Here is a 71,690-nt window from a genome sequence, read left to right as displayed (position 1 = left end):
GGAGAAGACGTTGAACAAAGTCCAGATGTTGAAGTAGAAGATCTTTGCTGTCTGCCTGAATAAGGCAGTCGTCCAAACAGGGGTAAATCTGGATCCCCTGAAGTCTGCAATAAGCCACTACTGGTGCCAGGCACTTGGTAAAGACTCTGGGCACAGTAGATGAACCAAAGGGCAGTACAGAGAATTGAAAGTGCCTCGAACCTGCCTTGAACCTGAGGAATTTCCTGCGTTCCTGCCTGATGGGAATGTGTAAGTAGGCTTCCTTTAAGTCCAATGTCACCATCCAGGCATCCTGAGATAGCATTGGAATTAGTTGCTGCAGAGTAAGCATCTTGAATTTTGGAATTTACAAAAAGGTGTTTAACACAGAAAGGTCCAGAATAGGTCTCCATGAGTTTTGTTTTCTTGGAACCAGAAACAGTCTTGAATAAAAACCTTTTCCCATCTCTGAGAGAGGAACAGGCTCTATGGCTCTCATAGCCAGAAGAGCATCCACTTGATTTAAGGCCTCTGACCATTGATGTTTTGGCAGATCTGGCCAACCGTAAGCCCTTGGCAAAGTATGAAAGTGGAATTTGTAACCTTTTAAAATCACATCCAATACCCATCTGTCCTGGGTAATATGAGTCCAATTTCTGTAAAAAAGAGACAGTTTTCCTCCAAGAGGGGCATCCAGGTGAAGGGGTCCTGCAGCCCAACCTAGAGAGTCATTGAGTTTGCTTTCTTTGAGATTGGGATCTGTCTTCTCCCCTTCTAGGTGAAGAAGCAGTCCATTGTCCAGATCTGTAAGAGGCCTGACCTTGGCCACGACCTCTGGAGCGTCTATATCTTCCCCTTTGAGGCCTGTCAGACGTGGGAAAGGACCAATTTTTAGAGGGCCAATTCCTGGAAAATCTAGGAGGCTGAACTTGCAAGAAATCTTTTACAGTCTGCATAGATTTTGCCTTTTCTTCCATCTTTTTAATAACTTCCTCAGCCTTAGATCCAAAAAGAACATCATGCTGAACAGGGGCATCTAACAACTTAGCCTTAACCTGTTCTGGTAAACTTTGTTCTCGGAGCCAGGCATGTCTCCTGATAACAGTACCAGAGGCTGCAGCCCTGCAAGAAGCATCCAAAGCATCAAAACCACAATGTAAACTATGCTTGTTCACTTGTTCAGTAGCATGCAAAAAGTACAGTTTTGTACCTACCATAAATGTAGATGTCCGAGAGGTATGCATCTGCAGTCCTAACATATGGGTTGTCCTGCCTCAGGCAGCCCTTCGGTCGGCCGGATTCCAAAGTCTGGGTCTGGCCTCGGCTGATGTCGCACTTCACCCGACGTCATAGCGGCAGTTCTTCGGGTATAAAGGCATCAGCCGACGCCATTTTCCTCAGTGTTTCTTGCCCCAGATGCCAGGTGCCCTCTAGTAAGGCTAAATTTGGATAAATGCAAATGATTCCAAACATAAAAGAGCAAACACAAATAAACAAGTATATACATATATACAAACAAATACACCATAATAGATTCCCCCAGCTAGCTAAAAGATGGGCAATTACCCTAGGAGTACCACAGAGGGGAAGGAGGGTGGGTAATCCTGACTGCAGATGCATACCTCTCGGACATCTACATTTATGGTAGGTACAAAACTGTACTATGTCCTTCAAGGATGCATCTGCAGTCCTAACATATGGGTAGAATACCATAGCCAAACTGGGGGAGGAGGCAGTAAGATGATTATAGTGTAGTTAAGATCCCTTGAAAAACAGCAGTTGCAAAACCTGCCCGGGATCTGGAATATAAAGGTAGATTATAATGCTTGGCAAATGTATGCATGGAGCTCCAAGTAGCAGCCTCTAAAATGTCTTTGGTAGCCACTCCTCGTAAAAAAGCTGTAGTAGTGGCTGTAGCCCTTGTGGAGTGAGGTCTGATGTTTTCTGGAGTTGCCTTTCCATGAAAAGAGTAACAAAATCTAATGCAATTTCCTATCCATTTTGAGATTGTCTGTTTTGAAATTGCTTTTCCTTCCATTCCTGTTGCATATGCTACCAGAAGCTGGTCAGTTTTTCTATTGTTCTTGGTTCTGTCCAGATAGTAGCGCAATTGCCTGTGCACATCCAAGGTATGTAGTAGTCTTTCCCCCCTGTTCTGTGGGTTGGGGAAGAATGTTGGTAGGTGGATTGCTTGGTTCAATGATACCCTGGAGACCACCTTTGGCATAAAAGTAGGGTTAATTCTCAAGGACACTCTATCCTGATGGAATATAAGGAAGGGCTGTACTGCCATTAAAGCCTGTAATTCAGAAACCCTTCTTGCTGAAGTGATTGCAAGCAGGAAAGCAGTTTTCCAAGATAAGAACTGTAATTCTGCTGTTGCTGCTGGTTCAAAAGGGGGAAGTGTTAACTTCTCCAGCACAAAGTTAAGATCCCATGTAGGTAAAGGTGGTTTCCTTGGAGGCTTTACATTTTTAATTCCTCTCAGAAACTGCCTCAGTAGAGGATGAGAGAAGACTGGAGGATCCATGTTGTATTCTGCTGAAATTGCTGATGCATGAATCTTAATGAAGGAGTAAGACAGGCCATTGTGGAAAAGCTCTGCTAAATATTCCATGATGTTAGCTATGTTTGCTAATGATACATTTTCTCCTTTTGCTGTACTCCAACTGAGGTATCTTTTCCATTTGGCTGAATAAGTTTTCCTTGTGGAGGGTCTGCGAGCCTCCAGGATAATGTCTTTAACCCTCTGAGATAAAACTGGGTTATTTTGTTTTATGTAATATTCCAAGCAGCTAGCTGCAGAGTTTTCAAGTTTGGATGTAGGATCTTGAAGTTGTTCTGTGTTAGTAGTAAAGGAACTAGAGGCAGAGGCCATGCATGTGCCCGAGACATACTTCTCAGTAGTGGGTACCAATGCTGCCTCGGCCAGTCTGGAGCTATCAGGATGATCCTTGAGTGATCTTCTTTGATCTTCAGTAACACTTTGTGCATCAAAGGAAGAGGTGGGAATGCATATACTGACAGGTTTTCCCAACTGAAGGATAGGGAGTCCACCTTCCAAGCAAGAGGGTGGTATGTCCTTGTGCAGAATTTCCTCAATTGGTGGTTGTGTGGGGATGCGAACAGGTCTATTTCTGGCAGCCCCCATTTCTGTGTTATGGATTTGAAGATGTTTGGATGCAGCATCCATTCGTGGGCATCCGTGGTAGTTCTGCTTAAGGTGTCTGCTAGTATATTTTCTTTTCCTGGCACAAATATGGCCTGGAGCTGAATGTTGAGGTTCAGGGCCACATTCCACAGGCCCATTGCCATCCGGCATAGAGGATATGAGTGTGTGCCTCCTTGTTTGTTGATGTACCACATAACTGTGGTGTTGTCTGTCCTTATCAGCAAATGACCCTGTTGCAGAAATGGTCTGAATGTCTGAATTGCCTGCTTCACTGCCAGCATCTCCTTTTGATTTATGTGTAGATTCAGCTGGTCTTGTGGCCATAGGCTCTGTATACACTTGTCCATCATGTGTGCCCCCCATCCGAGGTCTGAGGCGTCCGTGGTGATAGCCTGGCTTGGGTGAGGCTTGTGGAAAGGCAGCCCTCTGTTCAACTGACAGGCCTGAGCCCACCACATGAATTCTTGCTTCAGGCATGGAATTATTGGAATTTGGGTTTCTAGGCTTTGCTTGTGCAGAGACCATAAATTCCTTAGGTACCATTGCAACTTCCTCATATGTAGTCTGGCATGTGGAATCAATATTATGCAGGATGCCATGTAACCCAGGGCTTGCAGGACTTTTCTTGCTGTAAGCTGGTTCTGCGTTGTTAATGCCATGAAATAGAGTGGTAGTTGCTTTTGTTTTTCTGCCGTGAGAAATGCCATTTGATTTGATGTGTCCAGTTCTGCACCCAAGAATGTTATCCTTTGGGATGGTACCAGCCTTGACTTTTTTATGTTGACTGTGTATCCCAGGGCTTGCAGTAGGTGAATAACCCTTTCCAAATCTTTTGTTAATTTGACCTTGTTGTCCGCTTGTATCAGGCAGTCGTCCAAGTATGGATAAATTTGAATTCCCTGAAGCCTGCAATGAGCAATTACTGATGCCAGGCATTTCGTGAATACTCTGGGTGCAGTAGATAAGCCAAAGGGCAATGCTGAGAATTGATAATGCTCTGATCCTGCAAGAAATCTGAGGTATCTTCTGCAATCTGGTCGTATAGGGACATGCAGGTATGCCTCCTTGAGATCTAGAGTCACCAGCCAAGACTCCTTGCCCAGCATGGGAAGAAGTTGCTGTAGGGTCAGCATTTTGAATTTTGGAACAATGAGATATGTGTTCAGAGCGGACAGGTCGAGAATAGGCCTCCATTGGTTTTCTTTTCTTGGTACCAGGAAAAGTCTGGAGTAAAATCCTTGTCCTTGTTCCATAGACGGTACTTTTTCTATAGCTCTCATCCTTAGTAAGTGATTGATTTGTCCTAGAGCGTTTGTTTTTTGGTTTGGTGGCAGGTTTGGCATTCCTCTCTTTCTTGGTAGAGTATGGAAGTGGAACCTGTAGCCTTTGTCTATTTGTCTGTAAAATCCATTTGTCTCCTGTAATGCAATACCAGTTTACTGAAAATAAGGCTAGCTTTCCGCCTAAGGGTGCTTCCAGTTGTTCCCTGGTAGGCGGTATCAGAGCCAAGTCATTGTGACTGTCCTGTGGTAGTGGTAGTAGCTGGATCTGTGGCAGTACTTCTTTGGTTGTTAGGCTGCCACTGACGTCCCCTGTAGGCACCTCTGGATTGACCTCTTCCTCTTGAGCGCCTGTTTCTAACTCTCTGTGTTCTGGAGGTGTCTGGAAAGGACCAATTCTTCGAGGGCCAATTTCTACTAAACCTCGGAGGCTAGACCTGTAAGAAATCCTTCACTGTTTGGACAGATTTTGCTTTTTCTTCCACCTTCTTTAACACTTGTTGTGCAGGGGAGCCAAACAAACTTTGTTTCTCCATGGGAGCATCTAGGAGCTTGGATTTCACATGGTCTGGTAATGATTGCTCTTTTAACCATGCATGCCTTCTGATCACTGTGCCAGTCATAGCTGATCTAAAGGAAGCCTCCAGTTCATCATAGCCGCATTTTAAGGAATGGTTACTGACCTGCTGAGTGTTATGTACCAAACCCTGAAGGGACTTACGGTCTATAGGTTCAGAAGAAGACAGTTTTTTATTTAGCTGATCTAACAAAAATTCCTGATACTGAATCATGTGGAATTGACAGTTTAAGGCCCTAGCCGAAAGAGTAGCAGAAGTATAAACTGTTTTACCCCATCTCTCTAATGCTCTAGATTCCCTTTCAGAGGGGAGGGGGTTTTTGGCAGAGGCAGCTGCTACAGCTTTGGGGCCCTGTGAAATAGTTTCAGGATCTGCAATAGGAGCCTTATACAAGTGAAAGTGTGTGTCCGGGACCCTGTAGTATCTGTCGGGCTTAGCAGGGGCTGGGGAAAGAGAGTCAGGGGCAGTACAAGCATCATTAAATGCATCATCTACAACTGTGAGTACTGGAGGAATGGCTAAAGGCCTATGCTGTGGCAAATGTAAAAAGGTCCTTAGCCGTTTCCTTGAATCTGAAAAATCCTGGCCCTGCCATTGAAATTGCTCTCTCATAGCATGCAAGGTTTCCCCAAAAGAAAATTCCTCAGGAGGAGAGGCAGAAGGAATGGAATCTTCTGCATCAGAGTCCTCATATGGAGAATAAGGGCCTTCTGGAGGATTTGAAGTTTCTGAATCATCCGAGGAGTAATCTGTTGAAACTGGCTCAGGGGGCTCTGCTCTAGGCCTCTTCTCTGGAGGGGGATGAGAGGCCCTGTCAGGGTGAGGTTGGGATCCCCTGATCAAAGAAATGAGATCCTCTGCCAGGCTGAGCATTTGAGAACTAGAGGTAGACCTGTGTGAGGGGGTTTTAGTAGGCGAGGCCTTAGAAGATTTAGCTGCTTTAGCCCTAGAAAAAGCCTTGATAGACATAGATGCAGGGGGCCTAGCAGCTCCACGTGCAGGAGTAGATATGTCTAAAGGAATAGTATCTGACAGATCCTGAGAACCTGCAACTACACATGGAATTTCAGTAGCAGATTCAGCCATGCTGAGTGAGGCCTCGGCTGTAGGAGGCATGCTTTCGGCCGAAGGAAGAACCGTGGACTCGGTTTCAGCCGAAACCGAGACACTCGCGGTTGGCTTAACCGTGGTTTCGGCCGAAACCGCGGACCGCGAGTGTCGGTCCTTTTCCTTACGTTTTTTAGCTAATTGAGAAGTTGGAGTCTCCGACGGCATGTTGTAAGCAAAAGCGGGGCCGAAAAACTCCTCTGCAAACTCCGACCGATGCCTAAGTGTCCGTCGGTTGAAGGAAGCACAGGCTAGACAAGCTGCTACGTCGTGGTCTGGGCCTAAACAAGGAAGGCAGTAAGAGTGGAAATCCTTATGAGGTATTTGTTTCCCACAAGTTAAACAGTTATTTACTTTTTCTGACATCGGCTGAGGCTAGAAAGAGTCCCCAATGGGGTACTTAGCTTTTTAGAAGTCTTCGGTAGTAGTAATCTCTGGTTCTGACCGACCGGCACTTGCGAACAGCTTCTGCTTCGGGCACCGCGCGGCAAGAAAGACTGAGGAAAATGGCGTCGGCTGATGCCTTTATACCCAATTGACAGCAGCTATGACGTCGGGTGAAGTGCGACATCAGCCGAGGCCAGACCCAGACTTTGGAATCCGGCCGACCGAAGGGCTGCCTGAGGCAGGACAACCCATATGTTAGGACTGCAGATGCATCCTTGAAGGACATCATCCTGAAGTTCCTTATCCTCTGCACATGCAGGAAGGGAAGCAAGCTTTTGCTTTAAAACAGACAAAAGAAATTGCTGATACTTAAACATATGAAACTGGCAATTTAAAGCCCTTACAGACAAGGTAGTAGAAGTATATACCTTTTTTCCCCACCTGTCTAAAGCACGAGAATCCTTCTCAGAGGGAATAGGATTTTTAGAAGAAGCAACCTTAGCAGCCTTAGAGCCCTGAGAAATAGTTTCAGAATCCGCAGAAGGGTTCTTAAATAAGAATAAATGAGAGTCAGGAACCCTATAAAATCTATCAGGCTTAGAAGGAGCAGGAGGCATGGAATCAGGATTCAAATTAGCCTCAGAAAAAGCATCATCTACAATATCCAAAACAGGAGGGATAGCTAAAGGCCTATGCTGAGGAAGAAGAAGAAATTCTCTAAGCCTCTTCTTGGAAGCAGAATACTCCTGACCTTCCCAATGAAAATGTTCCCTCATCTCAAGCAAGGTTTCCCCAAAAGAGAAATCTTCAGGCGGAGAGGCCGAGGGTAAGGAGTCCTCAGCATCAGAATCCTCATATGGAGGAAAAGAATAGTCCTGATCTGAGGAAGAGACAGAAGATACAGAAGCCTGGTCAGAGGAATCCAGAGGAACATCCTGTCGAGGCCTTTTCTCAGGAGGGGGGTGAGAACCCCTAATCATTGTAAGCAAATCTTCAGCCATCTTTAATAATTGCTTCTGTGTCCTGGGAGTAGATTCAGAAGCAGCTTGAGCAGGAACTTTAGACTTAACAGGAGTCTTTGTCTTTGCCTTTGAAATAGTGATGTGAGTAGGCCTGAAAACCCCCTCAGAAGCCGGTACCTGCACAGCGGTTCCGGACCCATCTGAGGGAGCGACGTCCGAAGGTCCTGCAGCAGTTAAAATAGTAGGCCTTGATGGCTCCCCATGAGAGTCCGTATCGGCCATCGGTTCAGAAGTGGCGGACGACAGGGGCTGCCAAAGCACCTCACTGACGACAGCCGAACCGGACGCTGGCTCCAGCTGCAACGAGTCCTGTTTGGACCTCAGAGGCCTGTCTTTGCGCTTCTTTTGAATTCCGGTAGTGTCCGATGACATTCTATAATTGAAGCGTCTGCCAAAATAATTTAGAGCCCAATCGTACCTGCGCTTGATAGTACGAGAGTTGAACCTGGCACAGAACCGACAACAAGAAACGTCGTGGTCAGGGCCTAAGCAAGGTAGACAGTAAGAGTGGAAATCTTTATGAGGTATTTGTTTCCCACACGTTATACAATTATTAACTTTTTCTGACATCGGAGGAACAAGAAAAAGATTCCCCAACGGGGTACTTAGCTTTGAGAAGAGAAGTAAGAACTTCGGACCGACAACAACAAAATATGCTGTTCGAAAATCGCCAACCAATGACTTGCGAGCTGCTTTCCACCGCACGGCAAGAAAGACTGGAGAAGATGGCGTCGGCTGAGGGCTATGTACCAGAGCGTACTGACGTCAGGGTACTAGCTTGTACAGCCGACGCCGGACCCAGACTTTGGGATTCTGGCCGACCTCGGGCTGCCTGCCGGCAGGAGCACCCTACAGTTATGACTGCAACAGTGAAACACGAAGAACATCACAGGTGGATCACAGTTGTATTTTGCTGAAATTGCTGAAGAGTGTATTTTTATGGAAGAATATGAAAGGCCATTGTGAAGCATTTCTGCCAAGTATTCTAGTATCTGTGGGATGCTCATTTCTGATGCATCCTGACCCTTGTTGGCATTCCAGATGTTGAATCGCTTCCATTTGGCTGAATAAGTTTTCCTGGTGGAAGGCCTGCGTGCTTCCAGTAAGATCTCTTGAACTTTTTTGGAGAGAGAGATAAGGGGAGAAGTTATGGAACCCTCCAAGCTGTCAGTTGCAATGTTTGCAGGTTGGGATGAACAGTCCTGTAATTGTGCTGAGTTACAAGCAGAGGCCATTGAGGCAGGAGCCACGGCTTGGTGCGAGTTATGCTCCTTAGTAATGGATACCAGTGCTGTCTTGGCCAGTCTGGAGCTATCAAAATGCCTTTCAGTTGTTCTGCTTTGATCTTCAGTAACACCTTGGTCATTAATGGTAGAGGTGGAAATGCATAGATTGTTAGAGAATTCCAGCTGAAGGAGAGAGCATCCATTCTCCAGGCTTGAGGATGGTGTGTCCTTGAGCAGAACTTCTTCAGATGATGATTGAGGTGTGAGGCAAATAGATCTATGTCCGGCCTTCCCCATGCATGAGTTATTTGTGAAAAAATGTCTGGATGCAACATCCATTCGTGCGGGTCCATAATGTTTCTGCTTAGACTGTCCGCCAGAACATTGTCCTTGCCTGGGACAAACTGGGATTGCAAATGTATGTTCAGTTTCAGGGACTTTTCCCAAAGAGTCATTGTTAGTCTGCAGAGGGGGTAAGAATGGGTGCCTCCCTGCTTGTTTACATACCACATAACAGTGGTGTTGTCTGTCTTTATTAGCAGATGACCTTGCTGAAGAAATTTTCCAAAGGCCTCGATTGCATGAATCACTACCAACATCTCTTTTTGATTGATGTGCAGATGCAATTCTCGGGGAGCCCATTGCCCTTGAATGCATCTGCCCTCCATCTGCGTCCCTCATCCATGATCTGAGGCATCTGTTGTAATGGTTTGGCTTGCTTGAGGTTTGTTGAAAGACATGCCTTTGTTGAGCTGGCTTGCTTGTGCCCACCACAAAAATTCCTTTTGTAGACGTGGAATAATTGCTTCTAAGTTGTGGCTGTGTTGAGACCATAAACTTTTTAGGTACCATTGAAGTTTTCTCATGTGTAGTCTTGCCAGTGGAATCAGAAGAATGCAAGATGCCATGAAACCCAGGGCCTGCAGGATTTTCCTTGCAGTCATGTGGGTGTGCTTTGCTAGGCTTTTGAAGTAATCTGGTAATTGTTCTTGTTTTTCTTCTGTGAGGAAAGCCATTTGTGAGTTTGTGTCCAGTTTGGCTCCTAGAAAAATTATTTGTTGGGATGGCAGTAGTCTTGATTTTTGAATGTTGACTGTGTATCCCAAAGCCTGTAGTAAGTGAATGACATAGTCCAAGTGTCTTATCAAGGCTTGCTTGCTGTCCGCTTGTATAAGGCAGTCGTCCAGGTAAGGATATATTTGTATCCCCTGAAGTCTGCAATGTGCAATTACTGATGCCAGGCATTTCGTGAATACTCTGGGCGCAGTAGATAAGCCAAAAGGCAATGCTGAGAATTGATAATGCTCTGACCCTGCAAGAAATCTGAGGTATCTTCTGCAGCGGTGTCTGATTGGGACATGCAGGTATGCCTCCTTGAGGTCCAGAGTAACCAGCCAAGACCCCTTGCCCAGCATGGGAAGAAGTTGCTGTAATGTCAGCATTTTGAATTTTGCCACAATGAGAAAAGTGTTTAGAGCGGACAAGTCCAGTATAGGTCTCCATTGCTTTTCTTTTCTTGGAACAAGGAACAGTCTTGAGTAGAATCCCTGGCCTTGTTCCTGAGGAGGAACCTTTTCTATTGCTTTGATTTGTAGTAGCTTTGAAACTTGTATGAGTGCCTCTGCCCTTTGATTTTGTGGCAGGTTTGGCATGCCTTGTCTTGTTGGTAAGGTATGGAAGTGGAACCTGTAACCTTTGTCTATTATGTCCAAAATCCATTTGTCCTTTGTAAAAACGTGCCAATTTTTTGAAAATAAAGATAATTTTCCACCTAAAGGTGCTTCTCTTTGAGCCTTGGTCGGCGGTGTCAAAGTCAAGTCATTGTGATTGTCCCTGCGGAGCAGTAGAAGTCCCTGTGCCACTTCTTTGATTAGTTGGTTGCCATTGGTGGCCCCTGTAGGAGCCTCGGTATTGCCCTCTACCTCGAGCATGCCTGTTTTTTCCCCTTTGGAACTTGTCAGTGTCTGGAAAGGACCAATTCTTCGATGGCCAATTCCTACTGAACCTTGGTGGCTGAACCTCGAGGAAATCTTTGACTGTTTGTACTGATTTAGCCTTTTCCTCAATTGATTTCAACACACCCTGTGCATTAGCACCAAATAACTTGTCTTTTTCCAGAGGTGCATCCAGAAGCTTTACTTTAACATGATCTGGCAATGTCTGTTCTTTCAACCAAGCATGTCTACGTATGACGGCCCCTGTCATAGCTGCCCTACATGAAGCTTCCAATGCATCATAACCACATTGAAGAAAATGATTGCTAACCTGCTGAGTATTATGAACCAAATCCTGCAAGGCCTTTCTATCTAAAGGCTCAGGAGAGGCTAACTTTTTCTGCAAATCATCCATCAAGAAATCCTGATACTGAAACATATGAAAAAGACAGTTAAGTGCCCTCATGGCAAGGGTGGATGAGGTATAAACTTTTTTACCGCACCTCTCCAGGGACCTAGATTCCCTCTCTGCAGGCAAAGGATTTTTGGCCGTGGAAGTGGCCACTCCTTTGGGCCCCTGAGAAATAGTTTCTAGATCAACAGAGTGGGCCTTAAAGAGATGTTTATGAGTTTCAGGAACCCTGTAATATCTGTCTGGCTTGACAGGAGCAGGAGGGAGAGAATCAGGAGAAGTACTGGAGTCTGAGAACACATCATCCAATACATCTAACACTGGGGGTATAGCTAAAGGCCTGTGCTGGGGTAACTTAAGGAAGGTCCGAAGCCTTTTTCTGGAGTCGGAGAAATCCTGGCCCTGCCACTGAAAATGCTCTCTCATGGAGTGGAGAATTTCCCCGAAAGAAATATCCTCAGGAGGAGAGGCAGAGGGAATGGATTCATCAGCATCAGAATCCTCGTAGGCCGGGAAGGATTCTTCCTGGGAATCTGAAAGGCCTGACTCACCAGAGGCTTCATCTGAAGAAAGGGCATCTGCCTGCTCAACCCTAGGCCTTTTGCTTGAAGGCGGCTGAAAACCTCTGTCTGGATGAGCCTGAGAGCCCCTGATTAAAGAAATTAGATCTGCAGCTAAAGTCATGATCTGTTTATCGGAAGTGGGACCCTGTGAAAAAGATTTAGGAAGGTGAGACTTAACCTGGCTGGCAGCCTTAGCACGTGTGTAGGCCTTGATAGACAGACACAGGAGGTCTAGCTGCCCCACGTGCTGGAGTAACTTTGTCCACCGGTATGGTGTCCGGCAAATCTTGGGCTTCGGTTTCAGGAGGAAAATCAACAACCGGCACCAGGGGTGGCCTCCGGGACCGAAGTGTGCGGTAAAGCGGTGTCGTCGGCCTGGAGCGGTAGAATTACCGCCTCCGATGAGACCGATGCACTCGCGTTAGGCTTTAGCGTGGTGTCGGTGGAAGTCGCGGGCCACGAATGTCGGTCCCGGTCCTTCCGTTTTTTGGAAATATGTGCTGTCGGTTGTTCCGATGGCATGATATAGGAGTAATTTTCCCCAAAAAAGTCTTCAGCAAATTCTGCCCGGCGCCTAAGTGTGCACTTATTGAAGCAAGCACAGGCAGCACAGGCCGAGATGTCATGGTCTGGGCCGAGGCAGGGAAGGCAGTAAGAATGGAAGTCCTTATGAGGTATTTGTTTACCACAAGACAAGCAATTATTAACTTTTGCAGTTTTATCTGACATCGGCTGAGGCAAGAAAAGGTTCCCCAATGGGGTACTTAGATTCTTGATGACTTTGGATCTGAAAACACAGGAGCTGGCCGCCCGGCACTTGCGAACTGCTTCTGCTTCGGGCACCGCGCGGCAAGAAAGACTGAAGAAGATGGCGTCGGCTGATGCTTTTATACCCCAGCCGCTCTGACGTCGGGGAAGAGGCGACATCAGCCGACGCCGGACCCAGACTTTGGAATCCGGCCGACCGAAGGGCTGCCTGAGGCAGGACAACCCATATGTCAGGACTGCAGTTGCATTCTTGAAGGACATCACCCTCAGAAGCCGATGCCTGCTGAGCGGCTCCGGACCCATTTGAGGGAATAGTTTCTGAGTGTCCAATACCTTGAATTTCCAGCAGCCTGGTCGGCTCCACGTGGGAGTCAGAAGTGGCCTGTGGCTCTGAGGTAGCGGGTGTCAGAGGCTGCGAAAGCTCCTCACTGAGAACCGGCGACAGGCCTAGCAGAAGCCTCGTCGTCAGTTTTGGACCTCGGGTGCCTGTCCTTTTCTTTGCGCTTTTTATAAACTCCGGTAGTCGGTTGCTCCGACGGCATTATATAGTTAAATCTTCTGCCAAAATAATGAAATGCAAAATCGTACCGATGCTTAATGCGTTGGTTAAATCTAGCACAAAACCAACAACTAGCAACATCGTGGTCAGGGCCTAGGCAAGGAATACAGTAAGAATGAAAATCCTTATGAGGTATTTGCTTCCCACAAGAAATACAATTAACTTTTTCTGACATCGGTCTGGAGCAAGAAAAAAGTTTCCCCAACGGGGTACTTAGCTTTAATGAAGACTTCGGATCTGAAATTCAAATCTGAAAATCTCAGGAGTCAGCCGACCAGCACTTGCGAACTGCTTTTCTTTGGGCACCGAGCGGCAAGAAAGACTGAAGAAAATGGCATCGCCTGCATCTTTTATACCCCTGCCGCACTGACGTCAGGGAGGAGGTGACAGCAACTGACTTGGACCTAGACTTTGGAACTCGGGCCGACTGCGGGTAGCCTGCCAGCAGGATAACCCAATTGTAATGACTGCAACAGTGAAACACGATGAACATCCACATTGCAAAGTATGCTTTCCAACTTGTTCAGCTGAATGCAATAAATCCTGTAACTCTATTTTCCACACAGTCAGAAATCAACATAATTGGCTGTTGATATTTAAGCATATGAAATTGACAGTTTAAAGCCCTGATTGTCATGGTTGCAGACGTGTAAACCTTCTTACCCCATCTATCCAGCACCCTGGAGTCTCTATCAGAAGGGGTAGGATTTTTAGCAGTAGAAGCCTTATTACCCTTGGGACCCTGAGAAATTGTTTCAGGGTCAGCAGTAGGGTTTTTAAAAAGGAATTTGTGGGAGTCAGGAACCCTGTAATATCTGTCTGGCTTACTAGGAGCCGGAGGCAGGGAATCAGGAGCAATGCTGGATTCTGAGAAAACATCATCAACAATGTCTAGAACAGGAGGTATAGGCAAAGGCCTATGCTGAGGAAGAAGAAGGAAATCCCTAAGCCTCTTTTTGGATTCTGAAAAATCCTGACTCTCCCAATGAAAATGTTCCCTTAAGGTATGCAAAGTTTCTCTAAAAGGAAAATCCTCAGGAAGAGAAGCAGAAGGGATGGATTCTTCTGCATCAGAGTCCTCATAAGGTGTAATAGACAATTCCTGATCAGAAGAAATGGAAACCTGATCTGAAGATTCATAATCAGTGCCTTGCCTAGGCCTCTTAGCAGGAGGGGGTTGGGAACCCATGATCAAGGTAATTAAATCCTCAGCCATTTTGATCATTTGTTTTTTAGGCATAGGGGCCTGTGCACGTGGCCCATGCGTCAGTTTTCTAGACATAGAAGTTGGTTTTGGCCTTGTTTTTGAAGATGGCGTCAGTTTAATATACAAATATTTAGGCCTGAAAACACCCTCAGAAGCCGGTGCCTGCTCAGTGGCTCCAGACCCATCTAAGGTAGAGACATCCATGGGTTCAATACTTAGTGTCTCGCGGCATACCGGACTCCGAATGGGTCTCAGTAGAGGCCTGCGAATCAAAAGTAGCGGGTATCAGGGGCTGCGAAAGCGCCTCACTGAGTACCGGTGAACCGACGACTGGCTTAGGAGAAGCTTCATTGTCGGTTTTGACCTCGATGGTCTGTCTCTTTTTCTTTGATTTTTTGTGAATTCCGGTAGTCGCATTGCTAACCGACGACATTTCTGGATAGTTAAAATCTTGAGCCAAAGTATTTAAATGCAAAAATATACCGACGCTTAATAGTGCGTTGGTTAAATTTAGCACAAAACCGACGGCAAGGAAATACAGTACAATTGAAAATCCTTATGAGGTATTTGCTTCCCACAAGTAATACAATTATTAACTTTTACCGACATCGGTAAGTAGCAAGAAAACATTTTTCCCAATGGGGTACTTAGCTTTAGGTTGAAGACTTCAGTTCTGAAACTCGAAAATGAAAATTTCAGGAGTTGGCCCACCGGCACTTGCGAACTGCTTCTGCTTCGGGCACCGCGCAGCAAGAAAGACTCATGAAAATGGCATTGGCTGCATGTTTTATACCCCTGACGACCTGATGTCATGGAAGAAGGGACAGCAACCGCCGCAGGACCCAAGACTTTAATCAGGCTGACTGAGGGCAACTTGCCAGCAGATTACCCAAATGTAATGACTGCAACAGTGAAACATGAAGAAAGTACAGTTTTGTACCTACCATAAATGTAGATGTCCGATAGGCATGCATCTGCAGTCCTTACAAATGGGTTGTCCTGTCGTCAGGCAGCCCTTCGGTCGGCCGGATTCCAAAGTCTGGGTCTGGCCTCGGCTGGTGTCGCACTTCACTCGATGTCATAGCGGCAGTTCTTCGGGTATAAAGGCATCAGCCGATGCCATTTTCCTCAGTGCTTCTTGCCCCAGATGCCAGGTGCCCTCTAGGAAGGCTAAATTTGGATAAATGCAAATGGTTCCAAATAGTAGAGAGCAAACAAAAAATAAGCATGTATGTACATATATACAAACAAATACACCATAATAGATTCCCCCAGCTAGCTACAAGATGGGGAAATACCCTAGGAGTACCACAGAGGGGAAGGAGGGTGGGTAATCCTGACTGCAGATGCATGCCTATCGGACATCTACATTTATGGTAGGTACAAAACTGTACTATGTCCTTCAAGGATGCATCTGCAGTCCTTACAAATGGGTAGAATACCATAGCCAAACTGGGGAGGAGGAGAAATAAGATTATGGTGTAGTTAAGATCCCTTGCAAAACAGCAGTGGCAAAACCTGCTCGGGATCTGGAGTATAAAGGTAAATTATAATGCTTGGCAAATGTATGCACGGAGCTCCAAGTAGCAGCCTCTAAAATGTCTTTGGTAGCCACTCCTCATAAAAAAGCTGTGGTAGTGGCTGTAGCCCTTGTAGAGTGAGGCCTGATGTTTTCTGGAGTTTTCTTCCCATGGTAGGAGTAACAAAATCTAATGCAATTTCCTATCCACTTAGAGATTGTCTGTTTTGAAATTGCTTTTCCTTCCATTCCTGTTGCATATGCTACCAGTAGCTGGTCAGTTTTTCTGTTGCTCTTGGTCCTGTCCAGGTAGTAACGTAATTGTCTATGTACATCCAAGGTATGCAACAGTCTTTCTCCCCTGTTCTGTGGGTTGGGGAAGAATGTAGGTAGGTGGATAGCTTGATTTAAAGATACCCTGGAGACCACCTTTGGCATAAAAGTAGGATTAGTTCTCATGGACACTCTATCTTGATGGAAGATCAGGAAGGGCTGTACTGCCATTAATGCCTGTAGCTCAGATACCCTTCTTGCTGAAGTGATTGCAAGCAGGAAAGCAGTTTTCCATGATAAGTATTGTAATTCTGCTGTTGCTGCTGGTTCGAAAGGAGGTAGTGTCAATTTTTCTAGCACAAAGTTCAAGTCCCATGCTGGCAATGGTGGCTTCCTAAGTGGTTTTACATTTTTAATTCCTCTCAGAAACTGCCTGAGCAGAGGATGTGAGAAGACTGGAGGATCCAAGTTGTATTCTGCTGAAATGGCTGATGCATGAATCTTAATGGAAGAATAGGACAGGCCGTTGTGGAAGAGCTCTGCCAAGTATTCCAGGATGTTAGCTATGTTTACCAGTGACACATTCTCTCCTTTTGCTGTACTCCAAATGAGATATATTTTCCATTTTGCTGAATAATTTTTTTCTTGTTGAGGGTCTGCGAGCCTCCAAGATAATGTCTTTAACCCTTTGAGATAAATCTGGGTTATTTGGTCTTATGCAATGTTCCAGGCAGCCAGCTGCAGTGTTTTCAGGTTTGGATGCAGGGTTTTGAAGTTGTTCTGTGTTAACAGCAAGGGAACTAGGGGCAGAGGCCATATTTGTTCCAGAGACATACTCCTCAGTAATGGGTACCAATGTTGCCTTGGCCAGTCTGGAGCTATCAGGATGATCCTTGGACGGTCTTCTTTGATCTTCAATAGCACCTTGTGCATCAAAGGAAGAGGTGGGAATGCATATGCTGTCAGGTTTTTCCAACTGTAAGATAGGGAGTCCACTTTCCAAGCAAGTGGGTGGTACGTCCTTGTGCAGAATTTTTTCAGTTGGTGATTGTGTGGGGATGCAAATAAGTCTATTTCTGGTAGTCCCCATTTCCTTGCAATGGTTTTGAAGATGTCTGGATGCAGCATCCATTCGTGGGCATCCGTGGCAGTTCTGCTTAGGATGTCTGCTAGTATATTTTCTTTTCCTGGCACAAAATTGCTTGTAACTGAATGTTGAAGCTCAGTGCCACATTCCAGAGGTCCATTGCCATCCGGCATAGAGGGTATGAATGTGTGCCTCCCTGTTTGTTGATGTACCACATAACTGTGGTGTTGTCCGTCCTTATCAGCAGTTGACCCTGTCGAAGAAATGGTCTGAATGCCTGAATTGCCAGTTTTACTGCCAGCATTTCCTTTTGATTTATGTGTAGGTGCAGCTGGTCTTGAGTCCATAAGCCTTGTATGCACTTGTCCAGCATGTGTGCCCCAACCGAGGTCTGAAGCGTCTGTTGTGATGGTCTGGCTTGGTTGAGTGCTGTGGAAGGGCAGTCCCTTGTTTGTTTGACAGGCCTGAGCCCACCATTGGAATTCTTGCTTCAGGCATGGAATTATTGGAATTTGGGTTTCTAGGCTGTGCTTGTGCTGAGACCATAAATTCCTTAGGTACCACTGTAACTTTCTCATATGTAGTCTGGCATGTGGAATCAATATTATGCAGGATGCCATGTAACCGAGAGCTTGCAGGACTTTTCTTGCTGTTAGCTGGTTCTGCTTTGTTAATGCCATGAAGTAGAAAGGGAGTTGCTCCTGTTTTTCTACTGTCAGGAATGCCATTTGTTTTGATGTGTCCAGATCTGCACCCAAGAAGGTTATCCTTTGGGATGGTATCAGCCTTGACTTTTTTATATTGACTGTGTATCCCAGGGCTTGTAGTAGATGAATGACCCTTTGCAAATCTTTTGTTAATTTGTTTTGTTGTCCGCTTGTAACAGGCAGTCGTCCAGGTAAGGGTAAATTTGAATTCCCTGAAGCCTGCAATGAGCAATTACTGATGCCAGGCATTTCGTGAATACTCTGGGCGCAGTAGATAAGCCAAAGGGCAATGCTGAGAATTGATAATGCTCTGATCCTGCAAGAAATCTGAGGTATCTTCTGCAATTTGGTCGTATGGGGACGTGCAGGTATGCCTCCTTGAGATCTAGAGTTACCAGCCAAGACTCCTTGCCCAGCATGGGAAGAAGCTGCTGTAGGGTCAGCATTTTGAACTTTGGAACAATGAGGTATGTGTTTAAAGTGGACAGGTCAAGAATAGGCCTCCATTGTTTTTCTTTTCTTGGTACCAGGAAAAGTCTGGAGTAAAATCCTTGCCCTTGTTCCATAGATGGTACCCTTTCTACAGCTCTCATCCTTAGTAAGTGAGTTATTTGTTCTAGAGCTTCTGTCTTCTGATTTGGATGTAGGTTTGGCATTCCTCTCTTCCTTGGTAGAGTATGGAAGTGAAACCTGTAACCTTGGTCTATTGTCTGTAAAATCCATTTGTCTCCTGTGATGTAATGCCAGTTTACTGAAAATAAGGCTAGCTTCCCGCCTAAGGGTGCCTCTAGTTGTTCCCTGGTAGGCGGTGCCAGAGCCAAGTCACTGTGATTGTACTGTGGAAGTGGTGGTGGTGGATGGATCTGTGGCTTGTACCTCGCTGGTTGTTAGCCTGCCACTGACGTCCCCTGTAGGCACCTCTGGATTGACCCCTGCCTCTTGAGCATCTATTCCTGCCTCTCGGAGCTCTGGAGGTGTCTGGAAAGGACCAATTCTTGGAAGGCCAGTTCCTGCTAAACCTTGGAGGCTGGACCTGCAAGAAATCCTTGACTGTCTGGACAGATTTTGCTTTCTCTTCCACCTTCTTCAGCACCTGCTGTGCAGGGGAGCCAAACAAATTGAGCTTATCCATGGGAGCATCTAGGAGCTTTGATTTAACATGGTCTGGTAAGGACTGTTCTTTTAACCATGCATGTCTTCTGATCACTGTGCCAATCATGGCTGATCTAAAGGAAGCCTCCAGTGCATCATAGCCGCATTTTAAGGAATGATTACTGACCTGCTGAATGTTATGTACCATTTCCTGTACAGATTTTTGTCTAATGGTTCATCCGAGGACAGTTTTTTAGTTAACTGGTCTAACATAAATTCCTGATACTGAATCATGTGGAATTGACAGTTCAAGGCCCTAGCTGAAAGAGTAGCAGAAGTGTAAACTTTTTACCCCATCTCTAAGGCCCTAGATTCCCTTTCAGAGGGGAGGGGGGTTTTGGTAGAGGTAGCTGCTACAGCCTTGGGTCCCTGGGAGATAGTTTCAGGATCTGCAAAAGGGGCCTTATACAAATGATAATGTGTGTCCGGAACCCTGTAGTACCTATTGGGCTTAGCAGGGGCCGGAGGAAGAGAATCAGGAGCAGTACAAGCATCATTAAAAGCTTCATCCACAACAGTAAGTACTGGAGGAATGGCTAAAGGCCTATGCTGTGGCAAATGCAAAAAGGTTCTAAGCCTTTTCCTAGAGTCTGAAAAATCCTGGCCCTGCCATTGAAATTGTTCCCTCATAGCATGCAAGGTTTCCCCAAAAGAAAATTCCTCAGGCGGAGAGACAGAAGGAATGGACTCTTCTGCATCAGAGTCCTCATAAGGAGAAAAAGGGGCCTCTGGAGGGTCTGAATTATCTGATTCATCAGAGGAGCCATCTGAAGAAACTGGATCAGGGGGCTCTACTCTAGTCCTCTTCTCTGGAGGTGGGTGAGAGGCCCTGTCTGGATGTGGTTGGGATCCCTGGAGCAAAGAAATGAGATCCTCTGCTAGACTAAGCATTTGTGAAGTAGAACTGCGCCTGAGAGAGGGGGTCTTAGCAGGCACAGTTTTGGTAGTTTTTGCTGCTTTAGCCCTGGCAAAGGCCTTAATCGACATGGATGCAGGAGGCCTAGCAGCTCCACGTGCAGGGGTAGAAATATCCAAAGGGATAGTATCTGATAAATCCTGTGAACCTGCAGGAGCAGGTGGGATTTCAGTAGCAGATTCAGCCAAGCTGGATGAGGCCTCGGTAAGTGGCAAGCTTTCGGCCGAAGGAAGAACCGTGGACTCAGTTTTAGCTGAAACCGAGACACTCGCGGTTGGCTTAACCGCGGTTTCGGCTGAAACCGCGGACCGCGAGTGTCGGTCCTTTTCCTTGCGTTTTTTTAGAAATTTGCGTAGTCGGAGTATCCGACGGCATAATGTAAGCAAAAGCGGAGCCGAAAAACTCTTCAGCAAATTCAGACCGACGTCTAAGCGTTCGTCGGTTGAAAGAAGCACAGGCTAGACAAGCTGCTACGTCGTGGTCTGGGCCTAAGCAAGGTAAGCAGTAAGAGTGGAAATCTTTATGAGGTATTTGTTTCCCACAATTTAAACAGTTATTCACTTTTTCTGACATCGGCTGAGGCAAGAAAGAGTCCCCAACGGGGTACTTAGCTTTTTAGAAGTCTTCGGGTTGTAGTAGTAATCTCTGGTTCTGACCGACCGGCACTTGTGAACAGCTTCTGCTTCGGGCGCCACGCGGCAAGAAAGACTGAGGAAAATGGCGTCGGCTGATGCCTTTATACCCGAAGAACTGCCGCTATGACGTCGGGTGAAGTGCGACACCAGCCGAGGCCAGACCCAGACTTTGGAATCCGGCCGACCGATGACGACAGGACAACCCATTTGTAAGGACTGCAGATGCATCCTTGAAGGACATCATCAGCTAGCATCTCTTTTTGGCTGATGTTCAGGTGAATTTGGTTTGGGCTCCAGTGGCCCTGAATGCACTGGCCATCCAGATGTGCACCCCAGGCATAGTCTGATGCATCTGTGGTTAGGGTCTGGGTGGTGTGGAGTTGTGTAAAGGGAAGTCCCCTTGTTGTGGTTGCATGCTCTTGCCCACCAAATAAACTCTGTCCTGAGAAAAGGTATAATAGGTATTATAGTTTCCAAGTCCTGAGAATGTTGACACCAAAGACTTAAGTACCACTGAAGTTTCCTCATATGCGGTCTGGCGCATGGAATTAGAATGCAGGAGGCCATGAATCCTAGAGCCTGCAGGATTTTCCTTGCAGATAGCTTGGTTCTGGTGGCCATTTGAGTGAAGTAGCCTGTCAGATAGGCTTGTTTTTCTTGAGTAAGGAATGCCTTCTGGGATGCTGTGTCCAAGCTTGTACCCAGTAATACAATTTTTTGACTGGGGACTAGTTTTGATTTCTTTTCATTTTATAGTGTACTCCAGGGAGTTTAGAAGGTCCTTTACAAATGGCAGGTGCTGCAACAGCTTTTCCTGACTGCCTGAAGCAGGCAATCGTCCAAGTAAGGGTAAATTTGAATCCGTCTCTGTCTGCAATAGGTAATAGCTGGAGCCAGGCATTCTGTGAAGACTGGGAGCAGTGGATAAGCCAAAGGGAAGTGTAGAGAACTGATAATGCATAGAACCTGCCCTGAAGCGTAGATATTTCCTGCATGAATCCCTGATAGGAATGTGCAGATAGGCTGCCTTTAGGTCTGGGGTGGCTAACCAGATCTTTTGACAGCATAGGGAGAAGCCGGTGTAGGGTGAGCATTTTGAATTTTGGTACTGCCAGGAATGTGTTTGGAATGGAAAGGTCTAAGAATGGGCGCCAGGTGCCCTCTTTTCTGGGTACCAGGAAAAGTCTGGAAAAAAAACCTTGGCCTATCTGCTCTGCAGGAACAGGCTGAATTGCCCTTATGGAGAGCAGGGATTGAACTTGGTTTTGTGCCTCTGCCCACTGGTTTGGTGGAAGGTCTGGGAACCCTTTTGCGGTTGGCAGTGTGTGGAAGTAAAATTTGTACCCCTGGGATACTATGTTGAGTACCCATCGATCGTTGGTGATGGAGGTCCAGTTTTTTGCATGGTGGGCAAGTTTACCTCATAGGGGCATGAGCAATTGGGCAGAGGTGAGGAGAGGAGTTGAGAAGCTAGTGTGAATTATTTCCATAAGGGGGTGGCTTAGCAATCCCTGTTTTAGACATGGAGATACTCCATTGCTTAGATCTCTGCATACCCTGAGACTGTAGTCTGGGGGGGGTCTGTTTCCCCTGGGTCTAGTTTGAGATGGCCTTGAGGGGGCTGGAAAGGGGCAATGCCTACTGAATCTTGGAGGCTGCACTTGCAAAAAGTCTTTGCCTGCATTGACTTAGCCTTTTCTTCTGTCTTTTTTAGAACCTCTTCTGCTTTGGTGCTAAACAGATTATCCTTGTTCAAAGGAGCGTACAGTTATTTTGATTTGACATGGTCTGGCAAGGTCTGCTCCTTAAGCCAAGCATGCCTTCTAAGTACAGAACCTGTGACTGCTGCTCTGCAACATGCTTCTAGGGCATCAAACCCACATTGCAGGGTATTTATGCTGACTTGGCTTGCAGAATGCATAAGCTCCTGTAAATCTTTATTTTCTGCAGAGTCAGGAAAAGTAGATAATTTTTGCTTAAGTTCTATAGTATGTTGCTGGTATTTCAGCATGTGGAACTGACAATTCAATGCTCTAATGTCGAGAGTTGCAGAGGTATATACTTTCTTACCCCATCTGTCTAAAGCTCTGGAATCCCTGTCCAAAGGGGTGGGATTCTTAGCTGTAGCTGCTTTTATTTCTTTAGGCCCTTGGTAGATGACCTTTGGGTCAGCAGTAGGATTTCTGAAAAGAAATTTGAGAGAGTCAGGGACTGTGTAGTACCTGTCTAGTTTTCTTGGAGCAGTGGGTAAAGTATCAGGAGTTAGACTGGATTCCAAGAGGACAACATCCAAAATAGGAGGGATAGCCAAGGGTCTGTGCTGTGGTAAGCCTAAAACTTCCCTGAGTCTCTTTTTTGACTGAGGATAATCCTGCCATTCCCACTGGAAATGTTTTCTCAAAGTATGTAGGGTTTCACCAAAAGAAAAATCCTCTGGAGGGGAAGCAGAAGGAATGGATTCCTCTGCATCAGAATCCTCATAGGCAGATAAGGCATGTCTTCATATTCTGAAACCTCAGAGTCATCGGACTCCTGGCCAGTCAAATCTGATGGGGACAGGTCTCTTTTCCTTTTAGCAGGGGAAGGCTTGCTTCCCCTAATCAGCATGATCAGGTCTTCTGCCATTTTAAGCATTTGTGATTGTGGCAAGGAAGCAGGCGCCTGAGTCTGGGTTATTGGTTTTATAGACGTAGCTCATACTCTTGGCCTTAGAAACTCAGTAGATTTAGAGAGAATTGAAGACGCGAAAGACGTCATCTGTTTGTGTCAAATATCGGTAATGTGAAAAACTTCCTCAGAAGCCGGTGCCTGCACAGCGGCTTTGGGCCCATCCAAGCCAGAGACATCTGCAGGTTCTGTAGTCAAAGAGTAGTCTCACGGCATACCAGACTCCAAAAGTACAGTTGTATACACTTACCATAAATGTAGATGTTCGAGTGTATTCACTGTTGCAGTCATCACATTTGGGTTATCTGCTTGCAGTAGCCCACAGTCGGCCTGATTAACAAAGTCTTGGGTCCTGCGTTGGTTGCGGTCTCTTCTTCCATGATGTCAGGGGTATAAAACATCCAGCTGATGACATTACATCAGTTTTTCTTGCCCCAGATGTCAGGTGCCCCCTAATGGGAAGCAATTAAATCTATAAAATACAAGGTTATACCTCCAACAAAAAAGCAAATACACCAAAAAGCTTTTAAGCATAGTAAAGGAGAGAAGAGGTATAGCCAAAAGAAGCCGGGGGGGGGGGTGGAGGGAGGGTAACCAGGACTGCAACAGTGAATACACTCGAACATCTACATTTATGGTAAGTGTACACAACTGTACTTGTTCTTCAGGTTTCACTGTTGCAGTCATCACAATTGGGTAGATTCCCAAAGCTAAGGATGGGAGGAGGAATTTAGATAGCATTAGGACCAGCTATAAGGCCCTGCAAGACTGCAGTGGCAAAGCCAGCTCTGGATTTAGAGAAAATTGGCAAATGGTAATGCTTGGTGAAAGTATGTACAGAACTCCAGGTAGAAGCTTCTAGGATGTCCCTGGTAGGTACACCTCTGAGAAAGGCTGTAGATGTAGATGCAGCCCTGGTTGAATGGGGACTGATCCCCTGTGGGATAGGTTTTCCATGGTGCTTATAGCAGAAATTAATGCAATGGCCTATCCATTTAGACATGGTTTGCTTTGAAATAGCCTTCCCCTCTGTCCCTGCAGCAAATGCCACCAGCAGTTGTTCAGATTTCCTTTGAGGTTTAGTCCTGTCCAAGTCGAATCTAAGTTGTCTGTGCACATCTAGGGAGTGCAGTATCTGTTCCCCTTTGTTCTGTGGATTAGGAAAGAAGTTTGGCAAATGAATGGACTGATTAAGGGCCACACTGGATACCACCTTGAGCATGAAAGAGGGATTGGTCCTGAGGGACACCCTGTCTGCATGAAAGATGATGAAAGGCTCCACTGCCATAAGGGCCTGCAATTCAGACATCCTTCTTGCTGAAGTGATTGCTAAAAGAAAAGCTGTTTTCCAAGAAAGGAATTTTAAATCTGCAGTAGCAGCTGGCTCGAAAGGAGGAAGGGTGAGTTTCTCCAATAGAAAGTTATGGTCCCAGGCTGGAGTTGGAACTCTCCTGGGTGGTCTTAAATTTTTGGCCCCTCTGAGGAACTGCTTGAGCAGTGGATGAGAGAAGAGGGGAGGTTCTGTGTTATAATGAGCTGAAATGGCTGAGGCATGAATTTTGATTGAGGAAAAAGACAGGCCCTTGTGATGCATCTCAGTTAAGTATTGTAAAATCTGAGGTAAATTGGGCACTGCTGTGCTCAGCCCTTGACATTGGTTCCAGGCACAGAATGTTTTCCATTTTTCAGCATAAGATTTTCTAGTACTAGGCCTCCTTACCTCTAAAATTATATCCATCACTGGTTTACTGAGGGATGGTAAAGGAGAGATTAGGTAATTAGCCAGGCTGCTAGGTTCAGTGTTTGAAGCTGAGGGTGCAGAATCTGGTTCTCCTGCTGAGACAGCAGCTTGGGAGTCTGAGGCAGGTGCCACTGGGCCAACAGTGATACACTGAACAAGAGGGGGTACCAGTGTTAGCGTGGCCAGTCTTGTGCAATCAAAATCATCCTTGGTTTGTCTTGTTTGATCTTTAGTAGTACTTTGGAGAGCAGAGGAGGAAAGGCACAAACTGAAAGTTTTTTTCCAGCTGAAGGACAGAGCATCCACTTTAAAAGCTTATCTGTAGGGAGTCCTTGTGCAAAATGTGTCCAATTGATAGTTCTGGTGGGAGGCAAATAGGTCTATATCTGGGCTCCCCCATTTGCTTGTCAACATGTTGAAAATCCTTGGTTCCAGTTTCCACTTGTGTGGGTCCATGAGGTTTCTGCATAGTCCAACTGCCAGTGTATTTAGTTTTCCTGGCAGGAATTGAGCTTGTAGATGCACTTGGTAGCTCAAGGCTGTGTTCCACAATGCCATGGCTAGTCTGCAGAGGGGGTAAGAATGTGTACCCCCCTGCTTGATTATGTACCACATAACAGTGGTGTTGTCCATCTTTACCATTAATTATCCTGGAAGAAGGTGGTCCTTGAAGGCTGTCAGAGCATTCTGTAGAGCTAACATTTTTTTTTTTATCGATATGCAGGTGCATTTGACTTGGGTTCCATTTGCCCTGAATGCACTTCCCTGTCAGGTGTGCCCCCCATGCATAGTCTGATGCATCTGTTAGGGTTTGGGCTGCAGGGGGTAGAGTGAATGGCAGTCCCTTGTTTTGGTGGCAGGCCTCTGCCCACCAAAGGAACTCTAACTGTAGGGTAAGGTATGATAGGAATCAGTGCTTCTAGATCCTGAGAATGATGACACCATAGGCTTTTTAGATACCATTGTAGTTTCCTCATATGCAGTCTTGCATATGGAATTAGGAGAATGCAGGAGGCAATGAACCCCACGGCTTGTAGTATTTGTCTTGCAGATAGCAGGGTCTTTGTGGCCATTAGTTTGAAGTAAGCTGTAAAATGAACTTGTTTCTCTGGCATGAGGCAAGCCATCTGGGAGGCTGTGTTCAAGCTTCCTCCCAGGAATACAATTTGTTGGCAGGGTACAAGATGTGATTTATTTTTGTTTATGGTGTACCCCAGAGAAGTTAGCACCTTTTGTACAAACTCAAGATGATTCAAATGTATGTCCTGGCTTTCTGCCAGAATTAGACAATCGTCCAAATATGGGTGTATTTGAATATTTCTTTGCCTGCAAAATGCAATGACGGGAGCTAGGCACTTTGTGAATACCCAGAGTGCAGTAGATAAGCCAAAGGGCAGTGCAGAGAACTGATAGTGCATGAAACCTGCTTTGAAGTGTAGGTATCTTCTGCAAGATTCCCTGACCGGGATGTGCAGGTAGGTTTCCTTTAAATCCAGTGTTTCCAACCAGGCATCCTTGCCTAGCATAGGAAGCAACTGGTGAAGAGTTAGCATCTTGAATTTCAGGATCACTAAAAAAGTGTTTAGGATAGAGAGATCCAGGTTGTGTACCTACCATAAATGTAGATGTTCGTGTGAATTCCAAAGTCCTGGTCTGGTGTCGGTTGCTGTCGCCTCTTCCCTGACGTCAGTGCGCCAGGGGTATATAAGATGCAGCCAATGCAATTTTCTTCAGTTTTTCTTGCCCCAGATATCAGGTGTCCCCAAAAGGGTAGGCTAAAAATATTGCTTATAAAAAAGCATGCACTACCATAAACATTACCTTCATTTACAAGCAAATACACCACATAGGTTGTAGAGAATAGAGAAGTACAGATAAGTCCCAGCAAAGAAAGGGGGATGGTGGGTGGGTAACCTGGACTGCAACAGTGAATACACCCGAACATCTACATTTATGGTAGGTACACAACTGTACTATGTTCATCGTGTTTCACTGTTGCAGTAATTACACTTGGGTTGAATCCCAAAGCTGACGTTGGGTGGCTGGGTCTAAATAGAATTAGGAGTGGCTATGAGGCCCTGCAGAACTGCAGTGGCAAAGCCTGCTCTGGATTTGGAGTAAAGAGGTAAGTGGTAGTGCTTTGTAAAAGTGTGCACTGAAGTCCAAGTTGCAGCCTCCAAAATATCCTTGGTTGGTACTCCTCTAAGGAACGCTGCTGCTCTGGCTGAATGCGGCCTAATGCCCTTAGGCACTGATTTGTTAGGTTGTGAATAGCAGAAATGAATGCAGTGGCCTATCCATTTTGAAATAGTCTGTTTTGAGACCGCCTTTCCTTGTGATCCTGCAACATATGCCACTAAAAGTTGCTCAGTCTTTCTGAAAGCTTTAGTTTTGTCCAAGTAGAAGCGTAGCTGTCTGTGTATGTCCAAAGAATGCAGTAGTCTCTCCCCTTTATTCTGTGGGTTTGGATAAAAAGTAGGCAAATGAATGGTTTGCTTAAGAGCCACACTGGACACTACCTTAGGCATAAATGTTGGGTTCGTCCTTAGAGAAACCCTGTCCGGATGGAAAATAATAAAAAGGTTCCACAGCCATTAATGCCTGTAACTCTGAGACTCGTTATTGCTAGGAGCAGAGCTGTTTTCCATGATAAGAATTTTATCTCGGCTGTATTGGCTGGCTCAAAAGGAGGCAGTGTGAGCTTTTCCAAGACAAAATTGAGGTTGCATGTAGGTATTGGTGCTCTCCTTGGAGGCCTTATGTTTTTGGCCCCTCTGAGGTACTGCCTTAGCAGTGGATGAGAAAAAATAGATGGTTCTGTATTGTAATGAGCTGAAATGGCAGAGACATGGATCTTAACTGATGAGAAGGATAGGCCTTTGTCCAGCATCTCAGTTAGGTATTGTAAAATTTGAGGAATATTTGGAACAAGCATGTCAATTCCTTGTGTCTGGTTCCACGCACAGAATCTCTTCCATTTTTCTGTATAGGATTTTCTGGTGCTGGGCCTCCTGGCCTCTAAAATAACATCCATAACTGCTTTAGAGAGAGGTGTGTTCTGAGAGGTTATATTATCTGCTATGCAGCCAGATTTAAGGTTCTGAGTTGGCTGTGCAGGATCTGATTGTTTTGTTGGGTCAGTAGATAAGGAATTTGAGGTAAAGTCCAGGCTGGGCCTTGAGACAAGCTCTTTAGGATTGAATACCAGTGCTGGTGTGGCCAGTCTGGGGCAATCAGTATCATTTTTGGCTTCTCTTGTCTGACCTTTAGGAGTACCTTGGGGAGGAGAGGCAGTGGAAGAAAGGCATATACTATAAGGGTTTTCCAGCTGTATGATAGAGCATCCACCTTCCATGCTTGTTTGTGATAAGTCCTTGTGCAGAATCTCTGTAGTTGGCAGTTGTGAGGGGAGGCAAATAGATCTATGTCTGGGCATCCCCATTTCCTTATAATCATGCTGAAGACTTGTGGATCTAGTTTCCACTCGTGAGGGACCATGAGGCTTCTGCTTAGTTCGTCTGCCAGAGTATTTGTCTTTCGTGGCAGGAATTGTGCTTGCAGGTGCACTTGATAAGTTAATGCTGTGTTCCACAAAATCATGGCTTGTCTGCAGAGGGGGTAGGAATGTGTGCCCCCTTGCTTGTTTATGTACCACATGACTGTAGTATTGTCTGTCTTTATCAACAGTTGTCCTGGATGGGGTAGGTCCTTGAAGGCTGTCAGGGCATTCTGTACAGCTAGCATCTCTTTTTGATTGATATGAAGATGCATTTGGCTTGCGGGCCACGTGCCCTGAAAACATTTTCCTGTCATGTGGGCCCCCCAGGCATAATCCGATGCATCTGTTGTTAGTGTCTGCCTGGCTGTGGGTAAAGTGAATGGCTGTCTCTTGTTGTGGTGACAGGCCAGTACCCACCATCGAAACTCCTGTTGCAGGCAGGGAATGAGGGTAATTAATGTTTCCAGGCTGTGGCAATGTTGAGTCCAAACACTTTTTAGGTACCATTATAGCTTCCTCATATGCAGTCTTGCATATGGAATTAGCAGAATGCAGGATGCCATGAAGCCCAGACCCTGCAGAATTTTTCTTGCAGGTAACTGGGTCTTTGTTGCCATCTTTTCAAAGTAAGAAGTCAGTTGCCTTTGTTTGTCTGGTGTGAGATAGGCCATCTGGGCAGTTGTATTTAAGCTTGCACCCAGGAATATTATCTCGAGAGGGTACTAGTTTTGATTTCTTTTCGTTTACTGTGTACCATAGGCAAATTAGTAATCTTTTTACAAATGCCAGATGCTTCAGTAGAATGTCCTTGCTCTCTGCTTGAATAAGGCAGTCGTCCAAGTAGGGATATATTTGAATTCCTCTTTGTCTGCAAAATGCAATTACTGGTGCCAGGCATTTTGTGAAGACCCTGGGTGCAGAGATAAGCCAAAGGGCAGTACAGATAATTGGCAGTGCATTGAGCCAGCTATGAATCTGAGGTATCTTCTGCAAGATTGTTTGATTGGGACATGCAGGTATGCCTCTTTGATGTCCAAAGTTACAAGCCAAGCCTTCTTGCCCAGCATGGGCAGAAGCTGCTGCAGTGTCAACATTTTGAATTTTGGAATGTCTAGAAAAGTGTTTAGAATAGACAGGTCCAGTATTGGTCTCCAGGCTTTGTCCTTTCTGGGTACCAAGAAAAGTCTTGAGTAAAATCTTTGTCCCTGCTCTTGCTGTGGTACTTGCTGAATAGCCTTCATGTCCATGAGAGATGAAATTTGCTTTTGTGCCTCTGCCCATTGATTGTGCAGCAAGTCTGGCACACCTTTTGTCTTTGGAAGGGTGGGAAAGTGGAACCTGTAACCCTGAGAAACTATATTCAAGACCCATTTGTCCTGGGTGACCATGTGCCAATTTTGTGAAAAAAAAGTGCTAGCTTTCCCCCTAAGGGTGCTGCCAAAAGATAACTGCTTGGCATTGGCAGTGGAAAGCCATTGGGACTATTTCCTATATGGTTGTGATTTGTCTTCTCCGCTTTTGGAGGTAGAAGCACCCCATTGTTTAGGCCTGTATGAGCCTTGGGGCTGAGATCTGCCTCTAGGGCATCTGTATCTGCCTCTTTGTGACCTGTCTGACACTGGAAAGGACCAGTTCCTGCTAAATCTGGGTGGTTGAACCTGTAAAAAAATCCTTTGCTGTCTGCATAGATTTTGCTTTATCCTCCATTTTCTTTAACACTTCTTCTGCCTTAACAACAAAGTATCATGCTGTAATGGAGCATCCAATAATTTTGCTTTAACATGATCAGGCAGATTCTGTTCCTTTAACCAAGCATGCCTTCGAATGACAGAGCCAGTAACAGCAGCCCTGCAAGAGGCCTCCAATGAATCAAAACCACATTGCATAGTATGCGTTCCCACTTGTTCAACTGCATGCAATAAATCTTGCATTTCCTTGTTTTCAGAACATTCAGAATTTGTCAACATTTTCTGTTTTAGCAGTGACATTAAATATTGCTGATATTTAAGCATATGAAACTGACAATTTAAAGCCCTTACAGCCAAGGTAGCAGAGGTGTAAACTTTTTTCCCCCCATCTGTCCAGTGCTCTAGAATCCCTATCAGAGGGGACAGATTTTTTTGCAGTGGAAGCCTTGACCCCTTTGGGATCCTGAGATATAGTTTCTAGGTCAGCAGCAGGGTTTTTATATAGAAATTTATGTGAATCTGGAACCCTGTAGTACCTGTCTGCCTTAACGGGTGCAGGGGGTAAAGTGTCAGGAGACAGGCCGGACTCTGAAAATACATCATCTACAATGTCTAGTACAGGTGGAATAGCAAGAGGTCTGTGCTGAGGTAGTAAAAGAAAATCTCTGAGCCTTTTCTTAGATTCTGAGTAATCTTGGCTCTCCCAGTGAAAATGCTCCATCATGGTATGCAGAGTTTCCCCAAAAGAATAGTCCTCGGGAGGAGAGGCTGAAGGGATAGATTCTTCAGCATCAGAATCCTCATAGGGAGGAATAGAGTATCCCTGTTCTGAAGAGGAGTCAGATGAAATGGAAACCTGATCAGAAGAGTCATATTCAGTGTCTTGCGTAGGCCTCTTATCAGGAGGGGGATGGGAACCCCTGATCCAAGTAATTAGGTCTTCGGCCATTTTGAGCATCTGTTTCTTAGGCATGGAAGTCTGTCCAGGAGAATGCTGTACTTGTTTCTTTGTCTTTAAAGCTGTGGTTGGCTTGATATATAACTGTGTAGGTCTGAAAACACCCTCAGAAGCCGATGCCTGCTCAGCAACTTCGGACCCATCTGAGGGAATAGTTTCCAAAGGTCCAATACCTTGAGTATCCAGAGGCCTAGTTGTCTCCACGTGAGGTCGGAAGCGGCCTGTGGTTCTGAGACAGCGGGTGTCAGGGTCTGCAAAAGCACCTCACTGAGAACAGGCGAACTGGTGACTGGCCTAGCGGAGGCTTTGTCGTCAGTTTTGGACCTCAGATGCCTGTCCTTTTTTTTTCCTTGCGCTTTTTATGAACTCTGGTCGTCGGCTGTTCTGACGGCATTATATAATTAAACCTTCGGCCAAAGTAATGAAAGGCAAAATCGTACCAACGCTTAATAGTGCGTTGGCTAAATCTAGCACAAAACCGACAACTAGCAACGTCGTGGTCAGGGCCTAGGCAAGGAATACAGTAAGAATGAAAATCCTTATGAGGTATTTGCTTCCCACAAGAAATACAATTGTTAACTTTTTATGACATCGGTCTGGAGCAAGAAAAAAGTTTCCCCAACGGGGTACTTAGCTTTACAGAAGACTTCGGATCTGAAATTCGATTTCGAAAATCTCAGGAGTCGGCCGACCGGCACTTGCGAACTGCTTTTGCTTCGGGCACCGTGCGGCAAGAAAGACTGAAGAAAATGGCATCGGCTGCATCTTATATACCCCTGGTGCACTGATGTCAGGGAAGAGGCGACAGCAACCGACGCCGGACCAGGACTTTGGAATTCAGGCCGACTGCAGGTAGCCTACCAGCAGGATAACCCAAGTGTAATGAATGCAACAGTGAAACACGATGAACATCTTGCGTTTGAGCCTCTGCCCACTGATTTGAGGGTAGATCTGGCCAACCGTTTGGGGTTGGTAAAGTGTGGAAGTCGAATCTGTATTCTTGGGAAACTATTTAAAACCCATTTATCCTGGGTAATGAGTTCCCAGGTTTTTGCCTGCAGAGCAATCTTTCCCCCTAAAGGAGCAGTCAGTTGAGAAGGGCTTGGAAGTTTTAAAGTTAATCATTGAGACAGTTTACCATAGGGGGAGTCTTACTACTCCCTGCTTTGGAAGTGGGAGCCCCCGACTGGTTAGTCCTGTGCGTACCTTGGGACTGAAGCCAGGGTGTTGTACTGGTTCTGGGTTTGGACTGAGAAGGCCTGGAGGAGGCAGGAAAGGACCAATTCTTAGAGTGCCAATGCCTACTATATCTTGGAGGCTGTACTTGCAGGAAATCTTTAACAGTTGCAAAGATTTAGCTTTTTCCTCCATCTTTTTAAATACTACTACTGCTTTGTTGCCAAACAGGTGGCCCTGGTTTAAGGGAGCATCCAGCAATTTAGCTTTAACATGATCTGGCAAAGATTGCTCCTTAAGCCAAGCTTGGCTTCTAAGTACAGACCCAGTGACAGCAGCCCTGCAAGATGCCTCTAGTGAATCAAAACCACACCGCAAAGTATGTTTTCCAACTTGTTCAGCAGAATGCATTAAATCCTCTAAATCCTTATTTTCAGCACAGGCAGGAATCATCATTTTCTGTTTAAGCAATCCAGTAATATGCTGCTGATACTTTAACTATGAAACTGGCAGTTTAAGGCTCTAATGGCCAAGGAAGCAGAAGTGTACATCTTCTTACCCCATCCATCCAGCGCACTGGAGTCTCTATCAGAGGGGGTAGGATTTTTGGCAGTAGTAGCCTTAATGTCCTTGGGTCCCTGTGAAATGGTCTCAGGATCCGCAGTAGGATTTTTAAGGAGGAACTCGTGAGCGTCAGGAACCCTGTAATATCTGTCTGGTTTTCTGGGAGCAGGAGGTAAGGAGTCAGGGGCCAAGCTATATTCTGAAAAGGCATCATCAACAATGTCCAGTACAGGGGGGATAGCTAAAGGCCTGTGTTGGGGCAGGAGTAAGAAATCCCTAAGCCTCCTTTTAGAAACAGAGTAATCCTGGCTTTCCCAGCAAAAATGCTCCCTAAGAGTATGCAAGGTTTCACCAAAAGAGAAATCCTCTGGGGGGGAAGCAGAGGGAACTGAGTCCTCTGCATCAGAATCCTCATAGGTAGATAAGGACAAATCCTGGTCATCAGAGGAAACAGAAATTTCAGAATCCTGATCAGAAGAATCATAAGTAAATTCAGTCCTAGGTGTCTTAGAGGGGGAAGGTTGGCTTCCCCTGATTAAAGCAATAAGGTCTTCAGCCATTATCAGCATCTGTTTTTTTAGGCATAGAGACCAGACCATGCGGTCTGGGCGCCAATTTTCTAGGCATGGATCGAGTTTTAGGCATTGAAGAAGAAGATGGCGTCAGTTTAATATGCAAGTCAGTAGGCTTGAATACACCCTCAGAAGTCAGTGCCTGCACAGCGGCTCCAGACCCATCCAAGGTAGAGACACCCGCAGGTTCCACAGTTGAAGCATCTTGCGGTATACTGGACTCCGAATGGGTCTCAGTAGAGGCCTGCGAATCTGAAGTAGTGGGTAGCGGGTATCGGGGACTGCAAAAGTACCTCACTGAGTACTGGTGAACTGGCAACTAGCTTAGGAGAAGCATCGTCAGCTGCTTTCGACTTAGGCAGCCTGTCTATATCTTTGCGTTTTTTCAGAATGTCGGTAGTCAGGTGGCTTACCGAAGCCATATCTGGGAAATTGAACCAAGTACCAAAATATTTAGAAGTGTAAATATACCAACAAAGAATAGTTCTTTGTTTAAATAAGTCACAAAACCGACAGCGAGGTATGTCGTGGTCAGGGCCTAGGCAAGGAATACAGTACAAATGAAATCTTTATGAGGTATTTGCTTTCCACAAGAAATATAATTATTGACTTTCACTGACATTGGTTTATAGCAAAAAAAAAGTTTTCCCAATGGGGTACTTGGCTTTTGTTGAAGACTTCAGTTCTGAAACTCGAAAACGAAAATTTCGGGAGTCGACCAACCGGCACTTGCAAACTACTTCTGCTACTGCACAGCAAGAAACACTGATGCAATGGTGTCAGCTGCATGGTTTATACCCCTGACTACTTGACGTCATGGAAGATGAGACCGCAACTGACACAGGACCCAAGACTTTGATAATCAGGCCGACTGAGTGCTACTGCAAGCAGATAACCCAAATGTGATGACTGCAACAGTGAAACACGAAGAACATCTGTGAACACTATGAGGCTTAAAATACGCAGAACTAACCTCATTGGTGGGGATGGATAAAGTAGGACCTGCATGGCTGTGAGGTAAAGTGACAATTCTGGACTGGGGGAAGCTATCTGAAGGTTGGCATCTAGGTGGCACTCTATTAACTCTATTTTGTGATGGAGTAAGGTGACACTTGGGGATAACTGTGAATCTACCAAAGTCCACTAACAACTGCAGCACCTGGTTCAGGTGACACAGCAGTAGACACACAGAGGTGGCAGTTGGGAGCCAATCAGATATGATAAGACTTGGATTCCCAGCAAACTGCAACCACTCCCATGATCTAAGTGAACACCCTGGGGACTGTGGGAAGACCAAAAGGCAGTGCTTGCAAAGTACAGTTGTGTACACTTACCATAAATGTAGATGTTCGAGTGCATTCACTGTTGCAACCATCACACTTGGGTTATCCTGCCAGGGGTAGCCCTCAATCGGCCCAAATACCAGAGGCTTAGTATTTTTGTGTCCGTTGCTGTCACTCCAGGACTGACGTCAGTGGTATAAAATCAGGCAACCAACGCCATTACATCAGTTTTTCTTGCCCCAACTGTCAGGAGTCGCCAAATAAGGAGCTAGGTTATGGTGGAACACCACCAGTAGAACGTAAATACCAAAAATTCCCTGTAAGGAGTGAGGAAGAGAGAGCGAGAGAGAGACAAGGGAGATAGAGGGAGGGAAACCAGGACTGCAACAGTGAATACACATCTACATTTATGGTAAGTGTACACAACTGTACTATGTTCTTCATGTTTCACTACTGCAGTCATCACACTTGGGTTGCTTCCCAAAGCTGAAGAAAAAGGGTGGAGGCAGTCAGAAAGACTGAGGGCTGGCTAGGATGCCATGCAAGACTGCAGCTGCAAAGCCTGCCCTGGATTTGGAGAAGATAGGCAGGTGGTAATTCTTGGTGAAGGTATGAACAGAAGTCCATGTTGCAGCCTCCAAGATGTCCCTGGTAGGGAACCCTCTGAGAAAAGCTGCAGAGGTGGAGGCTGCCCTGGTGGAATGTGTCCTGATCCCCTTAGGGGGTGGCTTCCCGTGGTGTTTGTAGCAGAAATGGATGCAGTGTGCTATCCATTTGGAGACTGTTTGTTTGGATATGGCCTTGTCCTCTGCCCCTGCTGCAAAGCAGACTAGCAATTGGTCAGATTTCCTAAAAGATTTAGTCCTATCCAGGTAGAATCTGAGCTGTCTGTGCACATCTAGAAAATGCAGAATTCTTTCCCCCTTGTTTTGTGGGTTAGGGAAAAAGGTGGGCAAATGAAGTGACTGGTTGAGAGCCATACTGGACACCACTTTAGGCATGAAAGTTGGGTTAGTCCTGAGGGAAACCCTGTCAGCATGGAAAATGATGAAGGGCTCTACAGCCACGAGTGCTTGTAGCTGTGAAACTCTTCTAGTTGAAGTAATGGCCAGAAGCAAGTCTGCTTTCTAAGAGAGGAATTTTAACTCTGCTGAAGCTGCAGGCTCAAAGGGGGGGGGGGTAGTGTGAGCTTTTCCAACATAATGTTAAGGTCCCAAGCTGGGGTAGGAGCTCTTCTGGGTGGTCTTAAATTGTTAGACCCTCTTACGAATTGTTTGATGAGAGGGTGAGAGAAGAGAGGTAGTTCTGTGTTGTAATGAGCAGAGATGGCAGAGGCATGAATTTTAATAGAACTGAAGGATAGGCCCCTGTGTAGTAGGTCTGCTACGTAATCCAGGATGAGAGGTAGGGAGAGCTGTGCCATTTCAGCTCCTTTAGCCTGGATCCAGGTGCAATACCTTTTCCACTTGTCAGCATAGGATTTTCTAGTGCTGGGGCATGTGGCCTCGCGTATAACATCCATGACTTGTTTGCTTAGGCTGGCAGCTGGAAGAGAGGTCAGGGAATAAAAGCCAGGCTGCCAGGTTCAGGGTCTGCTATTGTGGATGCATGAATTCTCCATTCTTCTGGGTCAGGAGTGTTGGTATGTGCCATGGTGACAGGGGTGACAGTCTGCGCAGCAGAGGGCACCAGTGCTGGCATGGCCAGTCTGGGGCAATCAAAACTGCCCTTGGTTTTTCCTCCCTTATTTTGAGCAGTACTCTTAAAATTAGTGGTAGAGGGGGAAATGCATAGACTGAGAGGTTCACCCATGGGAAGGATAGAGCATCCACTTTCCAGGCCTTGCTGTGAGGTTCCCTGGTGCAGAATTTGCTGAGATGGTGATTGTTGTAAGAGGCAAAGAGGTTCACCTTCAGGGTGCCCCAATTTTGGGTTACAAGGTTGAAGGTTCTGTGGTCTAGCAGGTTTCTGCTCAAGTTGTCTGCCAGAGAGTTTTGGGAGCTTGGCAGGAATTGTGCTAGCAGGTGAATCTGCATGGCTGAAGCCGTGTGCCAAAGGGTCATGGTGAGCCTGCAGAGAAGATAAGAGTGAGTTCCTCCCTACTTGATGATATAACACATCAATGCAGTGCTGTCTGTTTTGATCACTAGAGGCCTTGGGGAGAGTAGGGGTCTGAAAGCTGTCAGTGTGTGCTGAACAGCTAGAATCTCTTTTTGGGTTGATGTGCAGATGTATTTCATTTGGGCTGCAATGGCCCTGAGTGCACCTGCCATCCAGGTGTTCACTCCAGGCATAATCTGATGCATCTGTAGCTAGGGTATTGGTGGTGTGGGGTTGTGAGAAGGGAAAACCCTTGTTGTTGGTTGCATGCTGCTGCCCACCAAAGAAAATCTTTCCTTAGACAGGCTATCATATGTATGACAGTTTCCAGGTCCTGAGAGTGTTGACACCAAAGGCTTTTTAGGTACTACTTTTAGTTTCCGCATATGCAGTTTGGCATACGGAATGAGTAGAATGCAGGAGGCCATGAACCCTACAGCTTGCAGGATTTTCCTTACGGAAAACTGGGTTCTGTTGGCTAGTTCAGAGAAGTAGCCTGTCAGGTAGCCTTGTTTTTCTGGAGTAAGGAATGCCATCTGGGATGCTGTGTCCAGGCTTGCTCCCAGGAATGTAATTTTTTGAGTGGGGACTAGTTTGGATTTCTTTTCATTTAAAGTATACCCCAGGGTAGTCAGTAGGTCCTTTACAAAGGTCAGGTGCTGTAACAGCTTTTCCTGTCTGCCTGAATAAGGCAGTTGTCTAAGTAGGGGTACATTTGAATATTTCTTTGTATGCAAAAAGCAATGGCTGGAGCCAGGCATTTTGTGAAAACTCTGGGAGCAGTGGATAAGCCAAAGGGATACGCAGATAAATGAAAGTGCAAAGATCCTGCCCTGAAACGTAGATATTTCCTACAAGATTCCCTGATTGGGATGTGTAGATGGCCTCTTTTTGGTCTAGGGTGGTTAACCAAGCATCCTTGGAAAGCATAGGAAGAAGCTGCTGGAGGGTGAGCATTTTGAATTTTGGTATCACCAGGAAGGTGTTTAGAATTGATAGCTCGAGGATTGGGAGCCAGGGTGCCCTCTTTTCTGGGTACCAGAAAAAGCCTAGAATAGAAACTTTGGCCTATCTGGTCTGCAAGAACAGCCTCATTTGCCCTCATGGAGAACATGGAATGGACTTGTTTCTTGGCCTCTGCCCACTGGTTTGGAGGAAAATCTGGGAACTCCTTTGGGGTTGGTAGAGTGTGGAAATAACATTTGTATCCCTGGGACACTATGTTGAGAACCCATCGTTTTTTGGTAATAGAGGCCCAGCTTGTTGCATGGGAGAATTTTACTCCTAGGGGCACAAGCAGGTGGGCAGAGGTAAGGGGTGGAGGTGTAAAGTCATTGTGAGTTCTTTCCACACTCAGACAGTTGGTCCTCCAAGGCCACTTCGAATCTGGAGTCTATATGACATGTTTTTTAATACCAAAGAAGACTGGGTCCTGTGATGACTTCTAGATCTTAGTCACCTAAACCACTTTGTGAAACAAAATACTGGATAATCACAATTTGGCACATTTTACCTCTGCTGAGGAAGGGTAATTGGATGCTCTTCATGATGCCTATCATATCAAGATAGTAAAGCAGTCCAGGAGATTTCTCCATTTCAGTCTGGGAGCCAGTCATTACCACATGTTATTCATGTTTCACTGTTGCAGTCATCACACTTGGGTTATCCTGCCAGGGGTAGCCCTCAGTTGGCCTGAATACCAGAGGCTTAGTATTTCTGTGTCAGTTGCTGTCACTCCAGGACTGACGTCAGGTCGTCAGTGGTATAAAATCAGGCAGCCGACGCCATTACATCAGTCTTTCTTGCAGAGGAGCCCGAAGCAGAAGCAGTTCACACGAGTGCCGGTCGGCTGCTACCAGAGTTTCATTTCTGAATTGAAGTTGAAGTTTTCTAAAGCTAAGTACCCCGGTTGGGGATCCGTTTTTCTTGCTCTAACCGATGTCAGAAAGAGTTAATTGCCTCACCTGTGGAAAGGAAATACCACACTGAAACTTCCATTCTTACTGTGTCACCTGTGTAGACCCAGACCACGACGTACCTCGCTGTCACTTTTGTGCTTTGTTCAATGCCAGAACTATATGTCGTCGGGCACTTGTAGCTAAATATTTTCACTCTCGATCAGCATTTTCCGATATGGCTTCGGTAAGCCATCAGACTACCGATCTTCCGAAAAAAACGTAAGGATTAAGACAAAGACAGACTGCACAGGTCCAAAACTGCTGACGACACTTCCGCTAAGCTAGTTGTCAGTTCGCCGGTCCTCAGTGAGGCGTTTTCACAGCCCCTGATGCCCACTTCTGTGAATACGCAGGCTGCTACTGAGACCCGTTCTGAGTCCGGTATACCGTGAGACTCTTCTTTGACTAAGGATCCTGCGGATGTCTCTACATTGGATGGGTCCGGAGCTGCTGAGCAGGTACCAGCTTCTGAGGAAGTTCTTCTCACTACAGATACTCAACACAGACTACTTTCGCATCTTCAGTTGTTTCTAAAACTACCGAGTTTCTAAGGCCCATGGTATGAACTATGCTTAAAAAAAAAACAACGACCCAAATGCAGGCACCTGCTTCCATGCCTCAATCTCAAATGCTTAAAATGGTGGAAGACCTTATCATGCTTATTAGGGGGAAGCCAGCCTACCCCTTCCAAAAGGAAGAGAGACTTGTCCCCAGCAGTTTTTTCTGTCCAGGAGTCCGATGACTCTGAGGTTTATGAATATGAAGACATGCAATCCCTATCTGCTTATGAGGATTCAGATGCAGAGGAATCAATACCTTCTGCCTCTCCTCCAGAGAATTTTTTCATTTGGTGAAACCTTACATACTTTAAGGGAGCATTTCCAGTGGGAATGTCAGGACTATCCTCAGTCCAAAAAGAGACTCGGGGAATTCTTAGATTTACCACAGCACAGACCTTTAGCCATTCCTCCTGTCTTGGATGTTGTGGATGATGTCTTTATGGAATAGTACAGTTTTGTACCTACCATAAATGTAGATGTCCGAACTGGATAGCATCTGCAGTCATAACAACTGGGTTGTCCTGTCGTCAGGCAGCCCTTCAGTCGGCCGGATTCCAAAGTCCGGGTCCGGCTTCGGCTGATGTCGCACTTCACCCGACGTCATCTCTGTTGGTCTTCGGGTATAAAGGCATCAGCCGACGCCATTTTCCTCAGTGTTTCTTGCCCCAGATGCCAGTAGCCCTCTTGAAGGCTAAAATTTAGATAGATGCCAATGTTTCCAAAAAGATAGAGGTAAACACAAAATAAGCATGTATGCACATATATACAAACAAATACACCATAAAAGACTCCCCCCCACCAGCTAGCTATTAGGAGGGTATACACCCTTGGAGTACCACAGAGGGGAAGGAGGGAGGGTAATCCTGACTGCAGATGCTATCCAGTTCGGACATCTACATTTATGGTAGGTACAAAACTGTACTATGTCCTTCATGGATGCATCTGCAGTCATAACAACTGGGTAGAATACCATAGTCAACAAGGGGAGGAGGATAAAACTAGATTATGGTGTGTTTAGGATCCCTTGCAGTACAGCAGTGGCAAACCCTGCTCGGGATATGGAATATAGAGGCAAATTGTAATGCTTGGCAAATGTATGCACGGAGGTCCAAGTAGCCGCCTCAATAATGTCTTTGGTTGCCACTCCTCGTAAGAAGGCTGTGGTAGTGGCTGTTGCCCTTGTAGAATGAGGTCTTATGTTCTGTGGAATTGGTTTTCCATGGAAGGAGTAACAGAATCGTATGCAATTTCCTATCCATTTGGAGATTGTCTGTTTGGAAATAGCTTTTCCTTCCCTTCCTGTTGCATAGGCTACAAAAGTTGGTCAGTCTTTCTGCTACTTTTGTTCTGTCCAAGTAGTAGCGTAGCTGTCTATGTACATCCAAGGTATGCAATATTCTTTCCCTCTGTTTTGTGGGTTGGGAAAGAAGGTAGGAAGGTGGATTGCCTGGTTTAAAGACACTCTGGATACCACCTTAGGCATAAATGTAGGATTAGTCCTCATGGACACTCTATCTTGGTGGAAGATTAGGAAGGGTTGCACTGCCATTAAAGCCTGTAGTTCTGAAACCCTCCTTGCTGAAGTAATTGCCAGTAGGAAAGCAGTTTTCCATGACAGGTGTTGTAGGTCTGCTGTTGCTGCTGGTTCAAAGGGTGATAGTGTCAATTTTTCTAGCACAAAGTTTAAGTCCCAAGCTGGTAATGGTGGTTTCCTTGGAGGTTTTACATTCTTGATTCCTCTGAGGAACTGCCTGAGCAAAGGGTGAGAAAAACAGGTGGATCAAAGCTGTATTCTGCTGAAATAGCTGATGCATGTATCTTGATGGAGGAGTAGGACAGGCCTGAATGAAGAAGTTCGGCTAGGTACTCCAGAATGTTAGGCATATCTATGTTTGACACATCTTTTCCTCTTTCAGTACTCCAAATGACAAACCTTTTCCATTTTCCAGCATAGTTTCTTCTTGTTGAAGGTCTGCGTGCTTCAAGAATAATGTCTCTAACTCTTTGGGAAAGTTCTGGATTAGCTGCTGCTATGTGATGTTCCATGCAGTCAGTTGCAACGTTTTAGGTTTGGATGTATGATGCTGCAGTTGTTCTGAGTTAACATCAAAGGCATCAGGGTATTGGCCACATATTGTTCCGAGACATGCTCCTCAGCAGTGGGTACCAGTGTTGTCTTGGCCAGTTTGGAGCTATCAGGATTATCCTTGGACGTTCTTCCTTGATTTTAGTAATACCTTGTGTATCAAGGGAAGAGGTGGGAATGCATATGCTGTTAGGCCTTTCCAGCTGAAGGAGAGCGAATCCACTTTCCATGCTAGTGGGTGGAATGTCCTTGTGCAGAATTTTTGAGCTGGTGATTGGTAGGTGATGCAAATAGATCTGAGGCATTCCCCATTTCTTTGAGATGGTCTTGAAGATGTCCGGGTGCAGCTTCCATTCGTGGGCATCCGATGTGGTTCTGCTTAATATGTCTGCTAGAGTATTCTCTTTTCCGGTACAAATATTGCCTGTAACTGGATGTTGTAGCTGAGTGCCAGGGTCCACAGCTCCAAAGTCATTCTGCATAGGGGGTATGAATGAGTGCCTCCCTGTTTGTTGATGTACCACATGACTGTGGTGTTGTCTGTCCTTATCATCAACTGGCCCTCTTTGAGAAATGGTCTGAACTTTTGGATTGCCAGTTTTACTGCCAGCATTTCTTTTAGGTTGATGTGCAGGTGAAGTTGATCCTGTGTCCACAATCCTTGCACGCATTTGTCCAGCATGTGGGCCCCCATCCTAGGTCTGAAGCGTCTGTTGTGATGGACTGGCTTGCTTGACATCTGCGAAAGGGTAGCCCTGGGTTTGACTGGCATGCCTGAGCCCACCATAGGAACTCCTGTTTTAAGCATGGACTTAGTGGGATTTCTGTTTCTAGGCTGTGTCTGTGTTGAGACCATAAATTCTTTAGGTACCACTGTAGTTTTCTCATATGTAGTCTGGCAAGTGGAACCAAGATTATGCATGATGCCATGAAGCCCAAGGCCTGCAATACTTTTCTTGCTATTAACTTGTTCAGTTTTGTTAGTGCCAAGAAGTAAAGAGGGAGTTCTTTTTGTTTTTCCTTTGTTAGGAATGCCATCTGTTTTACTGTGTCCAATTCAGCCCAAGAATGTCCTTGTTTGGGATGGTATCAGCCTTGACTTTTGTAGATTGACTGTGTATCCCAGTGCTTGCAGCAAGTAAATGACCCTTTGTAAATCTGTTGTCAGCTTGCTTTTGTTGTCCCCTTGTAGCAGGCAGTCGTCTAGGTATGGGTAAATTTGAATTCCCTGTAGTCTGCAATGGGCGATTACTGATGCCAGGCATTTTGTGAATACTCTGGGCAGTAGATAAGCCAAAGGGCAATGCTGAGAATTGATAGTGCTCTGATCCTGCAAGAAATCTGAGGTATCTTCTGCAGATTGGTCGAATGGGGACGTGCAGGTATGCCTCCTTGAGATCTAGAGTTACCAGCCAACACTCCTTGCCCAGCATGGGAAGAAGTTGCTGTAGGGTCAGCATTTTGAATTTTGGGACAATGATGTATGTATTTAAGGCGGACAGGTCGAGAATTGGTCTCCAACTTTTTCCTTTCTTGGAACTAGGAATAGTCTGGAGTAGAACCCTTTCCTTGCTCTGCTGTTGGCACTCTTTCCACAGCTCTCATGTTTGCTAACTGCATTATCTGTTGTAGAGCCTCTGTTTTTTGATTTGGCGGTAGATTTGGCATTCCTCTTTTGACTGGTAAAGTGTGGAAGTGGAACCAGTAACCTTGATCTATGGTTTGTAAAATCCACTTGTCTTTTGTTATATAGTGCCAGTTCTTTGAAAATAAGGTTAATTTTCCACCTAGAGGAGCTGCTATTTGTTCCCTGGTAGGCGGATTTAGGGTTAAGTCACTGTGGTTGAGTTGATGTAGTGGCAGAGGTTGTGTCTGTGCCTCTGTTGTTACCTTGCCACTGTCGTCCTCTGTAGGCACCTCCCCTGGATTGGTTTCTGCCTCTGGAACGTCTATTCCTGCCCCTTTGAGGTCTTGTGGAGTCAGGAAAGGACCAATTTTTGGCAGGCCAGTTCCTGCTAAACCTTGGGGGTTGAACCTGCAAGAAATCTTTAACCGTTTGAACAGATTTTGCCTTTTCTTCCATTTTCTTCATAACCTGCTGGGCAGGTGTACCAAACAAACTTGTCTTATCCATAGGAGCATCTAGCAACTTAGCTTTAACATGATCCGTAGAGCTTGCTCCTTTAGCCATGCATGCCTTCTTATCACTGTGCCAGTCATGGCTGATCTAAATGAAGCCTCCAGTGCATCATAGCCACATTTTAAGGAATGGTTACTAACCTGTTGTATGTTATTTACCATTTCTAATACATATTTCTTATCAAGAGATTCATCAGTGGTTAGTTTTTAGTTAACTGATCAAGCATAAACTCTTGGTATTGTATCATGTGAAACTGACAATTTAAAGCTCTAGCTGAGAGAGTAGCTGAAGTGTAGACCTTTTTGCCCCATCTGTCTAATGACCTTGCTTCCCTTTCTGAAGGAATAGGGTTTTTTGCTATGGTCGCGGCTACTGCCTTGGGACCCTGGGATATAGTTTCGGGGTCTGCAAGTGGGGCCTTGTAAAGGTGGTGATGAGTGTCTGGCACCCTGTAAAATCTGTCTGGTTTGGCAGGGGCTGGAGGTAAAGAATCTGGTGCGGAGCAGACATCATTGAAAGCATCATCCACCACAGAGAGAACAGGAGGTATAGCTAAGGGCCTGTGCTGTGGAAGGTGCAGAAAGGTCCTAAGTCTTCAAAATTGGAGAAAGGAGCCTCTGGCTGATCAGTTATGTCTGATTCATCGGCAGACTCATCAGAGGACACTGGCTCAGGGGGCTCTGCCCTAGGTCTCTTCTCTGGGGGCTGAGAGGCCCTGTCTGGGTGAGATTGAGATCCTCTAATTAATGAAATTAAATCTTCTGCCAGAGTAAGCATTTGAGAACTAGAGGAGGGCCTGGTTGTAGGGGGTTTAACAGGCACTGTTTTAGTAGTCTTTGCTGCTTTAGCCCTGGCGAAGGCCTTAATGGACATGGCTGCTGGAGGCCTAGCAGCACCACGTGCTGGGGTAGAGACATCCAAGGGAATGGTGTCTGATAAGTCAGTGGCAACCACCGTAGTGGATAAAATTTCTGAGGCCGTTTCAAGAGTGGTAGCAGGGGCCTCAGTTGTAGAGATAGATTCAGCTGAACTTTGAACAGTTTTTTCGGTTTCGGCCGAAACCGAGACACTCGCGGTTTGCTTAACCATGGTTTCGGCCGAAACCGCGGACCGCAAGTGTCGGTCTTTATCTTTGCGTTTTTTGGCAGATTGGGTAGTCGGAGGATCCGACGGCATAATGTACGCAAAATCAGAACCGAAAAACTGTTCAGCAAACTCCGACCGACGCCTAAGTGTTCGTCGGTTGAACGAAGCACAGGCCGAACAGGCTGCTACGTCGTGGGCTGGGCCTAAACAAGGCAGACAATAAGAGTGGAAATCTTTATGAGGTATTTGTTTCCCACAGGTTAAACAATTATTAACTTTTTCTGACATCGGCTGAGGCAAGAAAGAGTCCCCAACGGGGTACTTAGCTTTAGAAGTCTTCGAAGTAGTATTCGGTAGAAGTAATCTCTGGATCCGACCGACCGGCACTTGCGAACAGCTTCTGCTTCGGGCGCCACGCGGCAAGAAAGACTGAGGAAAATGGCGTCGGCTGATGCCTTTATACCCGAAGACCAACAGAGATGACGGGTGAAGTGCGACATCAGCCGAAGCCGGACCCGGACTTTGGAATCCGGCCGACTGAAGGGCTGCCTGACGACAGGACAACCCAGTTGTTATGACTGCAGATGCATCCATGAAGGACATCCAGTTTGACTGCTGACACTCTTCCTCCTGCTCCCAGGAAACCTGACAGGTATTACAGAATCCCTGACTCTCATAAATTTCTTTTCAAAAATCCTACTACTGAAGTACAGTTTTGTACCTACCATAAATGTAGATGTTCGAGTGTTCACCCTGCTGCAGTCATCACACTTGGGTTATCCTGTCGTCAGGCGGTCCCGCAGTCGGCCGGATTTCCAAAGTCTTGGTCTGACGTCGGTTGTTGTCACCTCATCCCTGACGTCAGTGCGCCAGGGGTACATATATTGCAACCGACGCCATTTTCTTCAGTTTTTCTTGCCCCAGATGTCAGGTGCCCCCAAAAAGGTGATCCAAATTAGTAGCAAAAGGTGTGAACACTGTACAAACACACAATCCCTTCAGCTATAAGCAAATACATCAGAAAGGCATAGCAAAGATTTAGCCAGTAGATCAGAGGGGTTGGAAGGAGGGTAAACCTGGACTGCAGCAGGGTGAACACTCGAACATCTACATTTATGGTAGGTACAAAACTGTACTATGTTCATTGTGTTACCCTGCTGCAGTCATCACACTTGGGTTGAGTCCCAAAGCTAAGGTAGGGTGGAGGCATCATAGAGGGTTAGTGGAGGCAATGAGGCCCTGCAGAACTGCAATGGCGAAGCCTGCCCTGGACTAAGAATAAAGAGGTAAGTGATAGTGTTTGGTGAAGGTGTGTACAGAACTCCAAGTTGCAGCTTCTAAAATTTCCTTGGTAGGAACCCCCCTGAGAAAGGCTGTAGAGGTAGCTGTTGCCCTTTTAGAGTGGGATCTAATGGTAGGAGGAACTGGTTTCCCATGATGGGTATAGCAGAATCATATGCAATGGCCTATCCATTTAGAAATGGTTTGCTTGGATATGGCCCTCCCTTGAGAAGCTGTAACATAGGAAACAAAGAGCTGGCCAGTTTTTCTGAAAGCCTTAGTTTTATACAAGTAGTAACGAAGCTGCCTGTGAATGTCCAAGGAATGCAGGAGTCTCTCACCTTTGTTCTGTGGATTGGGGGAGAAAGTGGGTAGGTGGATGGTTTGATTTAAAGCTACACTGGAAACCACGTTAGGCATGAAGGAAGGATTAGTTCGTAGAGAAACTCTGTCTTGATGAAAAATGAGGAAAGGTTCCACTGCCATAAGTGCCTGTAATTCTGAGACTCTCCTAGCAGAAGTTATTGCCAGGAGCAGGGCAGTCTTCCAAGATAGGAACTGAAGGTCTGCAGAAAAAGCTGGTTCAAAGGGAAGTAGCGTTAGTTTTTCCAGAACAAAGTTGAGGTCCCATGTTGGTGTAGGGGCTCTTCTAGGTGGTCTAATGTTTTTTGCCCCTCTGAGGAACTGCCTTAGAAGAGGATTTGAAAATAAAGGTGGATTTGTGTTGAAGTGAGCTGAAATAGCTGAAGCATGGATTTTAATTGAGGAGAAGGAAAGTCCTTTATGCAACATCTCAGCTAAATACTGCAGAATGTGAGGCATATGAGGCTGAGTTGTGTCTTGGCTTTTAGCTTGGTTCCAAGCACAAAACCTTTTCCATTTGTCCGAGTAAGCCTTCCTGGTGCTTGGCCTCCTGGCCTCTAGAATAACATCCAGTACTGCTTGTGAAAGAGGGGCTGGTGGGATGCTTAACTGATTTGCCATGCAGCCAGGTTTAAGGTTTTGATCTGGCTGTGTAGAATCTGCTCATCTTGCTGCGTGAGCAAATGAGGTATTTGAGGCAATATCCATGGTGGGCTGTGAGCCATATTCTTCAATAGTGGGTACCAGTGCTGGCGTGGCCAGTCTGGGGCTATGAGAATCAGTTGAGGTTTCTCCTTTTTGACCTTCAAAAGAACCTTTGTGAGAAGAGGTAATGGAGGAAAGGTATATGCTGTCAGGTTTTTCCAACTGAAGGAGAGAGCGTCCACTTTCCAAGCTTGATGGTGGAATGTCCTTGTACAAAATTTTGTCAGCTGGTAGTTTTGAGGACTGGCAAACAGGTCTATATTTGGTAGACCCCATCTTTGAGTTATCATTGTAAATATTTGTGGGTCTAGCTTCCACTCGTGGGGATCTTTGATGTTTCTGCTTAGGTCGTCTGCCAATGTGTTTTTCTGTCCTGGCAGGAATTCAGCTTGTAACTGGACTTGGTAGGCCAGAGCTGTGTTCCATAAGATTATTGCTTGCCTGCAAAGAGGGTAGGAATGTGTGCCCCCTTGTTTGTTTATGTACCACATTACTGTGGTGTTGTCCGTCTTTATTGCAAGTTGTCCTGGCTGTAGTAGATCCTTGAAGGCTGTCAGAGCTTTCTGTACAGCTAGCATCTCTTTTGGTTTATATGCAGTTTTCTTTGTTCTGCAGTCCATAGGTCTTGAATGCATTGCCCTGCCATGTGTGCCCCCCGGCATAGTCTGACGCATCTGTTGTGATAGTTTGCCTGGGTGGGGCAAGGTGAAAGGCTGACCCTTGTTGAGGTGACATGCCTGTGCCCACCATAGAAATTCCTGTTGAAGGCAGGGAATGAGCGATATCACTGTGTCCAAGCTGTGGCTGTGTTGAGACCATACGCTTTTTAGGTACCACTGTAATTTCCTCATATGCAGTTTTGCAAATGGTATTATCAGAATGCAAGATGCCATGAAGCCCAAAGCCTGCAGAATTTTTCTTGCAGTTAATTGGGTCTTTGTTGCCATTGTCTTGAAATATTGAGTCAGTTGTAATTGCTTGTCTGGTGTAAGATAAGCCTTCTGGGCCGTTGTGTCCAAGCTGGCACCCAGGAATGTCATTTTTTGTGAGGGTACTAGTTTTGACTTCTTTTCGTTTACTGTGTACCCCAGACAATTTAGTAGATGCTTCACAAAAGCCAGATGTTGTAAGAGAATGTCTTTTCTTTCTGCTTGGATGAGGCAGTCGTCCAGATATGGATATATTTGAATTCCTTTTTGTCTGCAGTATGCAATTACTGGTGCCAGGCATTTTGTGAATACTCTGGGCGCAGTAGTTAAGCCAAAGGGCAGTGCAGAGAATTGATAATGGGTTGAACCTGCAATGAAACGGAGGTATCTTCTGCAACTTTGTCTGACAGGGACATGCAGGTATGCCTCCTTGAGGTCCAACATTACCAGCCATGCTTCCTTGCCCAACATGGGAAGTAGCTGCTGTAGTGTTAGCATCTTGAATTTGGGAACTTGTAAGTGTTTAGAATTGAAAGGTCCAGAATTGGTCTCCAAGCATTTTCTTTTCTGGGTACTAGGAAGAGTCTTGAGTAAAATCCTTTGCCTTGCTCTTGGAGTTGGTACCCTTTGAATGGCTCTCATGGCCATGAGAGCTGTAATTTGTTTTTGAGCCTCTGCCCTTTGATTTTGTGGCAGGTTTGGCATTCCTCTTTTTATTGGCAAGGTGTGAAAGTGGAATCTGTATCCTCGTAAAATTATGTCTAGGACCCATTTGTCCTTTGTGACCATGTGCCAGTTGTCTGCAAATAGTGCTAGTTATCCCCCCAAGGGGGCTGACAAAAGAGCTTTGTTTGGCCAGCTGAGGTGCAAGTCACTGAGTTTGCCTTCTGGTGGGTTGAGACCTGTCTTCTCCTCCCTTCTGGGTTGGAGTGCCCCATTGGCGAGGCTTATACTGAGCTTGTGGTTGTCCTCTGCCCCTTGGGCGCCTGTATTTACCCCTCTGAGGCCTGTCAGTGGCTGGAAAGGACCAATTTTTTGTTGGCCAGTTTCTGCTGAAGCAAGGGGGTTGTACTTGTAGGAAATCTTTGACGGTCTGCATTGATTTCGCCTTATCTTCCATTTTCTTTAAAACTTCTGCTTTAACACCAAAAAGAATATCCTGCTGTAAGGAAGCATCTAGTAGTTTTGCTTTAACATGATCAGGCAGACTTTGCTCCTTTAACCAGGCATGCCTACGTATAACTGATCCAGTGACAGCTGCTCTGCAGGACGCCTCTAAAGAATCAAATCCACATTGTAAGGTATGCTTGCCCACCTGCTCGGTGGCGTGCAACAAATCCTGTACTTTTCATTTCAGATTGCTGAGGTAGGGTGGTTTTCTTTTGTTTTAACTGAGAGATCAGAAATTGCTGATACTTAAGCATATGAAACTGACAGTTTAGTGCTCTCATAACTAAAGTGGCTGAGGTGTAAACCTTTTTCCCCCATCTGTCTAGTGCTCTTGAATCCCTTTCAGAAGGTACTGGATTTTTAGCTGTGGAAGCCTTAGCCCCCCTTGGGACCCTGGGAAATGGTCTCTGGGTCAGCTACTGGGCTTTTGTAAAGGAATTTGTGGGAATCAGGTACTCTGTAGTATCTGTCAGGCTTAGCTGGGACAGGAGGTAGAGAGCCAGGGTTGAAACTGGATTCTAAGTAGACATCATCCACAATGTCCAAAACAGGAGGGATGGCTAGAGGTCTGTGTTGGGGGAGTAAAAGAAACTCTCTGAGCCTTTTCTTGGAATCAGAGTAATCCTGACCTTCCCAGTGAAAATGTTCCCTCATAGTGTGTAAAGTTTCCCCAAAAGAGTAATCTTCTGGAGGGGAAGCTGAGGGAATAGAGTCCTCAGCATCAGAATCTTCATAAGGAGAGAAGGAATAGTCTTGGTCCTCAGAGGAATCCGAAGAAATAGACAGTTGCTCAGAGGAAGCAGAAACTTCCTCTTGTCTAGGCCTTTTGTCAGGAGGAGGCTGTGAACCCCTGATAAGAGAAATCAAATTTTCAGCCATTTTGAGCATCTGTTTCTTAGGCATAGGGCCTTGAACAGGAGACTGAAGTGAAGCCTTTTTTGATTTAGAAGAAGTCTTCGACTTGGAAAACGTTTTGACTGTAAGAGTCGTCGGTCTGAAAACAGCTTCAGAAACTGATGGCGTTTCAGAAGTACCGACGTCCTTGGAAGGTAAATCGTCGGAAGGGCTAGAAGTAAAAGGCTGCATCAGCCTAGTACATTCCATCAAAATATCTGTAGCGGTTTCGGGTTCCAGAACTGCGGTAGTCAGTGGCTGTGTCGGAGCCTCACTGATAACCGGAGAACCGGAGACCGGATCAACTGAGGCCTCAGAATCGGGCTTAGGCCTGGGCTGTCGGTCCTTGTCCCTGCGCTTTTTGTGCACGCTGGTAGTCGGTAGCTCCGACGGCATGTTATAGTTAAATTTTCTACCAAAAAAGTGTCGTGCGAAATCAAATAGTCTTTTAATAGTATGTTTATTAAATCTAGCACAAAAACGACAAATGACGTTGTGATCAGGGCCTAGGCAAGGTATGCAATAAGAATGAAAATCCTTATGAGGTATTTGCTTCCCACAAGAAATACAATTAACAACTTTTTCTGACATTGGTCTGAGGCAAGAAAAGTTTCCCCAATGGGGTACTTAGCTTTATAGAAGACTTCGGTCTGAAATTCGAATTCGAAAATCTCAGGAGTCGGCCGATCGGCACTTGCGAACTGCTTCTGCTTCGGGCACCACGCGGCAAGAAAGACTGAAGAAAATGGCGTTGGTTGCAATATATGTACCCCTGGTGCACTGACGTCAGGGATGAGGCGACAGCAACCGACGTCGGACCAAGACTTTGGAAATCCGGCCGATTGCGGGACCGCCTGACGACAGGATAACCCAAGTGTGATGACTGCAGCAGGGTAACACGATGAACATCCCAGAGGTCATCTCACAAGGACCTAAAGGAATAAAAGCAACCACAGCTAAGAATCCCACCCCCTCGGACAGGGATTCCAAAGCTTTAGACAGATGGGGTAAAAAGGTCTACACCTTTGCAACTCTTTCCATTAGAGCACTAAATTGTCAGTTCCACATGCTGAAATATCAGCAACATACCATGGTACTCCTCAAACAAAAAATAACTACCTTTCCTGCTTGTGCAGAAAATAAAGAATTACAGGAGCATATGCATTCTGCAAACCAAGTTACTAAACACACCTTGCAATGTGGCTTTGACACCCTAGAAGCATCTTGCAGGGCAGCAGTCATTGGTTCTGTACTTAGAAGGCATGCTTGGCTTAAGGAACAGACCTTGCCAGACCATGTAAAATCAAAACTATTGGACGCACCATTGAACAAAGACAATTTGCTTGGCACCAAGGCAGAAGAGGTCTTAAAAAAGATGGAAAAAAAGCTAAATCTATGCAGTAAGACTTCTTACAGGTCCAGCCTCCGAGGTTCAGTAGGTAATGCCCCTCCAAGCACTGGTCCTTTCCAGCCCCCTCCAGGACAGCTCAGACAAGACCTAGGGGAAGCAGACCCCCCAGACAGCAGTCCCAGGGAATGCATGGAGTTCCTCCACTTCAAAAACAGAGCATGCTAAGCCACCCCTTATGGAAAGAACTCACAATGACTTTAGGCCACCTGGTTTTTTGGGGGGTAATGGATTCCACCTCAGCAAGGTCCTTCCATGCCCACATGGTGACATCTTCAAAGAGGGAGCGAAGGAAATCCTCCCCCTTCTTCTGTCAGTGTCTTCGGTGAATAACTCTGGAGAAGAGTCTAAGTACTTACACATCTACTCGTCCATTTACTGTGAGGTCCTTCTGGGAGCATGAGAAGGCTCTGAATAGGACAGGGAAATGGCAAAGAAGCAGACTTCCTTGGAAGCCTTGGTACTGACTACCCCTGTGTCATCCTATAAGATGATGAGAGGAGGAAGCAGGGCCTCCACTGGGGCTTGGGTGGAACCGCACTGGTTGGAGACACCTTATCCTTGAAACCTGACAAAACCCTTTTGAAGGCTGAAGCTGCAACTAGTACCAAGGATCCCCTCTGATTAGAGGATGAAAAGTACAGTTGTTTACACTTACCATAAATGTAAATGTTCGATTGTATTCACTGTTGCAGTCATTACATTTGGGTAATCTGCTTGCAGGTTGCCCTCAGTCGGCCTGATTAACAAAGTCTTGGGTCCTGCGTCTGTTGCTGTCCCTTCTTCCATGACATCAGGTCGTCAGGGGTATAAAACATGCAGCCGATGCCATTACATCAGTTTTTCTTGCCCCAGATGTCAGATGCCCAACTAATGGGAAGCAATTAAACATAAAAACACAAAGGTATACCTCCAACAAAAAAGTAAATACACCAAAAAGGCTTTTAAGCATATCAAAGGAAAGTAGAGGTATAGCCAAAAGAAGTTAGGGGGCAGGAGGGAGGGTAACTAGGACTGCAACAGTGAATACACTCTTAACATCTACATTTATGGTAAGTGTACACAACTGTACTATGTTCTTCCGTGTTTCACTTTTGCAGTCATTACATTTGGGTAGATTCCCAAAGCTATGGTTGGGAGGAGGAGTTTAAATAGCATTAGGGCCAGCTATAAGGACTGCAAGACTGCAGTGACAAAGCCAGCTCTGGATTTAGAGAAAATTGGCAAATGATAATACTTGGTGAAAGTATGTACAGAACTCCAGGTAGCAGATTCTAGGATGTCCCTGATAGGAACACCTCTGAGAAAGGCTGTAGAAGTAGATGCAGCCCTGGTGGAGTGAAGTCTAAACCCCTGGGGGATAGGTTTTCCATGATGCTTATAGCAGAAATGAATGCAATGGCTTAGCCTTCCCCTCTGCCCCTGCAGCAAATGCTACCAGCAGTTGTTCAGATTTTCTTTGAGGTTTAGTCCTGTCCAAGTAGAATCTAAGTTGTCTGTGCACATCCAAGGAATGCAGTATCCGTTCCCATTTGTTCTATGGATTAGGAAAGAAGGTTGGCAAATGAATGGACTGATTAAGAGCCACACTGGATACCACCTTCGGCATGGACGGATTGGTTCTGAGTGACACCCTGTCTGTATGAAAGATGATGAAAGGCTCCACTGCCATACGGGCCTGTAATTCAGACACCCTTCTTGCCGAAATGATGGCTAAAAGGAAGGCTGTTTTCCAAGAAAGGAATTTCAACTCTGCACTTGCAGCTGGCTCAAAAGGAGGTAGAGTGAGTTTTTCCAATACAAAGTTAAGGTCCCAGGCTGGAGTTGGGGCTCTCCTGGGTGGTCTTACGTTTTTGGCCCCTCTGAGGAACTGCTTAAGTAGTGGATGAGAGAAGAGGGGTGGTTCTGAGTTGTAATGAGCTGAAATGGTGGAGGCATGAATTTTGATGGAGGAAAAGGAAAGGCCCCTGTGAAGCATCTCAGTTAAGTATTGAAGAATCCGAGGTAAATTGGCCACTGCTGGGTCCATCCCCTGAGTTTGGTTCCGAAAACAGAATCTTTTCCATTTTTCAGCATAAGCTTTTCTAGTACTAGGCCTCCTTGCCTCCAGAATGACATCCAACATTTGTTTACTAAGTGATGGGTAACGGAGCGATCAGGTAATTAGCCAGGCTGCCAGGTTCAGGGTTTGAAGCTGAGGGTGCAGAATTTGGCCCTCCTGCTGGGACAGTAGGGTAGGGGTCTGAGGCAGGTGCCATGGTGCCAGTAGTGACACACTCGCAAGAGGGTGTACCAGTGTTGGCGTGGCCAGTCTGGTACGATCAGTATTGTCCTTGGTTTGTCCTGTTTGATCCTTAGTAATACCTTGGAGAGGAGAGACAGAGGAGGAAAGGCATAAACTGATAGATTTTTCTAGGTGAAGGACACAACATCCACTTTCCAAGCTTGTTTGTGGGGATTCCTTGTGCAGAATTTGTCCAATTGGTAGTTCTGGGGGGAGGCAAACAGGTCTATCTCTGGGTTCCCCCATTTGTTTATCGACATGTTGAATGTCTTTGGTTCCAGTTTCCACTTGTGTGGGTCTATGAGATTTCTGCTTAGTTCATCTGCCAGTGTATTTAGCTTTCCTGGCAGGAATTGAGCCTCTAGGTCCACTTGGTAGCTCAAGGCTGTGTTCTACACAGCCATGGCTAGTCTGCAGAGAGGGTATGAGTGGGTTCCCCCCTGCTTGTTTATGTACCACATAACAGCGGTGTTGTCTGTCTTTACCATTAATTGTCCTGGAAGAATGTGGTCCTTGAAGGCTGTCAGGGCATTCTGTACAGCTAACATTTCTTTTTTATTGATATGCAGGTGCATTTGACTTGGGTTCCATTTGCCCTGAATGCAATTCCCTGCCAAGTGAGCCCCCCCATGCATAGTCTGATGTGTCTGTTAGGGTTTGGGCTGCAGGGGGTAGAGTGAATGGCAGTCCCTTGTTTTGGTGGCAGGCCTCTGCCCACCAAAGGAACTCTAACTGTAGACAGGGTATGATAGGAATCATTGCTTCTAAATCCTGAGAATGATGACACCATAGGCTTTTTAGATACCATTGTAGTTTCCTCATATGCAGTCTTGCATATGGAATTAGTGGAATGCAGGAGGCAATGAATCCCAAAGGCTTGCAGTATTTGTCTTGCAGATATCAGGGTCTTTCTGGCCATTAGTTTGAAGTAAGCTGTCAAATGAACTTGTTTTTCTGGCATGAGGAAAGCCATCTGGGAAGTTCTGTTCAAGCTTGCTCCCAGGAATACAATTTGTTGGCAGGGTACAAGATGTGATTTATTTTTGTTTATGGTGTACCCCAGAGAAGATAGCACCTTTTGTACAAATGCCAGATGATTCAAATGTATGTCCTGGCTTTCTGCCTGAATTAGACAATCGTCCAGGTATGGGTGTATTTGAATTTCTTTGCCTGCAAAATGCAATGACTGGAGCTAGGCGCTTTGTGAATACCCTGGGTGCCGTAGATAAGCCAAAGGGCAGTGCAGAGAACTGATAGTGCATGAAATCTGCTTTGAAGTGTAGGTATCTTCTGCAAGATTCCCTGATTGGGATGTGCAGGTAGGTTTCCTTTAAATCCAGTGTTTCCAACCAGGCATCCTTGCCTAGCATAGGAAGCAACTGGTGAAGAGTTAGCATCTTGAATTTTAGGATCACCAAAAAAGTGTTTAGGATAGAGAGATCCAGGTTGTGTTATTACCATAAATGTAGATGTTCGAGTGTATTCACTGTTGCAGTCATTACACTTGGGTTATCCTGCTGGCAGGCTACCCGCAGTCGGCCTGAATTCCAAAGTCCTGGTCCGGCATCAGTTGCTGTCGCCTCTTCCCTGATGTCAGTGCGCCAGGGGTATATAAGATGCAGCCGACGCCATTTTCTTCAGTTTTTCTTGCCCCAGATGTCAGGTGCCCCCAAAAGGGTAGGCTAAAAATATTGCTTATAAAAAAGTATGCACTACCATAAACATTACCTTCATCTACAAGCAAATACACCACATAGATTGTGTAGAATAAGCAAATACACCACATAGGTTGTATAGAATAGAGAAGTACAGAAGTCCCAGCAAAGAAAGGGGGATGGTGGGTGGGTAACCTGGACTGCAACAGTGAATACACTCGAACATCTACATTTATGGTAGGTACACAACTGTACTATGTTCATTGTGTTTCACTGTTGCAGTCATTACACTTGGGTTGAATCCCAAAGCTGAGGTTGGGTGGCTGGGTCTAAATAGAATTAGGAGTGGCTATGAGGCCCTGCAGAACTGCAGTGGCAAAGCCTGCTCTGGATTTAGAGTAAAGAGGTAAGTGGTAGTGCTTTGTAAAAGTGTGCACTGAAGTCCAAGTTGCAGCCTCCAAAATATCCTTGATTGGTACTCCCCTGTGGAAGGCTGCTGAAGTGGCTGCTGCTCTGGTTGAATGTGGCCTAATGCCCTTAGGCACTGATTTGCCATGTTGTGAATAGCAAAAATGAATGCAGTGGCCTATCCATTTTGAAATAGTCTGTTTTGAGACCGCCTTTCCTTGTGATCCTGCAACATCATATGCCACTAAAAGTTGCACAGTCTTTCTGAAAGCTTTAGTTTTGTCCAAGTAGAAGCATAGCTGTCTGTGTATGTCCAAAGAATGCAGTAGTCTCTCCCCTTTATTCTGTGGGTTTGGATAAAAAGTAGGCAAATGAATGGTTTGAGAGCCACACTGGACACTACCTTAGGCATAAATGTTGGGTTCGTCTTTAGAGAAACCCTGTCCGGATGGAAGATAATAAAAGGTTCCACAGCCATCAATGCCTGTAACTCCGAGACTCTTCTTGCTGAAGTTATTGTTAGGAGCAGAGCTGTTTTCCATGATAAGAATTTTATCTCGGCTGTATTGGCTGGCTCAAAAGGAGGCAGTATGAGCTTTTTCAAGACAAAATTGAGGTCCCATGTAGATATTGGTGCTCTCCTTGGAGGCCTTATGTGAATGAGAAAACATAGGTGGTTCCATATTGTAATGAGCTGAAATGGCAGAGGCATGGATCTTAATTGATGAAAGGATAGGCCTTTGGTCCAGCATCTCAGTTATGTATTGTAAAATCTGAGGAATATTTGGAAAGTACAGTTTTGTACCTACCATAAATGTAGATGTCTGAGAGGAATGCATCTGCAGTCTTTACAAATGGGTTGTCCTGTCGTCAGGCAGCCCTTCGGTCAGCCGGATTCCAAAGTCTGGGTCTGGCTTCGGCTGGTGTCGCACTTCACCCGACGTCATTGCGGCAGTTCTTCGGGTATAAAGGCATCAGCCGACGCCATTTTCCTCAGTGTTTCTTGCCCCAGATGCCAGGTGCCCTCTTGGATGGCTAAATTTGGATAAATGCCATAGTTTCCGAATAGTAGAGAGCAAACACATAAAATAAGCATGTATGTACATATATACAAACAAATACACCATAATAGATCCCCCCCAAGCTAGCTGAAGATTGGCAAATACCCTAGGAGTACCACAGAGGGAAGGAGGGTGGGTAATCCTGACTGCAGATGCATTCCTCTCGGACATCTACATTTATGGTAGGTACAAAACTGTACTATGTCCTTCAAGGATGCATCTGCAGTCTTTACAAATGGGTAGAATACCATAGCTAAACTAGGGGAGGAGGAAAAGAGAAGAGATTATGGTGTAGTTAGGATCCCTTGCAAAACAGCAGTGGCAAAACCAGCACGGGATCTAGAGTATAGAGGTAAGTTATAATGCTTGGCAAATGTATGCACGGAGGTCCAAGTAGCAGCCTCTATAATGTCCTTGGTAGCCACTCCTCGTAAGAAAGCTGTGGTAGTGGCTGTAGCCCTTGTGGAGTGAGGCCTGATGTTCTCTGGAGTTTTCTTTCCATGGTAGGAGTAACAAAATCTAATGCAATTTCCTATCCATTTGGAGATTGTCTGTATAGAAATTGGATTTCCTTCCTTTCCTGTTGCATATGCTACCAGAAGCTGGTCAGTTTTTCTATTGTTTTTTGTCCTGTCCAGGTAGTAGCGTAATTGTCTGTGTACATCCAAGGTATGTAAGAGCCTTTCTCCCCTGTTCTGTGGGTTGGGGAAAAATGTAGAAAGGTGGATAGCCTGATTTAAAGACACTCTGGATACCACCTTAGGCATAAATGTAGGATTTGTTCTCATGGACACTCTATCTTGATGGAAGATTAGGAAGGGTTGCACTGCCATTAATGCCTGTAGTTCAGAGACCCTTCTTGCTGAAGTTATTGCCAGCAGGAAAGCAGTTTTCCAGGATAGGTATTGTAATTCTGCTGTTGCTGCTGGTTCGAAAGGAGGAAGAGTCAGTTTTTCTAACACAAAGTTCAAGTCCCATGCTGGCAATGGAGGTTTCCTGGGAGGTTTCACATTTTTAATTCCTCTCAGAAACTGTCTGAGCAGAGGATGCGAGAAGACAGGAGGATCCAAGCTGTACTCTGCTGAAATAGCTGATGCATGTATCTTGATGGAAGAGTAGGACAGGCCTGAATGGAAGAGCTCCGCCAAATACTCCAGGATGTTGGCTATGTTTACCAGTGTCACCTCTTGCCCTTTTGCAGTACTCCAGATGAGATATCTTTTCCATTTTGCTGCATAATTCTTTCTTGTTGAAGGTCTACGAGCCTCCAGGATTATGTCTTTAACCCTTTGGGATAATTTTGGGTTAATTGCTGTTATGTAATGTTCCAGGCAGTTAGCTGCAGAGTTTTTAGGTTTGGATGCAGGGTGCTGTAGTTGTTCTGTGTTAGCAGTAATGGGATCAGGGGCAGTGTCCATATTTGTTCCCGTGACATGCTCCTCAGCAGTGGATACCAATGTTGTCTTGGCCAGTCTGGGGCTATCAGAATGATCCTCGGACGTTCCTCTTTGATTTTCAGAAGCACCTTGTGCATCAAAGGAAGTGGAGGGAAGGCATATGCTGTCAGGCTTTTCCAACTGAAAGATAGGGAGTCCACCTTCCAAGCAAGTGGGTGGTAAGTCCTTGTGCAGAATTTCTTCAACTGATGATTGAAAGGGGATGCAAACAAGTCTATTTGTGGTAATCCCCATTGTCTTGTGATGGTTTTGAAGATGTCCGGATGCAGCATCCATTCGTGGGCATCTGTCGTAGTTCTGCTTAATATGTCTGCTAGAATGTTTTCCTTCCCTGGTACATAAATTGCCTGCAACTGGATGTTGCAGCTCAGAGCCACATCCCATAGGTCCAGTGCCAGCCGGCATAGAGGGTATGAGTGTGTGCCTCCCTGTTTGTTGATGTACCACATAACTGTGGTGTTGTCTGTCCTTATCATCAACTGGCCTTCTTGGAGAAATGGTCTGAATGCCTGGATTGCCAATTTCACTGCCATCATTTCTTTTAGATTTATGTGCAGATGTAGCTGGTCTTGAGTCCATAGGCCTTGAATGCACTTGTCCATCATGTGTGCCCCCCAACCGAGGTCTGAGGCATCTGTTGTGATGGTTTGTCTTGGTTGACTTTTGCAGAAGGGTAATCCTGTGTTTGATTGGCAGGCCTGAGCCCACCATAGGAACTCTTGCTTCAGGCATGGGATCATTGGAATTTTGGTTTCTAGGCTGTGCCGGTGCTGGGACCACAAATTCTTTAGGTACCACTGCAGCTTTCTCATATGCAGCCTGGCATGAGGGACCAGTATTATGCAGGATGCCATGAAGCCTAGGGCTTGTAGCACTTTTCTTGCAGTTAAATGGTTCTGCTTTGTTAATGCCAAGAAGTAGAGAGGAAGTTGCTCTTTCTTTTCTGTAGTTAGAAATGCCATTTGTTTTGATGTGTCCAGTTCTGCACCCAGAAAGGTTATTCTTTGGGATGGAATCAGCCTTGACTTTTTTGTATTGACTGTATATCCCAGGGCTTGCAGCAGGAAGATGACTCTTTGTAAGTCTTCTGATAGTTTGTTTTGTTGTCCGCTTGTATCAGGCAGTCGTCCAGGTAGGGATAGATTTGAATCCCCTGAAGTCTGCAATGAGCGATTACTGATGCCAGGCATTTCGTGAACACTCTGGGCAGTAGATAAGCCAAAGGGCAATGCTGAGAATTGATAATGCTGTGATCCTGCAAGAAATCTGAGGTATCTTCTGCAAATTGGTCTTATGGGGACGTGCAGGTATGCCTCCTTGAGATCTAGAGTCACCAGCCAAGACTCCTTGCCCAGCATGGGAAGAAGCTGCTGTAGGGTCAGCATTTTGAATTTTGGAACAATGAGGAATGTGTTTAAAGCGGACAGATCTAGAATAGGCCTCCATTTGTTTTCTTTTCTTGGTACCAGGAAGAGTCTGGAGTAAAATCCCTTTCCTTGCTCCATAGATGGTACCTTCTCCACAGCTCTCATTTCTAATAATTGAGATATTTGTTTTAGAGCTTCTGTCCTTTGAGTAGGAGGTAGATTCGGCATTCCTCTCTTTCCTGGTAGAGTATGGAAGTGGAATCTGTAACCTTGGTCTATAGTTTGCAAAATCCATTTGTCTCTTGTAATGCAGTGCCAGTTTTTTGAAAATAAGGTTAGCTTTCCGCCTAAAGGTGCTTCTAGTTGTTCCCTGGTAGGCGGTGCTACTGCCAAGTCACTGTGATTGAGTTGTTGTAGTGGTGGTGGCTGTATCCGTGCCTCGTTGGTTGTTACCCTGCCACTGGCGACCCCTGTAGGCACCCCTGGATTGGTTTCTGCCTCTAGAGCGCCTATTCCTGCCTCTTTGTGCCTTAGAGGAGTCTGGAAAGGACCAATTCTTGGAGGGCCAGTTCCGGCTAAACCTTGGAGGTTGAACTTGCAAAAATCTTTCACTGTTTGCACAGATTTTGCTTTCTCTTCCATCTTTTTTAGTACCTGCTGTGCAGGAGAACCAAATAAATTGACCTTGTCCATAGATGCATCCAAAAGCTTAGATTTGACATGGTCTGGTAATGCCTGTTCTTTCAACCATGCATGCCTCCTGATAACTGTGCCAGTCATAGCTGATCTAAAGGAAGCCTCCAGTGCATCATAGCCACATTTTAAAGAATGGTTACTAACCTGCTGTATGTTATGTACCATTTCTTGAACATACTTTTTATCTAAAGATTCTTCAGAGGACAGCTTTTTAGTCAACTGGTCAAGCATAAACTCTTGGTATTGAATCATATGAAATTGGCAGTTCAAAGCTCTAGCTGACAAAGTAGCAGAGGTGTAAACTTTTACCCCATCTCTCTAAGGACCTGGATTCCCTTTCAGAGGGAGGGCGTTTTTAGAGGAAGTAGCTGCTACAGCTTTTGGACCCTGGGAGATAGTCTCTGGATCTGCAAAAGGAGCCTTATATAAGTGGTGATGAGTGTCCGGGACCCTGTAGTACCTATCGGGCTTAGCAGGAGCCGGAGGTAAAGTATCAGGAGCAGTGCAAGCATCATTAAATGCATCAACAACAACAGAAAGAACTGGAGGTATAGCTAAAGGCCTATGCTGTGGCAAATGTAGAAAGGTCCTAAGTCTTTTTCTAGAGTCTGAGAAATCTTGGCCCTGCCACTGAAATTGTTCCCTCATAGCATGCAAAGTTTCCCCAAAAGAAAATTCCTCAGGAGGAGAGGCTGAAGGGATGGACTCCTCAGCATCAGAGTCTTCATAAGGAGAATAAGAAGCCTCAGGAGGGTCTGTATGTTCTGAGTCATCAGAGGAATCATCTGCGGATACTGGTTCAGGGGGCTCTGCTCTAGGCCTCTTTTCTGGAGGAGGGAGAGAGGCCCTATCTGGATGAGGCTGGGCTCCACGAATTAAAGAAATGAGATCCTCAGCCAAAGAAAGCATATGGGAGCTGGTGCTGGGCCTGTGAGAGGGGGGCTAAGCAGGCACAGGTTTTGATGCTTTGGCTGCTTTAGCCCTGGCAAAGGCCTTAATAGACATAGCTGGAGGAGGCCTAGCAGCTCCACGTGCAGGGGTAGAAATATCCAGGGGGATGGTGTCTGATAAATCCTGTGAAACCGCAACAGAAGGTTGGATTTCAGAAGCCGTTTCTACCAGGTTAGAAGAGGCCTCGGTAGAAGGCAAGATATCGGCTGTAGAAAGAACCGCTTGCTCGGTTTCGGCCGAAACCGAGACACTCGTGGCTTGCTTAACCGCGGTTTCGTCCGAAACCGCGGACCGCGAGTGTCGGTCCTTTTCTGCGTTCTTGGTTATTTGCGTAGTCGGAGGATCCGACGGCATAATGTAGGCAAAATCGGAGCCGAAAATCTGTTCAGCAAAGTCCGATCGACGTCTAAGCGTCCGCCGGTTAAAAGAAGCACAGGCTAGACAAGATGCTACGTCGTGGTCTGGGCCTAAACAATGTATGCAATAGGAGTGGAAATCTTTATGAGGTATTTGTTTCCCACAAGATAAACAGTTATTAACTTTCTCCGGCTGAGGCAAGAAAGAGTCCCCAACGGGGTACTTAGCTTTATAGAAGTCTTCGAAGTAGTATTCGGTAGTAGTAATCTCTGGATCTGACCGACCGGCACTTGCGAACAGCTTCTGCTTCGGGCGCCACGCGGCAAGAAAGACTGGGGAAAATGGCGTTGGCTGATGCCTTTATACCCGAAGAACTGCCGCAATGACGTCGAGTGAAGTGCGACACCAGCCGAAGCCAGACCCAGACTTTGGAATCCGGCCGACCGAAGGGCTGCCTGACGACAGGACAACCCATTTGTAAAGACTGCAGATGCATCCTTGAAGGACATCAAGCATGTCAATTCCTTGTGCCTGGTTCCAAGCACAGAATATCTTCCATTTTTCTGCATAAGATTTTCTGGTGCTGGGCCTCCTGGCCTCCAAAATAATATCCATAACTGCTTTAGAGAGAGGTGTGTTCTGAGAGGTTATATTATCTGCCATGCAGCCAGATTTAAGTTTCTGAATTGGCTGTGCAGGATCTGCCTGTTTTGTTGGGTCAGTAGATGAGGAATTTGAGGTAAAGTCCAGGCTGGGCCTTGAGACAAGCTCTTTAGGATTTGATACCAGTGCTGGCGTGGCCAGTCTGGGGCAATCAGTATCATTTTTGGATTCTCTTGTCTGACCTTTAGGAGTACCTTGGGGAGTACCTTGGGGAGGAGAGGCAGTGGAGGAAAGGCATATACTGTAAGGGTTTTCCAGCTGAATGATAGAGCATCCACCTTCCATACTTGTTTGTGATAAGTCCTTGTGCAGAATCTCTGTAGTTGGCAGTTGTGAGGGGAGGCAAATAGATCTATGTCTCTGCATCCCCATTTCCTTGTAATCATGCTGAAGACTTGTGGATCTAGTTTCCACTCGTGAGGGTCCATGAGACTTCTGCTTAGTTCGTCTGCCAGGGTATTTGTCTTTCTTGGCAGCAATTGTTCTTGCAGTTGCACTTGATAAGTCAATGCTGTGTTCCACAAAGTCATGGCTTGTCTGCAGAGGGGGTAGGAATGTGTGCCCCCTTGCTTGTTTATGTACCACATGACTGTAGTATTGTCTGTCTTTATCAACAGTTGTCCTGGATGGAGTAGGTCCTTGAAGGCTGTCAGGACATTCTGTACAGCTAGCATATCTTTTTGATTGATATGAAGATGCATTTGGCTTGCGGGTCACATGCCCTGAATACATTTTCCTGTCATGTGGGCCCCCCAGGCATAATCCGATGCATCTGTTTTTAGTGTCTGCCTGGCTGTGGGTAAAGTGAATGGCTGTCCCTTGTTGTGGTGACAGGCCCGTGCCCACCATCGAAACACCTGTTGCAGGCAAGGAATGAGGGTAATTAATGTTTCCAGGCTGTGGCAATGTTGAGTCCAAACACTTTTTAGGTACCATTGTACCTTCCTCATATGCAGTCTTGCATATGGAATTAGCAGAATGCAGGATGCCATGAAGCCCAAAGCCTACAGAATTTTTCTTGCAGGTAACTGGGTCTTTGTTGCCATCTTTTTGAAGTAAGAAGTCAGTTGCCTTTGTTTGTCTGGCGTGAGATAAGCCATCTGGGCAGTTGTATTTAAGCTTGCACCCAGGAATATTATCTCTAGAGAGGGTACTAATTTTGATTTATTTTCGTTTACTGTGTACCCTAGGCAAATTAGTAATCTTTTTACAAATGCCAGATGCTTCAGTAGAATGTCCTTGCTCTCTGCTTGAATAAGGCAGTCGTCCAAGTAGGGATATATTTGAATTCCTCTTTGTCTGCAAAATGCAATTACTGGTGCCAGGCATTATGTGAAGACCCTGGGCGCACTAGATGAGCCAAAGGGCAGTACAGAGAATTGGTAGTGCATTGAGCCAGCTATGAATCTGAGGTATCTTCTGCAAGATTGCCTGATTGGGACATGCAGGTATGCCTCTTTGAGGTCCAAAGTTACAAGCCAAGCCTTCTTGCCCAGCATGGGCAGAAGCTGCTGCAGTGTCAACATTTTGAATTTTGGAACACCCAGAAAAGTGTTTAGAATAGACAGGTCCAGTATTGTTCTCCAGGCTTTGTCCTTTCTGGGTACCAAGAAAAGTCTTGAGTAAAATCCTTGTCCCTGCTCTTGCTGTGGTACTCGCTGAATAGCCCTCATGTCCATGAGAGATGAAATTTGCTTTTGTGCCTCTGCCCATTGATTGTGTGGCAGGTCTGGCATAACGTTTGTCTTTGGAAGGGTGTGAAAGTGGAACCTGTAGCCCTGAGAAACTATATTCAAGACCCATTTGTCCTGGGTGATCATGTGCCAATTTTGTGAAAAATGTGCTAGCTTTTCCCCTAAGGGTGCTGCCAAAAGATAAGTGATTGGCATTGGTAGTGGAAAGTCATTGGGACTGTTTCCTATATGGCTGTGATTCGTCTTCTCCACTTTTGGAGGTAGAAGCACCCCATTGTTTAGGCCTGTATGAGCCTTGGGGCTGAGATCTGCCTCTAGGGCATCTGCATCTGCCTCTTTGTGGCCTGTCTGACACTGGAAAGGACCACTTCTTAGAAGGCCAGTTCCTGCTAAATCTGGGTGGCTGAACCTGTAAAAAATCCTTTACTGTCTGCATAGATTTCGCTTTATCCTCCATTTTCTTTAACACCTCTTCTGCCTTAACACCAAACAAAGTATCATGCTGTAATGGAGCATCCAATAATTTTGCTTTAACATGATCAGGCAGATTCTGTTCCTTTAACCAAGCATGCCTTCGAATGACAGAGGCTGTAACAGCAGCCCTGCAAGAGGCCTCCAGTGAATCAAAATCACATTGCAAAGTATGCTTTTCCCACTTGTTCAGCTGCCTGCAATAAATCCTGCATTTCCTTGTTTTCAGAACATTCAGAATTTGTCAACATTTTCTGTTTTAGCAGTGACATTAAATATTGCTGATATTTAAGCATATGAAACTGACAATTTAAAGCCCTTACAGCCAAGGTAGCAGAGGTGTAAACTTTTTTCCCCCATCTGTCCAGTGCTCTAGAATCCCTATCAGAGGGGACAGGGTTTTTTTTGCAGTGGAAGCCTTGATCCCTTTGGGACCCTGAGATATAGTATCTGGGTCAGCAGCAGGGTTTTTATATAGAAATTTATGTGAATCTGGAACCCTGTAGCACCTGTCTGGCTTAACGGGTGCAGGGGGTAAAGAGTCAGGAGACAGGCCGGACTCTGAAAATACATCATTTACAATGTCTAGTACAGGTGGAACAGCAAGAGGTCTGTGCTGAGGTAGTAAAAGAAAATCTCTGAGCCTTTTCTTAGATTGAGTAATCTTGGCTCTCCCAGAGAAAATGCTCCCTCATGGTATGCAGAGTTTCCCCAAAAGAATAGTCCTTGGGAAGAGAGGCTGAAGGGATAGATTCTTCAGCATCAGAATCCTCATAGGAGGGAATAGAGTATCCCTGTTCTCAAGAGAAGTCAGATGAAATGGAAACCTAATCAGAAGAGTCATATTCAGTGTCTTGCCTAGGCCTCTTATCAGGAGGGGGATAGGAACCCCTGATCAAAGTAATTAGGTCTTCGGCCATTTTGAGCATCTGTTTCTTAGGCATGCAAGTCTGTCCAGGAGAATGCTGTACTTGTTTCTTTGTCTTTAAAGCTGTGGTTGGCTTAATATCCAACTGTGTAGGTCTGAAAACACCGTCAGAAGCCGATGCCTGCTCAGCGGCTCCGGACCCATCTGAGGGAATAGTTTCTGAAGGTTCAATACCTTGAGTATCCAGAGGCCTAGTTGTCTCCACGTGGGAGTTGGAAGCGGCCTGTGGCTCCGAGGTTGTGGGTGTCAGGGGCTGCGAAAGTGCCTCACTGAGAACCGGCGACTGGCCTAGCAGAGGCTTCGTCGTCGGTTTTGGACCTCAGATGCCTGCCCTTTTTTTTTTTTCCTTGCACTTTTTATGAACTCCGGTCATCGGCTGTTCTGACAGCATTAGTTAATTAAACTTTCGGCCAAAGTAATAAAAGGCAAAATCGTACCGACGCTTAATAGTGCGGTGGTTAAATCTAGCACAAAACTAACGGCTAGCAATGTCGTGGTCAGGGCCTAGGCAAGGAATACAGTAAGAATGAAAATCCTTATGAGGTATTTGCTTCCCACAAGAAATATAATTGTTAACTTTTTCTGACATCGGTCTGGAGCAAGAAAAAAGTTTCCCCAACTTGGTACTTAGCTTTATTGAAGACTTCGGATCTGAAATTCGATTTTGAAAATCTCAGGAGTCGGCTGACCGGCACTTGCAAACTGCTTTTGCTTCGGGCACCGCGCAGCAAGAAAGACTGAATAAAATGGCGTCAGCTGCATCTTATATACCCCTGGCGCACTGACGTCAGGGAAGAGGCGACAGCAACCAATGCCGGACCAGGACTTTGGAATTCAGGCCTACTGCAGGTAGCCTACCTGCAGGATAACCCAAGTGTAATGACTGCAACAGTGAAACATGATGAACATCTTGCTTTTGAGCCTCTGCCCACTGATTTGGGGGTAGATCTGGCCAACCGTGTGGAAGTCGAATCTGTATTCTTGGGAAACTATTAAAAACCCATTTGTCCTGGGTAATGAGTTCCCAGATTTTTGCCTGCAGAGCAATCTTTCCTCCTAAAGGAGCAGTTAGTTGAGAAGGGCTTGGAAGTTTTAAAGGTAATCATTAAGACAGTTTACCATAGGGGGAGTCTTACTACTCATTGCTTTGGAAGTGGGAGCCTCCGACTGTGCATACCTTGGGACTGAAGCCAGGGTGTTCTACTGGTTCTGGGTTTGGACTGAGGAGGCAGGAAAGGACCAATTCTTAGAGGCTGTACTTGCAGGAAATATTTAGCAGTTTGCATAGATTTAGCTTTTCCCCCCATCTTTTTAAATACTACTTCTGCTTTGTTGCCAAACAGGTAGTCCTGGTTTAAGGGAGCATCCAGCAATTTAGCTTTAACATGATCTGGCAAAGATGGCTCCTTAAGCCAAGCTTGGCTTCTATGTACAGACCCAGTGACAGCAGCCCTAAGATGCCTTCAGTGAATCAAAACCACACTGCAAAGTATGTTTTCCAACTTGTTCAGCAGAATGCATTAAATCCTGTAAATCCTTATTTTCAGCACAGGCAGGAATCATTTCCTGTTTAAGCAATCCAGTAATATGCTGCTGATACTTTAACATATGAAACTGGCAGTTTATGGCTCTAATGGCCAAGGAAGCAGAAGTGTATACCTTCTTACCCCATCTATCCAGTGCCCTGGAATCTCTATCAGAGGGGGTAAGGATTTTTGGCAGTAGTAGCCTTAATGCCCTTGGGTCCCTGTGAAATGGTCTCAGGATCTGCAGTAGGATTTTTAAAGAGGAACTTGTGAGCGTCAAGAACCCTGTATTATCTGTCTGGTTTTCTGGGAGCAGGAGGTAAGGAGTCAGGGGCCAAGCTATATTCTGAAAAGACATCATCAACAATGTCCAGTACAGGGGGGATAGCTAAAGGCCTGTGTTGGGGCAGGAATAAGAAATCCCTAAGCCTCTTTTTAGAATCAGAGTAATCAAGGCTTTCCCAGCAAAAATGCTCCCTAAGAGTATGCAAGGTTTCACCAAAATAAATCATCTGGGGGGGGCAGAGGGAATTGAGTTCTCTGCATCAGAATCCTCATAGGTAGATAAGGGCAAATCCTGGTCATCAGAGGAAACAGAAATTTCAGAATCTTGATCAGAAGAATCATAAGTAAATTCAGTCCTAGGTTTCTTAGAGGGGGAAGGTTGGCTTCCCCTGATTAAAGCAATAAGGTCTTCAGCCATTATCATCATCTGTTTTTATAGGCATAGAGACCTGACCATGCGGTCTGGGTGTCGGTTTTCTAGGCATGGATCGAGTTTTAGGCATTGAAGAAGAAGATAGCGTCGGTTTAATATGCAAGTCAGTAGGCCTGAATACACCCTCAGAAGTCAGTGCCTGCACAGCGGCTCCAGATCCATCCAAGGTAGAGACATCCGCAGGTTCCACAGTTGAAGCATCTTGCGGCATACCGGACCCCGAATGGGTGTCAGTAGAGGTCTGCGAATCTGAAGTAGCGGGTATCAGGGGCTGCGAAAGTGCCTCACTGGAGTACTGGCGAACTGGCAACTAAGCTTAGGAGAAACGTCATCGGCTGTTTTCGACTTAAGCGGGCTGTCTCTATCTTTGCGTTTTTTCGGAATGTCATTAGTCAGGTGGCTTACCGAAGCCATATCTGGGAAACTAAACCAAGTACCAAAATATTTAGAAGTGTAAATATACCGACGAATAGTAGTTCTTTGTTTAAATAAGGCACAAACCGACAGCAAGGTATGTCGTGGTCAAGGCCTAGGCAAGGAATACAGTACAAATGAAAATCTTTATGAGGTATTTGCTTTCCACAAGAAATATAATTATTGACTTTTACTGACACTGGTTTATACCAAGAAAAAATTTTCCCAACGGGGTACTTGGCTTTAGTTGAAGACTTCAATTCTGAAACTGGAAAACGAAAATTTTGGGAGTCGGCCGACTGGCACTTGCGAACTGCTTCTGCTACCGCACGGCAAGAAATACTAAGGTAATGGCATCAGCTGCATGGTTTATACCCCTGACTACCTGACGTCATGGAAGATGAGACAGCAACCGACACAGGACCCAAGACTTTGATAATCAGGCCGACTGAGTGCTACTGCAAGCAGATAACCCAAATGTGATGACTGCAACAGTGAAACACGAAGAACATCTGTGAACACTATGAGGCTTAAAATATGCAGAACTAACCTCATTGGTGGGGATGGATAAAGTAGGACCTGCATGGCTGTGAGGCAAAGTGACAATTCTGGACTGGGGGAAGCTGTCTGAAGGTTGGCATCTAGGTGGCACTCTATTAACTCTATATTTTGTGATGGAGCAAGGTGACACTTGGGGATAACTATGAATGTACCAACGTCCACTAACAACTGCAGCACATGGTTCAGGTGACACAGCAGTAGACACATAGAGGTGGCAGTTGGGAGCCAATCAGATATGATAAGACTTGGATTCCCAGCAGACTGCAACCACTCCCATGATCTAAGTGAACACCCTGGGGACTGTGGGAAGACCAAAAGGCAGTGCTTGCAAAGTACAGTTGTGTACACTTACCATAAATGTAGATGTTCAAGTGTATTCACTGTTGCAGCCATCACACTTGGGTTATCCTGCCAGGGGTAGCCCTCAGTCGGCCCAAATACCAGAGGCTTAGTATTTCTGCATCGGGTGCTGTCACTCCAGGACTGATGTCAGGTCGTCAGTGGTATAAAATCAGGCAGCCAACGCCATTACATCAGTTTTTCTTGCCCCAACTGTCAGGAGCCCCCAAATAAGGAGCTAGGTTATGGTAGAACACCACCAGTAGAAAAGTAAATACCAAAAATTCCCTGTAAGGAGTGAGGAAGAGAGAGCGAGAGAGAGACAAGGGAGATGGAGGGTGGGAAAAGTACAGTTTTGTACCTACCATAAATGTAGATGTCCGAACAGGATAGCATCTGCAGTCATAACAAATGGGTTGTCCTGTCGTCAGGCAGCCCTTCGGTCGGCCGGATTCCAAAGTCTGGGTCCGGCTTCGGCTGATGTCGCACCTCACCCGACGTCATCTCTGCTGGTCTTCGGGTATAAAGGCATCAGCCGATGCCATTTTCCTCAGTGTTTCTTGCCCCAGATGCCAATTGCCCTCTTGGAAAGCTAAATTTTGGATAAATGCCAATGTTTCCAAAATAGTAGAAGGCAAACACAAAAAATAAGCATATACGTACATATATACAAACAAATACACCATAAGAGACTCCCCCCCAGCTAGCTATTAGGAGGGTAAATACCCTAGGAGTACCACAGACGGGAAGGAGGGTGGGTAATCCTGACTGCAGATGCTATCCTGTTCGGACATCTACATTTATGGTAGGTACAAAACTGTACTATGTCCTTCAAGGATGCATCTGCAGTCATAACAAATGGGTAGAATACCATAGCCAAACTAGGGGAGGAGGAAGAAGAATTATGGTGTAGTTAGGATCCCTTGCAGTACAGCAGTGGCAAACCCTGCTCGGGATCTAGAGTATAGAGGTAAATTGTAATGCTTGGCAAATGTATGCACGGAGGTCCAAGTAGCCGCCTCAATAATGTCCTTGGTTGCCACTCCTCGTAAGAAAGCTGTGGTAGTGGCTGTAGCCCTTGTAGAATGAGGTCTTATGTTCTGTGGAATTGGTTTTCCATGGTAAGAGTAACAGAATCTTATGCAATTTCCTATCCATTTGGAGATTGTCTGTTTGGAAATTGCTTTTCCTTCCTTCCTGTTGCATAGGCTACTAAAAGCTGGTCAGTTTTTCTATTACCTTTGGTTCTGTCCAGGTAGTAGCGTAACTGTCTATGTACATCCAAGGTATGCAGCAGTCTTTCCCCTGTTCTGTGGATTGGGAAAGAAGGTAGGTAGGTGGATTGCCTGGTTTAAGGACACTCTGGATACCACCTTAGGCATAAATGTAGGATTAGTTCTCATGGACACCCTATCTTGATGGAAGATTAGGAAGGGTTGTACTGCCATTAAGGCCTGTAGTTCGAAACCCTCCTTGCTGAAGTAATTGCCAGTAGGAAAGCAGTTTTCCATGATAGATGTTGAAGATCTGCTGTTGCTGCTGGTTCAAATGGAGGGAGTGTCAATTTTTCTAGCACAAAGTTCAAGTCCCATGCTGGTAATGGTGGTTTCCTAGGAGGTTTTACATTCTTGATCCCTCTGAGGAACTGTCTGAGTAGAGGATGCGAAAAGACAGGTGGATCGAAGCTGTATTCTGCTGAGATAGCTGATGCATGTATCTTGATGGAGGAATAGGACAGGCCTGTATGTAGAAGCTCTGCCAAGTACTCCAGGATGTTAGCAATGTCTATGTTCGACACATCTTTTCCTCTTTCAGTGCTCCAAATGACAAACCTTTTCCATTTTCCTGCATAGTTCCTTCTTGTTGAAGGTCTGCGGGCTTCAAGGATAATGTCTTTAACCCTTTGGGATAGGTCTGGGTTAGTTGCTGCTATGTGATGTTCCAGCCAGTCAGTTGCAAGGTTTTTAGGTTTGGGTGCATGATGTTGTAGTTGTTCTGAGTTAACATCAAAGGCATCAGGGGCATTGACCACATTCTCCCCTGAGACATGCTCCTCAGCAATGGATACCAGTGTTGTCTTGGCCAATTCAGAGCTATCAGGATCATCCTTGGACGTTCCTCTTTGATTTTCAGTAGTACCTTGTGCATCAAAGGAAGTGGTGGAAATGCATATGCTGTCAGGCCTTTCCAACTGAAGGATAGAGAGTCCACCTTCCATGCAAGTGGGTGGTATGTCCTTGTGCAGAATTTTTTGAGCTGGTGATTGCGTGGAGATGCGAATAGGTCTATTTGTGGCATTCCCCATTTCTTTGTGATGGCCTTGAAGATGTCCGGATGTAGCATCCATTCGTGAGTGTCCGAGGTGGTTCTGCTTAACATGTCTGCTAGGATGTTTTCTTTTCCCGGCACAAATATTGCCTGTAACTGGATGTTGTAGCTCAGAGCCATATTCCAAAGGTCCAGAGTCATTCTGCATAGGGGGTATGAATGAGTGCCTCCCTGTTTGTTGATGTACCACATGACTGTGGTGTTGTCTGTCCTTATCATTAAATGGCCTTCTTTGAGGAATGGTCTGAATTTCTGAATTGCTAGTTTTACTGCCAGCATTTCTTTTTGGTTTATGTGCAGGTGCAGCTGATCTGGAGTCCACAATCCTTGTATGCATTTGTCCAACATGTGCGCCCCCCAGCCTAGGTCTGAGGCGTCCGTTGTGATGGTTTGGCTTGCTTGAAAGTTGTGGAAGGGCAAGCCTGGGTTTGACTGGCATGCTTGAGCCCACCATAGGAACTCCTGTTTCAGGCATGGGACTAGTGGGATTTCGGTTTCTAA

Source organism: Protopterus annectens, chromosome 4.part0 (genome assembly GCF_019279795.1).
Source record: "Protopterus annectens isolate FY-2018-M chromosome 4.part0, PAN1.0, whole genome shotgun sequence".
Classification (NCBI taxonomy): Eukaryota; Metazoa; Chordata; order Ceratodontiformes; family Protopteridae; genus Protopterus; species Protopterus annectens.
Note: the sequence above shows the minus strand (reverse complement) of the source record.